Source organism: Panthera pardus, unplaced genomic scaffold (assembly GCF_024362965.1).
Source record: "Panthera pardus isolate Hobbes unplaced genomic scaffold, ASM2436296v1 HiC_scaffold_2, whole genome shotgun sequence".
Lineage (NCBI taxonomy): Eukaryota > Metazoa > Chordata > Mammalia > Carnivora > Felidae > Panthera > Panthera pardus.
The window spans coordinates 2096195-2167680 of NW_026526765.1; positions in this window are offsets into that span (position 1 = coordinate 2096195).

The following is a 71486-nucleotide window of genomic DNA, read 5'->3' on the forward strand; positions in this document are numbered from 1 at the left end:
GAGGCTGGTTTGATACTAAACACTTTGACCAAGTTATGAGCAAAACGTGTGTTCGTGGCATCGGTTATCACGAATGGTCTCCGCCGTCGGAAAGCACTGTATTGGTTCTCAGGTGCTTTCGCGTATACTCCGCTGCTTTGTCTTGAGAAATATGCCCCTCTGATGTCCTGAAGCATAAACACACACAAACACACACATACACGTGCAGGCAGGCTGGTTTCGAATGCTTGGTGGGCTTGTGTAGGGTCCTCAGAGGGGCCCCCTGTCACCAGGCCCGTTGCTGGATTCGGGAGGAGGGGGCAGGCCTGTCCAGAGGCCTCTGGGGGCTCCTGGAGCATAAAGGAGCCTTGAGTCTCAGCACCGCTGCGGAAGACAGGACCGACCGTGTGGGCGTCACAGCAGGAACGCCGGTGGCCGTGTGATGGAGGCCACGGACGCAGCTTGAGTCACACCCGTGAGAAGACTGAGGGGGCCCTCCCCCTGGGGCATCTGGGAAACGGGCCTCCTGGGAGCCGCGACCCGTCCACACGCAGGGTGTGGTCTACACTGTGCATGGTCCCTTTGCAGGTTACGAGTTTGCACACTTTGCGCCTTCTCCATTTTCGAGCCACCCGAGAGTGAGCATTCTGTGACTACGATGGACGGTGTTCTTTCACTGAGGAGCAGCTACTTGCTGTTCATATTTTGAAAAGGGAGAGAGTCCTCGCCCATTAACTGGGTTCAAAATTTAAAGGTAAAATGAAATTATCTTCCACGTCTGGCCATGTTTAAGAGAGAGTGCTTCTCATCTGTGGTGGGAAATGCTTGGCGCGCTTGGGGAAGCGATCGATCCTAACGATCAATCATGAGCGGGCTCGCAGACAAGTGCCCTGTGATTACCCCATTCGTCCGTGATTGCACGTTTAGTTCCTGTCCAAGCGGCCGCGGCCGCCGAGCAACTTTGTGAAGTGCAGCTGGGAACCTTGCGAATCCTTGGTGCCAGGGTAAAAGCCCCAGAATTATACCATCACATTCAATTATGGTGTTCACGTGTCAGACTCAGAAAACTCGCTTTGTTCTGGCTGTGCATTCTGGGTTTGCAGGAGACTGGTGGGGAGGCCTGGGCTTTGCCATGGGGGGGGAGGGCGGCCGGCACTCCACACGGGGCGCTGGGGTGCACTCCAGCCTGGCCCTCTGAGGGACTGCGTAAGTGAGCCGGGGGTGCTTAGCTCCGTGGCACCCACACTTGTCCCCAGGACTGGGGTCTGCCTGTGTCAGCCCTCTTCAGACGCCCGCCTGGCTTTTCCCCCGATCCTCAAATGTTTTCCTGAGTACAGCCACGGGGAGCCCCCACACTTCCCAGAGAGCCTTCCTGAGCCGCCAACACAGCGACCCTGCTGTGGGGGGGTGTCCTTGGTTTACAATGATAAAATGTCCGGACAGGGGTTAAAGCCTTTCTCCCAAGGCCACCACCGGTAGGGGACCGTGTTGCATGGAGATGCCCTGGCCACTGGGAGTCGGGAAGCCGGGTGAGCTCCAGGCAGCTCTGGGCGACGTCGCAGCTCCGATGGCCAGCAGGGTGTCAGGGCATCGACGTGGGGCCTCCGGTCCGTCAGGCCCGGGTGTGAGCTCGATGCTCCGGCCCCTCGTGCTCATCTGGTGGGTGGGACTAGCAGGGTACTTGGCCCGCTGGCTGCACGGGGAGCCCCTACTCCCGGCAGACCCCACCCTCAGGGCTCCGGCTGTCCCTGGACCCCAGAACAAAACAGCCCGGCTCTCGGTTTCTACACCGCCTCCCTCCAGAGCACGAGACCCCTTGCCAGGCAGCCAGGAAGTTGTGATGCTCTTAATAATGATGACAGCAAAACAAAATCTTCTCTTTTTCTTAACTTCTGAAATTTACTTTTATTTTTGTTTGTTTTTTATTTTATTTTTATTGAAATCCAAGTTAGTTATCATAGGGTGTAATGACGTTTTCAGGCGTAGAACTCAGGGAGTCGTCACTTGTGTATGGCAGCCAGTGCCCCTCAAGCCCCCTTGAGGCCCAGATGCCCGTCACCTGTTTAGCCCACCTCCCCACCCCCCTCCAGCAGCCCTCAGTTCGTTCTCTGTGTTTAAGAGTCTCTCATGGTTTGTCTCCCTCTCTGCTTTTATCTTCCTTCCCTTCCCCTATGTTCGTCTGGTGTGTTTCTTCAATTCCACATCTGAGTGAAATCGTACATGTGTCTTTCTCTGACCTCTTTCGCTCAGCATAATACCCTCTAGTTCCACCCACGTTGTGGCAAATGGCCAGATTTTGTTGTTTTTTGTCACCGGGTAGTATGGCATTGTCTATGTCTATGCCACACCTTCTTAATCTATTCATCAGTCAGTGGACACTTGGGCCCTTTCCGCGATGTAAAAGCTTCTCTTGATAGAACACCGGAGAGGGGAATTGTCGAGACCCTGGAGAAAACCGTCTTCCCGCCCTTCGCGTGAGAGTTGAGTGAAGGTGGCTGCACCAGATCAAGAGCTGTGGGAACAACACAGAAGCAAACCAGCAGCCACCAGAACCACGTTTCTGACAGTTTCTGGAAGCCACGGGGCACTTGCGGGATCGGAGGAGGGACTAGCCTGGGAGCGGCCGTGCCGACCCCCCGCCTGGGTCTCAGACACTTTGTACGGGAGGGGGCCTGGGGGTGCGTGTCCTGCCTCCGTGTCCGTGTGGTGCTGTCCCTCTGGCGCACGGAGGGAGTGCCCACCCCACCTGCCCCCTGACACAGAGCTGCCATGACACTGACTCAGGGGACCCACGTCTCCCCGGGGACCCGCTCCTCAGAGCCTGGAGAGCAGGGAGACCCGCAGCTCCCAGGACACCCGCCTGCGTGCCAGCCACGGCCCCTCCAGGACCAGGGTCCCCAAACTCTCCGCACACAGTCCCTGAGGCCACCATGTCACCACTGTGTGTTACCCCCCACATCTCTGCATCGACACTTAGATTTTTCCATCCTATTTAAATAGTTGCGGAATATGTCATTTTTGGTGAATTATAAATGTTACCATCTTAAAATAAAATCGTCACATTGCTCTTTCCGCTGATTGGATGTCCATTATCATCACTTTAAAAGCCCATGAGCAATCTTGAAATTCAAGCGTGATGTCGAAGAGGCGCCTATCCTCATGTGTCTCGAGTGAACGATCTCGGACCCCAAACATGTCACTGCTCTGACACCCCTCCTCTAACAACACACGGTCTTTTATGTTTTTAACCCTTGGGAAAGGTTGCTTATCTTCCTTTTGTTTGACTTCCGTTTTCGTTATATTTACAGCCCTAATTTCATCTATCTCAGTCCGAGAAGGTGCCTGCCGTCCAGGAGAGCGGGGGTCATGCGTCACCAGCAGCAAGAATACGCGAGCAGGGACCCTCCGCAGGCGTGGCTTCGGCGATGCTGACTCAGCCTTGGGGAAGAGCACTCTTCTGATCTCGCGCTTTAAACTTACCCATTTGGGGGTAACTTTAGGTTCACAGAAAAGTTGCAAAGACAGCTCAGGGAGTTCCCACACACCCCTTGCCCCGCTGGCCCTGCAGGTCACATCTGACATTGCTAGGATACGTTTGCCAAAAGCAAGAAATCACCGCCGTGGACACCCTGTTGGCTAAGCGCAGACTTCATGTGGATTTCAGACGTTTCCGCCAACGTCCTTTCTCTGATCTAGAACACCCTTCACACTTAGCCCCTGCGTCTCCTTAGGCCCCGCTAACCCAAGACCGCTTCTCCGACTTTGTTTTCCATGACTTCGGCAACCTCAGGGGTATTGGTCAGATATCTTGTAGAATGTCCTTCAGTTTGACTTTGGTTGAGGTTTTGCCATGATGAGCCTGGGGTTGCGGGTTTGAGGGGAAAGGCCGTGGCGGTGAGGTGACCGCAGTGCGCACACCCGGGCCTCCGTGACGTCCCCGTGACAACCAGGTGGCATCGGCCTCGCTCGCCTGGCTCAGGTGTATCTCCAGCTGACCCCACTGTAGAGACCCCCTCCTGGACTCCCTGTCTGGGGGATAGTCACCAAGTCCTGGGCACCTTCGAGGGGGAGCATTGTGGCAGGGAAGGGTATTTACGTACATTATTTGGAATTACTCTGTAAAGATCTGCCCCTCCTTTTTTTCTCCAATTATGAAATGTGTTCTAGCTAAGAAAGTCCCTGTATTTCATAGGTTCATGAAGACAACGAACCTCCTCTAACCACGTACTTAAAAAAGTCAGAAAGGCCTAGCTCTTGAGGGTGGCTGACTAGGCTATTGACTTGTCACACGGCGGGCTCCCGCTGGCACGCCTCCTTCTCCGTGCCCGCCGCAAGCACACGGACACACACACGGCATTCACGTGCCCTCTTCCTGACGGAAAAGACGCACCTGCATCGCTTCGAGTGGACGTGACCCGTTTTGTATTTTCGGCGGGTCTTTTGGTCTCGGTTTCCCGTTTTCTTTTTGGCCCGGCCCCGTTTGCTTTAATTTGCGATCCCGGCACTGACACGCGGCAACCTGCTCGCTTCCGGTGAAGTCTCGGCCAGGGCCGAGGCCCGCCGCCGGCTTGTCAGCTTGCAGTGCGAGGAAGGTCGCTGGGGTTTTATTTCACACCTCCAGGGTTTTGCTAAACGTCCACGTTCTGTTTAGAGGTTGACACAGCCGCACGGCCTCCCGGCCAAGCCGCGCATTTTGCAGAGGGTTCTCGGGGAGGTGTAAACGAAGCATAAGTGTTAGAAACGTGGATCCTGGTACGGGTGATATTTTAAACAATTACAGATGGTGTGGGGCTGACTGTAATTGACAGGGGTATCAGCGCTAGAAAGGCCCTTGACAGGTTTCCTCGTCCGATGATTAATTACCGTGAGCTGTCTCTGGGCATTCCAATTTCCTCTCGTGCAGCTCATAGCTCGAGTAAAACCTGTAGCTCTTATTACACCACACAACACAGGAAATGTCTTTTCATTGCCCGACCCAAGGACCACTCAGGGCCGGCGGGGGGGGGGGGGGGGGGCTGCTCCAACAGGTCTCCCCCCTGACAGGTCGGATCTGGAGAGGATTTGGCAAGGGGAAGCCAGGAGGGAGGCACGCACCGGGGGCGCCCCCCTGGATTTCTTTCTAGGTTGACAAGGACTTACCGGTTAAGCAGGACAGTGGCCACCAGAAGGACTAGCTCTACCTCCCAAGTGCCCCCCACCGCGGCGATGCCTCCGAGGAGAACACGGGGTCCGTTTCAGCTGGTGGCGCTGGTGCGGAGCCGTGGGTGACACAGAGCAGGCAGACTCCTACCGCGGGGCCGCGGAGATCTTGCTTTCGGTCCTACACCAATTGCTGTTTTCTCCCCTTTGCCACGAGAGCTGGGCACGTCTCCGGCCTGTTGGCGAGGGGGGCGTTGGGTCGGGGCCCCAGCGGGGTCTCCAGGAGCCACTGCTGCAGAGGGGCCGGCAGGCTTCTCGGCCTTGTGACAACTGACGTGATGGATGGGACCTTGGCCTTCGGGCAGACGCTCTTTACATCTTTACAACTCTGAACGTTTCCATGAGTGTAGCTTCCGAGGCAAGTGGCTTTACCAGATACGACCAGAAGCCGCCCGAGTGATGGGGACGCATGGGGGGAAGGGCAGCACCCGAAGTGAGCAGGAGCGCTGCGAATAGAGCCCTTCCAAGGGCCTGGGGACAGCCAACAAACCGACTTCGCTGTAAGCGTGGAGACGGGCGATCCCTGGGGCCAGTGGAAGCAAAGTGGAAAGAGACAAAGCTCGTCTCTGGACCCTGTGCAGGATCTGGGATACCATGTGTGGGGGGCTTTCTCCCACTCCCTTCCCTCTGTACCAGGCAGCGTCCTGGGTGCCCCACACTCCTCACCCCATGGCCTCACCCCATGAGCTTCCTCACCCCATGGCCAGGCAGAGACTTGTAGGGAGGCTGCTCCGGGGGCTCTACACTGACCGGCCCAGGGCACAGCCTGTCTAAATCTGGCATCTCCCGACACTGCCGGCCTGTGCCAAGATCCTGCCACGTGCATCGGGTGAAGACTCGGCCACAGGGTCTCCATCCAGGACCGTCTGTAAGGGAGGGTCAGCGGGACAGCTGATCCGATCTCCAGGACACGAGGCTCAGCACACCCAGACTGATGGGAAGGAGTACTGTCCTAGCAGATCAGTGCCCTCACGTGTCAATAAGGACATTCAACCAAAGAAATGTGGCCAACGATGTCCTTCCAGTAGCCAAAAATGGAGAATAAAGGTATTCGACTTCACTTACTGGGGAAACACAAATTATCATCTCAGATTTACAAAAATGCAGAAGCCCTGAGCAGTGCGGATGTTGGGGCACCGTGGGAGAAGAACGGGGGGTCGAGGGCGGGGCCGGCCCACGGCTGGACCCCCAGGGAAGGCGCGAGGGACTGAGGGCACAGACGTCCCGCCAAGCCAGCCCGGGGGGGCCAGGGCCTCCGGCTCCCGCTCAGTCTCAGAGCAAGGACTTGGGCTCATCCGTAGGGTTGGAGCAGTGATGCGAGGTGACAGGTATGCGCAGGCCACGGTGATATCCAGCGGACACAGCCTCCCTCAGTCTAGACTGCCGGAGACACTGGGGAGTCTACACTTTTATTATTTTGAGGAAACACACTCCGTCGTGAAGAGAGTCTTTTCTGATCAAATTCTCACGTCAAATTCTCCATGGCTCTTTGGTTTTGAACAGCGAGGGCCCTGTTTCCTTTCCCTGACGATTAGCATGCAGACTTTTACATCAGGGCCCCGAGTGTCCCCCGGCAGCTGCCGGACGCCACTGCGGGCAGGAAACGTACAGCTGTGGGCCTGTCGGAGCCCGGGGCCCGGCCCGCGCGGCGGCTCGGGACACGGCTCCTCCCGGCACCTCCCGTCTCGGAGACGCGCCTGTGTCCCCGAGACTCTCTCTGGGATGAAGGTCATGTCAGGCCCCCTGGGCCACCTCGTCAGGAAGCTGACACGAACGCCGGCCCCCCTGGGCCTCTGGCAAGAAGCATTCCACAGCACTGAAAAGAAAACAGGCACTTTCTTGGCCCGCCTCCCGCTACCACACCGTGCAGGATGACCGGATTTGACCGAACCTTGTGATTTTCATCTGGTTTTTGCAGCTTACTTTTATTGTCCTTCAGTGAGGTGGGGAAAGGAAACTCACGTTAATGGGTTGCAGATTGCAGACCCCCAGTCCCATTCAGTAGCCCCCGTGTGCGGGAGGGGACCTCTCGGCCACTACTGCGTGTGCGTGAGGGAAGCTGGGGGCAGGGAAGCTGAATTACACACTGAGGGCCATCATCTGCGCCCCATACGTGAGAAAGGGCCATCCCAAGCCAGCTTGGAAACCTGGGTCCCGGGCCCGTTCGACCACAGGGCCCTGGCCCACACGCGTTCCTTCTGCTCTGGACGCTCCACGGTGCAGGAACCACTGTCCAGCTGATCACGTACTCTCAGCAAGCGTTGCTGGAACTAAAGAGAACTCTCGCTCACACGAACTGGAAATGTTTGACTGACTCAGGCCACTCAACCAACCGGGGAGACAATGAACACGTAAACCATCTGACCCCCTAAGAGTTACCCTCAATATAGAGCAGACATCCTAATGGAAGAGACAAACCACGTATGCGCACAACCCACAAGAGACACCAGCCTCCACCGAACACATAAAGGAATTGCTCTCCACTGGAACCCGAACTGAAATTCTGGTACATGGAGAGCATTTTCTGCCTATTGGTTTAGCAAAGGTTGAAGAAACGACCTTATCCGCTACGGTGGAAAGACCGGAGAGGGAGCGTGTGCACAACACGTGGCAAGAACACGAACTGGTACAAGGTCTCTGGAGAGAACTCTGGCGCCATTTCTTCCAAAGCCTTAACATTTGCAAACCCACCAATAACTCCATTTCTAAGAACTTATCCCCCCCACGTCGCCGGACAAACGTGCAGAGGCTCTTACTTAAGGAGTCATCTCAGCAATGTTTGTAACAGTGACAACTTCGAAATAACCGTGATATCCAGAAATAGGTATTTGGGTAAAGAAAGTATGCTATGGCTTGATAACAGAATCCCGTAGCTTCAAAAATAAAGACGAAGATCGTTATTTAGCGACATGGAGGTCTGCTCACGGCATATTGTTATATTAAAAGCTGCGGAACAGTCTGATGTCATTTTAATAAAATGTGTAAGTATAGGCAGAAGCAGAACAAAAAGTCTGAAGGAAATGGGGTGTAATTGAGGGCTTACCGAGAGGATCTGTAGGTTTTAGGATCCAGGGTATTTCTCTTTGTAAATGTTTCTGTGTTTGCTCGGGTTTTTCATTTATCATGGATATTAATTACTTTCGTAATTAGGAAAAGCAGTTACTTCAACTTTGCAAAACATGGGCTGCCCATCTGTAGTTTATGAGCACGTGACAACGACCGGGAACTGTGTCTCCTGGTTAATGCAGAGACTTCTTTCTACTTTTCTAGAGAGCGATTTGCAATAATTCTCTGGCATCTCTTCCTTTCATTTGGAAGCGTTTTTAAGCATCCGTGGTATTTGCATTCCCATAACCTTATGCAATATCTAGCTTTGGGCAACTATTTATGGATACAAACCATTTTTTCCTCTGCCTTTCTTCATGTTTTTGCTTTTTTCTACAAGGTGGAACGTGGAATGTATTTTATCTTTCTTTTAACTAGTAATAATATATTCTATTTTATGGTAATAAACCCTTTTTGAGTGGTGCATTCTTAAAAAGCCACCAAATGTTTCTATAAATGTTTTCAATCACTAGTCGTTTTAAGCTTTATAAGGTCAGCATGTATAAAATGTTACCTGACTCTAATATATTAGCTTCCTTCTCCCTCATTAATATGTTTTTCTAAGAAACACACAGGGACAGTGTCCAAGTGTTACTGACTTTAACAAATGAAAATCTGCATTTTGCTAGCGTTTCCACTGATGTCCTTCCTGTGTCACAGAACCCAGACTAGGGTTCTATATTGTGTTCAGTGCTCACACCTGTTATGGGTTGAACTGTGTCCCTTCAAATTTTATGTGCTGAAATCCTATCTCCCAGAACCTCAGAAGGTGACCTTGTTTGGAGATGGAGTGTTTACAAAGGTCATCATGTTGAGGTGAGGCCGTCGGGACATGCCTGGTCCAACTGGATGAGGTCTATCAGAAGAGGGAACAGATAAAGAGACACCAGAGTTGTGAGTGCCATGCGGGGGGAGGAGGAAGGGCCATGTGGGGTCACAGTGAGAAGGTGGCTGTGTGCACGCCTGGGAGGGAGGCCTCCAAAGAAACCTATCCCGTCGATACCTTCATCTTGGACCTCTGGCCTTCAGAACTTTGAGAACAGAAACTTCTGTCGTTTGAGCCTCCAGCTGGTGGCCCTTTGTTACGGCGATCCGAGCAGAAAATACGCTGGCCTTTCACGTTCTTGAAGTCTCTGAAGCATTCTAGTTAATTATTTGTAGAAAAATTTGGGTTATCTACCGTTTTCCCAGAGTTGGGATGGCATTGTGAACTTTTGGCAAGAGCGCCATGGAAACGAGGCCTTGTGGTCAGGCCGCATCACCCCCGTGACGTCTGCCGGGCACCTCTCTGCTTCAGCGGGTAGAGTGGCCCCACTGACACCATCCTGGCTTCGATACAAAGGTCCTGTCAGGTGTTCACACCAGAGGAAGCCAGTCGAGAGGCCAACAGGACTCTCTGAACTATTCGTGTAATTTTCTGTACGTCTAATATTGGTTCAAAATAACAAGTAAAAAGAAAAAAGAAAAAAACAAAAACAGTAGAATTTTATTTATCAGAGAGCTCATCAGTTCGTGGAAATTCTCTGGAAAACTCGGCAATTCTTTCAAAAATGCTATTCAAAACAGACATCTCCAAATCCAGGCACTAAGATGGATGGATGGATAGGGTGAGAGGGCATTCTAGAACAGAGAAGGGGCCAGTGAGCAAGCCGTCGGTAGATGGAAGGACGGGAAACACTTAGGACGATTGGTCTCTGCTCCTCTGCGGTCAGGGACCTGAGACCAAACAGTCACAAAGTGAATGGAGCCGTGGAACAGAGATGCCATGGAGCTAAAGCCTTGGTGTTGGGTCAGGTGAAGGGGCTGCACACACCTGCATCTAGAATGCCTCCTGGGTGTGTGTGACCTCCACGTCGATCCAGCACAAGGGACTGAGCTGGACTTTCATCTCCCTTTTGCTATTTAACTCTCAGGAGCAGAGGAGAAAACAGAGCGGAACCCAAAACAAAACAAAGGCCGAAGCAGCGGTAACCATATTCCTGAGCCGTGGCATCAGGCCCCGTGTCCATTGGGGGGTCCCCACGACCCACAAAGACAGGAAATGGTGCTCCCTGGAGCGTGCACCATGGTGATGAAGCGTGGTTCGGCCGTTTCTGTCCTTTGACCATTGCATTGAGGAGGGAGGGAGGGAGAGGTCAGAGACGCTGACTGTGGACGGACACTGGGACCTGGTGTTGTTAGAGGTCCAGAGCCGGACGGCAGTAAAGCGATACAGGAAACACTGAAACAGGGAAGGACAGACCTCGGGGATAGAACAGGGCTCCGTTCTGCGCGCGGCGAGGACAGCGGGGTGTAGAGCCGAGGAGCGGAGCAGTGGTCAGTAGATGGAAAACCCCCCCAGGAGACATCAAGAGTAGGGGGAGTCTTGCTAAACGGACTGGGCAGGATTCCTGCTAGACAGAGCTCTGCAGGCACAGAGCCAAGGCCCCGGGAGCCCGTCTGAAGTTTGCTGCAGGAGAGATCTCTGTCAGGGCTGGGATCCAGAGCGTGGAAAAAAGCAGGTACCACTTCCTGAGGTCTCACTTCTGTCCGTTGAGGGGCTCAGGCTGCCGAGTGAGGCTGGGAGAGGCTGGACCCACCCACAGGACCCAAGGCTCCCCGAATGACCGGAGTGGCAGAGGTGGCCTGGCCGGTGCAGGTTCGAACACTGACAGAGGTGACACTTTGGTCTCCGTCCCCCTCCCCAGATTGAGCATTTGACCGGGGTAGATTGCCCTTGAGAGGCAGAGATCCGAGGCTCCAAGAAGACGTCCAGTCCGGTCCGCATCTCTGCCTCGAGATTGAGCTTTTTAAAAGTAGGGAACACGTTACCCCTGCAATGGCAATCAGCCAATTTCAAGTTTTGTTTAACTACTTTGTTATTCAATTATTTTCTTTGCTTTTCTAATGAAGGAGAAGAGAAGTTCGTATCTCTCCAACGATCTTGACCGCAGAAAGGCATTAAATATATATGGGAAGCCGGGGGCAGAAGAAAAGGACACTGACAGCCGTTGTCGGTGGCCAATGCGGGGCACTCTGTTGACTCGGGCGGAGGGGAACAGCAGCAGCCTCCTTGTCCCTGAGCTCTCCACATTGTCATCTCTTACTTACAGATTTTTCTTTTAATTATTCATAATCGTGTCCATGACTTATCCAAAGTTGTTCTCATAATCCAGGGACCATGACAATATACATAAGGCTGATGGCAGAGGCTTATCCATTTGGGGACAGAGTGCAAAGTATTCTCCAGGAGGCCTCCATTTGGCCCCAGCCAACATACCTTTGACATTCCCCCTTTGGGTACCCTACTTGTCCTGATCCCCAAATACCCTAAGCCTTGACGAAACAATAGCTACACTTGGGCTGGAATTAAGACGCGGACCAGTCCCACCTCAGTCACGTGTAAGAAACATAATGATAAAAATTACCAAAAACCAAATAACAAATGTCTAGCAGTCACAGGTCTGGGAGGGAGAGAAAAAACGACATATGCAGATTATAAAAGCTATGATTTGATTAGAAATTTTCCTGACAAGACTCAACCTGCAGTGTTTCTGGCTATTAGCTGCCCTTCTGGGCAAATTTGATTTCCCGAGGATTATGCGGAAAGTGAGACCGGGTTCTAAATATGTACTCAAACAATGACATCATATGTTGTCTTAAATTTTCAGCTCCCTCTCAAATCACCGTTTACAATATTACAGTGTCATGTTTATTTAATTTCCACAAATCCCAACCCTGGTAACGATGGACAAATAGACAATACGGTGGCGATTTAGCATCATCAGCAACACGCTGAAACCAGTGGAACAGCAGAAACACGGCGACATGGAAATGTCCAAGATGCTTACGATGACACCTTGGTGGCTCATAGCTTGTCCGCACTTCGTGTGTTTCAGGCACTTTGCTAGACAATTTTTATGTACTAGATCACCCCTTTGAATCTTTACAACGGCTCTGAAATTTATCATTTCCATCCGCAAAGCTCATGCTCTTAAAGGCAGGTAAAGTGCGAATTCCGTCTCCCTGGTGGTTGTTGCCCCAAGAGTGTGATTCTCTGTTCCTTCTCCCTACCCGGGATTTGCTCATCCTCAGGGGAGGGAGAACTAATCGACTGAGGGATTTCAGAGGGGGCCCAGCCGTGTTCGGCTAAGTGCCTTCCCTCCTCCTCCTCTCGGAACTGCAGGGTAATTGGATGTTCCATTTCTGCCACGTTGTCTGGAACCCACTCCACACGTAGGGTTCATGGCGGGTTTGTCTACTTTCAGGAGGAAGCCTTGGTCAACCCCTTCGGTTGTCTATCCAGCACCCCTTGTCTAATCACCTCCATCAGAAACACAAGCGGTATTTCTTTTGCTGGCATCCTCTTTCTTATTTCTTACCTGGTTTGCGAATGGGAGAGAAAAGGGTGGGTGTTCATGCATCAGCCCGTTGGGACTCCCACAGACAGCTGTCCTACATTCCAGGCCAGTGAAGGGGCTGGAGCGGCCGACAGCAACTGCTCCCCGAAAGGTCAGAGTATTGAGGCTCAGAGCTGATGTAATCTACTCATGATTCCCTGGTTACATCCCTCAAGAGGTCTCCAGAAATCTGATCGAATTATCCCCGCCATCTTTGATTATTCCGGAATGTCTGTTCTCCATAAATTCCAAAGTCTGGGAGAGTGTAGGGTGACCTACTCAATTTTCTGCCTTCACTCGGGACCGCTCCTAAATCAGACGAGCAGATATATTTGTGGAGGCCTCAGACAGGGGTGCCCGGCTCTCCCACGTAATCTATCCAGTGTCTCCCCCTGAGTCCACAGAACAGGAAAACTTCCTGGCCTCCCAGTTTCCTCAGGTGCCACTCAGTCTTAGGAGGGAAGCTGGTTGTCTTTCCAGGGCTCCCGCTGAGCGAGTCCTGGCGTAGGGCTCTCCTTACTAGCGCGGAGCTCGGCTCCGCAGATGCGGAATCACCGGGCAAGGGCTGCGGAACACATTTCCGGACCTCAAGGTGAGTTTGCAGCCACGGGGAGCTGGTATCAGCCCTTCCCTGGTAATGGCCCATCTCGATTGATGTCCACACACCCCAGCCTGCAACCTTCTTTTTGTCACAGCTCTGCCACGAGCGTTAAGAAACCTAATGCTATGTCCTCATCACCCACCAATTCGATGTCCAACCAGGTTTGTCACTCCCAGGAAGAAAAACCTGTATTCCAGGCCTGTGGTGTCCCATTTGTCCCCGATCAAACTAGCCTCTCGTGCGTCCCATTCTGACCACTACACTTACAGGGTTCCCCGTCAACTGTAAAACTTTGGCCTATGAGTGAGGATCTTTGCTGAGCCCACCGTTTGCCCTAATTTCAGAAAGCCCACACGATCCCATGTTCACTCATCCTTGTTTTAATACCCTCAGCAATCTTGGCATTGTGTCCATCAACAAAACCTAAAAGATCACGTTATGCTAAGATACGACTTGGTCGCTGCTGGGAGAGGAGCTCTTGAAGGCCCTGCTCACACCTCTGTCTCAGACCCCCAAGGAGCTCTGTCCCCTGCCCCCTGGAACTCACATTTCTGCATTCTGTCTGGCTAGCATGGGGCACACTCATTCCATAAGCACACGGTTGTGAAGGCTGGGTCAGCGCGGGGTTGCTTTGCATTCTCCATCCTTACTTGTCCAGTAACCAACGTAGGATCTCAACTTCCCTCTACAGCTAACCCCTCCAGCCCACGTCTTGTTCTTTCATAGCCTTAACACCCTGACAGAGTTTCCACGACTTTCCAGTTTCCAATCTGTGCTCAGCTAGGTTGCCGAGGAGAGGCATCTGGCTTACCACGAGTCTCTTGGTGTCGTGACTCAACATCTAAGTTACATCATACACAAAATGTACATAACACAGTTTCCGGTGGAAATTTAGTCCTTCTCAGCCAATCCTGCTTATTAAAGGATTTTCAAAAGTGTCTGTAACAATAATCTTCCAAGGAATGTTTGTCTTTTTCCTGTGGAACACATTTCTTTCCTTTTGCCTGGAATTCTCCACTATGCGTGGCGGTAATGGACACGGTGCCACATGCCTTCCATAATGGAAACCGATGGGTATGTCTCCCCTCCCCCTGCTCCCTGGAACCCAGCAGTTTGGCATGTGGCCCTCCCGCCCAAGATCTACTATTTTTAAGGAAGAGCTCAAACACCGCTTGGCACCTTGGGACTTCTCCACTGAGACCGAGGAAAGGCCAGCCTCAAGGTTTCGTGTCGGTAGCTCCCGTTCCTCAGCCCCTCTGTCCTTCTCATGTTTCTCTACGGCCTGACGCTGACTCTGAGCCACCCGTCTCTTCCTTCCTTGCCTGAGCTAGCAAGAGTTGAACGCATCCTGGGTGAGAGTCACGTGAACACATTGAAGTAAACGGAGTCCCAGTCTGGCTCTCTATTTCCCAATGATTCCACGTCTCACCACATAGGGTGGGATTACCCGGTGTGGGAAAGCCCATTAGTCCACATAGACCATAACTCTACATATTTTATTGCAAATATTATATAAAATCAACATGGCAGACTTTATAGGACTGACCATGTCACTTTTCTCATGTTTATTACCACTTACCAACAAATAAACAAATAACAAACTAAACAAACAAATAACTTACTAACAAGTAAAAAGTTCTACCAGAAATGTTTACATTATTTTTCATAAATGTCTACTTGAATGTTGTTCCTTCTAACTTGATGTAAGATGGAAATTTTCATTTTTAAACTCAAAGACATCTAGGGGCGCCTGGGTGGCTCAGTCGGTGAAGCGTCTGACTTCGGCTCAGGTCATGATGTCACAGTCCATGAGTTCGAGCCCCATGCCGGGCTCTGTGCTGATGGCTCGGAGCCTGGAGCCTGCTTCGGATTCTGTGTCTCCCTCTCTCTGACCTTCCCCCGTTCATGCTCTGTCTTTCTCTGTCTCAAAAATAAATAAAAATTAAAAAAAAAATTAAACTCAAAACCATCTTGTTGAACGACATCGTCCTCATTTTCCAATAACAATTTGTTTTGACCCAATGCCCAATGTCTTCCCCTTCTGTGGTTTTGGATCAGCAAATTCACTATATATATATATATATATATATATATATATATATATATATGGCTCAGATGCTCCCACTCGGAAACTTTAGAATTTTTTCCCTACATTTGTGTAGGAAGGCTATGCCACCTTTTGTCTTAAAATCATTTTAAAGCCTTCCTAGTTCACAACGATACTGAACACAAGTGACTATTACCTGGGGAGCTGTTGACCACCTGCTGTTTACCTTACTCGTCCAATGAGATGCTGGTGCCTGATGCCCGCTGCCTGGGGCCTTATAACTTCCTTCCTCTTTTCAGGTCAGGACCGGGAGCCACTTGTCTGCAGGAGATGGAGCATTTCCAATGACGGGCTCTGAGCCCACCGTCGAAGGAAGGATGACTCCTGCGTTCCGGAGTCCGACCCCCAGGCCTGCCGTAGAGCGTTCAGACACCAGGACAGGAGCTCCGTTTCAAGCAGTCTGCCCACAGGAATTTGGAATAGATTTCCCGGTGGTGTGTTTCTTCGTAGAGGGCCCCTGCGGGAGCCCGCTGTAAAGGATCCCATCAAGCTAATAGGTGCTGGGATTTTTAGATTGAAGGCCCTTGTTTTAAGGAAAATATGCATGAGCGACCTCAAGAGCTTACGCTGCGGAGCAAACGTGCAGAGAGCCCGAGAGCAGCCTGGTGATGGCAAAAAGCAGCCAAGGGCTTTTCACCTCATGACCCACGTGGTGCATTTCAAGAAGCCTGTGTCTGATTTTTAAGTCTCAGAGAAATGCACATGCTCAGCAACACATACTTTCAACTTTCTACCTAGGTATATGGAAGATTAATTGCTAAATTTACTTGGAAACCAAATCTTTGGCAAGTGGAGTGAATGTGGGAGACATTTCCCGAGGATGTTCATCCTTGAGTAGCAGCTGAGAGGTTATCACTGGCTCTCACCTCTGTCCCAGCAGGGATGATGCCCCCACAACAGATCTAGCAGAGTTTTAAGGAGAGGGAACCTTCCTGCAGAGGCTGACCTCAGCCCCGTGCTCAGCCCCCCACTGGGAATCACTGAATTCTAATTCCTCCCCCACCATCCTTTAAATTGGCTTATCACATCAAGCCTTGGAATGTCTACCTGAGATCCCAAATAGACCCATGGCTGAACAGTTCAGAGGCACAAATAGAAGATGAAGTTCTGTACAACTGTTTATCGTTGACTACCGATGACTTTCAGGAAACTGCATTCTAGGCTTCTGAAAGGAGGACTTTTACTCTAACCGATGCATGGCTGACCAGACAATACACAGGTACCTGCCCGGTGTTCCTGCCAGGATGGGGTCCCCTGTCCTTCGTTGATGGCGGGGATCCTTTCTCCAGAAGATCACGCCCCTAGTGGGAAATTTGGGTAACTGCAGCTCTCTGTCTCCTCCAACTGCACGCTCACCTCCCCTACCCTCCCTCAAAGGGGGATCGCACACAAGTTGTGCTGTTATTCTGTCTTTAACTACGTACGGCTTCATGAACTTCACCTCCACCAAATTCCTTACCCGCTATCCCCTGGCTCGCTATTCGCTCCCGTGCTTGTTAGGCACCTAGAGCCCTTTCCCACCCATCTTAACGATGGAGAAGAGGAGGGGAGAGCGTCTAGTAGCCGCATCCCCCGTGTGGGTGGGAGCCCTCCCTTAGAAGAGTTGTAAGGATTGGATGAGAAAAGGCATCCAATGAGCCTAGACTGGACCCCATCTCAGCGTGAAGATGTGGAGAGAGACAAAGAAATGGAGGTCCAACAGACAGGAGATGCTGAGCAGCAGAAGCAGTCCCCTGAGCTGGAAAACGTGGGATTATAATGATCCGATGACGTGGGGAGGTACTCCAGATTCTAGGGTCATGGTTTCTCAGAGCTGGAGGACTCAGGGACCACCGGGGCCAAACTGTTCTGTAGTCCAGTTGAAGAACAAGTCATTTACAAGATGAGGGGACTCTACGCGGAATTGCCTGAGACCTTCGCGAAGTTGACTCGGAGGTGACGTGCTTCCCACGTCAAGCTGAAGGCTGGAGCTGCTCAGACACTGCCTCCCGGTGATGTGGGTCGTTCGCTTTCGGGGGGAAGGGAGAACACAGTGTAGACACGGTGCTCTGTGTCCCAGGCAGGGGACGTCATAAATCCCACGTAGAATCCCCGTAGTGCTCAGTCACACTGCGTCCGCTTCCCCACCAGCCCTTTCCTCATCACCGAGCCCTCAGAACTGCAAAGGGCAGACACGTTTAGGTGCATGGTGATTCGCCTGAACGTTTTGTATGACTGAGTCGGAAAAGGAACTCCGCTCCACGCCTCTGTGACTTGAGCTCCTGCCTCCATCAAGGGCCCCTTTCCCTTTGACCAACTCTCCCACAGCCTCTCCCCGACCTTTCCCAGATTGGCAGTTATAGGTGATATCCGTCTAGATTTAGCACAGATGGAATCACAGAGGTGGTGATGGTTATGACCGGGGGGCCATCACATCGCTTCTGAGGTTAGAAAAGAGATCACTGCAGACATTTCTCTGAATCCTCCGGAGAAATCCCGTGGGCACCATCTAGAGAGCGCGTCCCGAGATTGCTGAATTCTGATGAGGTTGATGGGGTTCAGAACCTGCTGCCCCAAAATATGGTGCCTCAGTATATTGAACATTTTGACAGAAGGAATCTGGGGAGCACAGCAGGGCAGGAAGGACGGTCTGCCCTTCCCTGCTCTCCTGCCTTAAAGCAGGTGACCTCCCTTGTGGGCGGTGCCCCAGTCCCTGGAGGAAGGGGGTCCTGACCTCCAAGATAGAGGGACCCTGAGAGAGGAACCTGAACACGCCGGCCCTGCCAAGTTCCCCCCAGTTTATTTCTTTTAGCTCATACCCTCCACATCTGCTCACATTTACCATGACTGTCCTTCATCAAACCTAATATGAAAAGGCTCAGGTCTTCCGGTTTTATGAAGGCTCCTGCATCATGTAAAGCTGATATTAGATAAATCTGTATGCTTTTCTTCTGTTAATCTGCCTTCGTTGGTTTAATTTTCAGACCCAGCCGGGACCCTCAGAAGATCACGGGAAACTTCTTCCTCCCCCTAAGGGTGATGGACAGCAACTTGCCTTGACTTGGGGCAACCACGTTCGCTGACTGTCTGCTGTAATTTCTTAAAAAAAAATTATTCATAAAAGTGTCGTTAATTAACATCATCGCCAACAATCTAAGTACTGAGTAAGACAAGAGTCAGATTTACAGAATCTGCCCTCTGCGGCATGGGCTCCAACCCCCCACCCAGCTGCCGAGGCTGTCCCATGGTCCCTGTGTCGTCCCCGTGGCCCGTCTCCCTCTGTCGGAGGGCCTCGTGGACGCAGCATTTCATGGGGCGGGGAGGGGCAGGCAGGCCCTTCAAGCGGGCACGTGCAGGAGAGCGGGCTTGAGGAGGCCGGGAGGGGAGAGGGCACGGTGGGACTTGTGCCAAGTGCAGAGAACCACCCCATAGAAACAGCCGCTGCTACCCCCCTCCCTACTGTTCCTGTTTCTCAGACGGGGTCCCCTTGGTGGCTCTTTTCAAGGCAGCCTGGAACCCACATTTTAGTTTTAAAATTTCTCATTAAAAAAAGCAGTATAGGGACTCCTGGGGGGCTCAGTCGGTTGAGCGTCTGTCTGGTTCTTGACCTCCGCTCAGGTCGTGATCTCATGGTTCATGAGATCAAGCCCCAAGCTGGGCTCTGTGCTGACAGCGTGGAGCCTGCTTGGGATTCTCCCTCCCTGCCCTTCCCCTACTCATAGGCACATGCTGTCTCTCTCTCTCTCTGTCTCTCTCCCTCTCTCTCTCAAGATAGATAAGCATACACAGCAGCAGCGTGATTTTTGAAGCACTGTGTGGACGCCCAGAGCCAGTCTGAGAACTCTGCTAAATTTTAACCTGGAAAAACCTAAAATGGGCCATTCTTTGGGAGACTTGGAGTCCCTAAGCAGAAAACCCTGATAAACTAATAAACCACTCAAAGGGAATCTCTCCCCACCTTTGAAAGGAGCTGGAAGGCCCACTGTGGCCCCCCGTGATTTGTGGTTCACGGAAAGGCCCTCCTCATTCACCGTCTGACTCCATTGTTGGGACCCCTCACGCCTGCGGCTTCTCTTGTCAAAGTTGGAGCCACAGTTGAGGCCGCAGACGAGTCCCGCCAACAGGGCAGGAGAGAAGGTCTGTGGTTCGGCACGAGGGAGAAGGAAACAATTTTAGCAATAAGGGTCCAAGGAGAAACACAAGTTCCACCTACGTCATGACTTCAAGGCTCTAGGGTAGCTGTGTGTTCAGAGAGCTGTTCTCCAAAGGCTTCTTCTCTGAGGGGACCCTGTCGTCGTGCGGTTGTGTCCCTGCGTCTTAGAGGTCACCCTGCTCTTGGGGGCCTGCGCCCTGCTCAAACAGCATGAGGATTGTCCCCAAGCAAACACTGTCGTGGAGATATCCGGCCAGGGGGGTGGGGACCCTTTCACGGACAGACGCCTCACACGACTTCAGTTGTTCTGTGCCATCAGCCCCTCGCTTTAAAGAGCCACGAAGCCCGGGAACGTTCCAGAACAGGAGGTGGAGAAGAGCAGGGCACATCTGCACGGCTGGCTTGTGCCCACAGGTGGTCAGCGGTGGGACAGGGGACAGAGGAGAGTCCTACCGAGTACCAGCAGCAGGAGCCCCTGGAGGGGACAGCCCGGTGGCGGAGGCTGAGGGGAGCAGCGTGCTCACGGGGTCTGGAGAGGGAGGCTGTCCGGGCGTCACGGTGAGGGCCCCCCTCTGCAGAAACATGCACCAACCGGGTGAACTGAGGCTGTGCAGACAGACAGGTCCGACCCCTGAGCAAGGGACGTGTGGGGCCACTTGTTCGTGTGACCTCCCCCTGTCAGGGTCTCCCTGCCACAAGTCACGGCAGGCTTGACGGCATGGTCACGGGAGTCCGTGCTGCCACGGAAAGGACTGCAAACACGTGGTTAATTTCAACTTCTTCCTGAAATGTGTTCAAACTCTCGCCATGGGCCTGCGGGGATGGACGGGGTATCGTGGTGGCCTGAGTTTCCGTCATAGCGGTTTTCCTGGCCCAGACACCCTGGAATACAGTGCTGAGGTTACACCTCGGGCAGGCAGCTTGGTGAGTGCGGGCACAGGGCAGGACCCAGAAAGGGGGACGAGTGCAGAGGTCGGGAGGAGGGAGGGTCTCTGAGCGGGCCCCCTCCTCACAAGGAAAAGCCCGCTGCCCCGTCCCGAGGAGCATCTCTGGGCAGGCGGGGTGAAACCACCGCGCGGAGAGCAGTCTGTGCCGAGGACGAGGGACAGGAATCCAGCTGCGGGGTCCCCGGCTCCGGCTGTCTCTGGCCAGCACTGCCTGGCCTTCCTCCCGCACGCTTCCAGGCTGCGTCAGCTGCCCCCTCCGGTGGCTGGTCCCGGGCCACGGGGGCCAGAGAGAGGCAGCCCTTCTCTCTCCTGCTTTACAGACGAGTCGAGTACGTACCCGCATCAGAATCATACCCACATCTCTCATCTAACGTCTATCAGTCTCTCTCTGTCGACCTTCCTAACTATCACCCATTTATCTAGACCTCTACCTACCCACCTTCCCACCTAGTCCTGTCTTACAGATAAGAAACTTGCCGCTCAGCGAGGCTGTCACCTGCCGAGACCCTCCTCCTCCGGGGAAGGACAGAGCCCGCGTGCAGCCGGTGTGCCCCATCTGCTACCCCAGCTGCACTACAGGGCACACTGGCCTTGCCTACATCAGCCAGGAAACAGATATCTTAAGTGAAACAGATCGCTTCTGCCGCACGGGCCTTAGTGCTTCTTTGCAGGCTCCAGGATGGGCACACTTGGGGAAAACATAACTTCCAGACTCGGCTACCCGTGTAAAGAAGAAGGGCTTCTTCCGTCAGGTCTGGCAGGTGTCTGATTTCGATCACATGCCGTTAATGTATGGCTCTGCACCCCTGGGCCGCTGTTATGAATTATCCCTTCGCACGTCTCCAGCACCTGGAAAGATGGTTTACTACATAGAATGAAATAATAATTCAGTTATGTATTGACAGCCCAAGCAATATATACTTACTCCACGTGAAGGGATCTGAATATGGCTCGGCATTATTTAACTAATAGGTATCTCAATAGACGTACAAATCTAAGAGGACTTAACCCATGTCGCTGTGACTGACGAGCACGGTATCCAGGCAGTGTGGCCTCCGTTGACCATAGAACAATTGATTCAGTGGTTTTGAATGGCGGATCAATGACCCTGCCATCGATGGAGTCAGCTGAGCGGTGACGCCCGACACCTGAACGCCGTGCCTATGTAGCTCAGCTTAAAATACACATAGTGACCACTCCGTCGCGGCTCTGTGAATCCTTCCTTAAGAACGTAGCCTAAGCCCGGGGCGCCTGAGTGGTTCAATCCGCCAAGCACCCGACCTCAGCTCTGGTCATGATCTCAAGGTTCCTGGGTTCCAGCCCCGCATCGGGGTGCTGACAGCTCGGAGTCCGGAGCCTGCTTCAGATTCTGTGTCTCCCTCTCTCTCTGCCCCTCCCCCACTTGTGCTCTGTCTCTCTCTCTCTCTCAAAAGTAAATAAACATTTTAAAAAAAAATTTTTAAAAAGGAAAAAAAGAATGTAACCTAAGCCCTAAAGCCCTGTCCTCCCTGCAGCTTTGGTGATCATTCGAAAACAATGCAATTGTATCAGGAATGAATCAATCGGGTTTAAAATTCCAGACATTTTAGGAAAACAATAGCATATAACAAGCAAGAGTTCAGAAATAAGTTTGTAAGTACGTGTGAGGTGAAGACCTATAGGGTTTATTGTCTTTTCCGTTTCACCTGGTGAAATAGCGCCCGGGAGCCATATTATAAATTTTCCACAAAATGGAAATCTGTCGCTTAAAGAACACCCAGTGAGACGTCTTCTCTGAGACAGCAGATCACAGGAGAATTTTAGGCTGGTATCCCCACCTGGTTGGCCAATAACCAATGCCACTGGTTGGACGTTCTCCATCAGACATCCTCTGGTAGGGCAGAGCTCCCGCAGGGCCAGGGCGTGGGGCGCTGCAGAGGTGGGGCTCCGAGCTGAGGGATGCTCTTGCTGGCACAGCTGTGTCCAGAGTGGAGACTCCGTTTTCAAATCCCACAGATGAGGGGGGCCCGGCTGGCTCAGTGGGAAGAGCAGGCAACTCTTGACCTCGGGGGGTCATGAGTTCAAGCCCCACATTGGGTATAGAGATTTCTTAAAATAAATAAAATTAAAAAAATTCAACAGATGACCAAAGAGAACACGGCACAGACTGAAAAATTAGGTATTATGTTTTGTAAAAAGCTTTCATGTACACACACACACACAACTTTGCAAAACAACACCATCAATACGATAGTAACCTAATTCGTGCACTCTTTTTCCTTTTCTTTTGTGTTTGTACCTGTTACCCACTCATTTCCCTCCTCGCCTTTCTCCCAAATCAGCACAGGCTCACGATCATAGGCTGTCACTGTGACCACCTGATCGTCAGAGGGGCAGAGATTGTGGTCTGTACTGCTCTTTGCCAATATTTCTCTTTCTCTTGTTGAGATCAGGGGAAGATTGCACATTCCTCTCCTCTGAAAGTCGGGCATAGGCGTATGGTTTGTTTGGCCAATGAAATCTGAGCAGACATCATCTGTGTCACTTTGACATCCTCTTTAAAAGGTCTTGAAAAGCCAGTAAGTGGTTTGTCATGTTTGCTTCCCGTGCACAATGACCAATGTCGCAGGTGGGAACACGCCCGGCAATGTCGGTGAGTATGTACCGTAAGTGGGAAATAAACCTTCATTGCTTGAAACCACTGGGATGTGGAGGTTTTTGGCCGCTGCAGCATGGTCCAAATGGTTTTGGCCGCTGCATCGGGACCAAAAGCACCGCTGAACTTGTTTATGGTGACTTCTGCTATACAAAACCTTTTAATTACTTTCTCGGAGTTAATTATGTCCATCTTTTCATTTATCACATCTGGGCCTCCAGTCTTGTCTGGAAAGACCTTTCGCATGCCAAATTAGACGTGTTCATAGCCCTGGTCCTTGGAGTTAACCCCAATTTTAATGAATCAATCCAACACTTTCCCTGGAACGTTCTCCAAGCCTCTCGCCTTCTCTTCCCCACTATCTTGTACAGAAAATTAATAGGATTGGTCTTTTTTAGTGGAAAACCGAGTTGATTCAATGTAATAAGCTTTTCACTTCATAAATGGGTCTAAAAGAATATGTCTAGGAAAAAGGCAGAGTCCCCAGTGACTCCCGTGACTGCCCAACTCGTGTCCGGTCTACCTACTCAGAGTGCCGGATGTCCATAAATTGGATTTTCTTATCTTCACTGCCTAAAATTCACCATTTATTGTTCATTTTTCAGAAAGATCTTTGTAGCCACGCAGCTTAATTCGAGAAGATCATTCTTCTCCGGAAAGAACCATTTTCGGAAGTAATTTGTCACAGTCTCCTGCTGCCGGGGATATTGACACGACATTAGGTTGCTGACCATTTCTGGGCCCCCCTCCCTCCCCGACTCCATCAGCAAGAATCAAGCATTCATTTGAAGAGATATATTACAATTATATAGCGGATCTTTCAAAGCTATAAAATAATCACACTCTAGAGATTCGCTTTTCCTAGTCACCTGTTTATAAATGGATGTGAGACCCTGATCTCAACGTTACTGGAGGAGGGGAAAACCTGACGTGGGCTGGAGGAATGAAAATCAATATTCCATTCGGTGTTCATAAGTAAAAAAACAACATTCCGTTCATAGAACTTGCGGGGATAAAGATGTGCTGAAGTGTGTTCTGATGGGACCAAAGTGGCTCATAGTGTGGGACCTGTCACTGTCCTTATTTACACCCCAGTTTATAAAGGAGACTCTTCAACAGGATAAGAAACTAGGCTTGTCTGGATTCTGTTTGGCAAGAAGGGAGCTAAGTGAAGGGGGTTCCTCGATGGCTTTCAGAAGCAGCATTTGATAATAAAGAGAATCTTGCAGTTAATTCTTGCAAATGTGCTTTCAGTGATTTGTCCTTTCTTGCCAGAAGGCAGTGCAGGTGCACTTGCATTGAAAAGGTGACAGTCTGGGGAGCAGTCGAATTACTGCGTTTGCGGGGCTGTTCGCAAACCTTGCGAAAGTCGGTTCTCCTTGCACGGCACACAAGATGTGGGGCCATCGTCTTTGGGTCTCCAGAATCTGCAGACTTTGTTGAGAGAGAAAGGACCTTCCAGAAGACAGGAATGGTCGAGATTTGCTCTGTGCCTTTGGTCTGAGATGAGCTGTCTGTGGCCTTGCCAGCAGGTTGACAGGGTCTTGAAGTGAAATTTCAGAACCAGAGTCTGTGAGAAAAGCCAAGTGGGGTCAGACCCTCCCACCCCTTCCAGGACAGAGGTGGCAGACAACTTCCCACAGCAAATAACACACACCCACGTGTCAGGGCTTGTTTTTGTGGAAATCTAACCTCGGAGTCCCTTGGTTTTCTTGTTCCCGGCGACCGACTGTCCCGCGGACATCTTCAGCTGAGTGGCATTTCGGGAGCAAGCGGGCTCAGCTTTCACAATAATCTTTGACAGGTTGGGTGGCGAGAGAGATTACCCACTTTTGCGCCGGGTTTTGTCTGAAGTGATGCTCTGGTTGAGGGCTCAGGAGTCTGTCCTATTTTAGGAAGGCTCATGGCTTCCTCTGGTTATCAGCGCTCACACCGTCACACTCGGGTTATCTAGAAGAAGCCAGCTGGGGGCAAAGTGTGAAGTGAGGAAGTGTCGTCCCCAGCTGTAGACGGCGACCCGTGGCGGTTAGTCGCTCGCGGGGGGTGGGCTTCCTGTCAGAGCAGGAAGAGGTCGTCATGATAGCCCAGGGTGGGGAGGGACAGAGTTTCCATCCGGGAAGAGCCGCCTGGGACACGCGGGTCCCTTGAAAGGCTACGAATTTCACAACACCTTCAAGGACATCCTTGCCATTGGGAGAACCGGTGTCGAGGGTTGACATATTCGGGAGGCTTTGGATTCTCAGAACGTGGACAACTCTGTGGAAATAAAATACTGAATTCCGAATACATACTGTGGAAGAGAACTTTTTCTCCAGTTTGTAAAATTATAGTTTGTTGCTGACAGAGCCTGAGGGCACAAGTACAAATGAAATGACATTAATTAAAATACAGAAAAACAGCAGAAGGGATCATTTTATAATGCGGGTTCAAAAGAACGGGAAAAAAAATGGAAGTCTCTGTCTTTCCACCACTGGGGAGCGCGAGTTTGCGAAGGCCGGGTGCCGGGCCCTCCGGCTCATTTGAAGCCAGCACGGTGTACGTGCCCCGGCCTCCCGTGAAAGGCACCCTGACTTCCTTTGCCAAGACGCTATTGAGGAGCCAAGAGCGGGTTTTGCTCCCCGACCTCAAAGGTCATAAGGAAGCAGAGGAAATGAGTTTCCTCCTGGGCTCTGTGGGCTCCTACTCAGAGCGTGGCTCCTACCCTGTCGGTCGGCTCCTGTAGCCGCACGTAGAAGACGATGTTGGCCGTGAAGACGCGCGGAATGTGCCGTCTCCTTCTCCCCCAGGTGGGCGTGACAGCGAGGGGGCCCGGGACTGGCCCGTGGCCTCTGGTGCTGCCCCGGTGGGAGGCTCCGGGCGATCTCCTGATGGAGGGCGCCTCAACTTGACCGCCGGTCAGCCCAGACGCCCTTGAGACGAGCACCCTGGTGGTCTTGGCAAGTGGGCAGTCCTCACGGGGAGTCCGGCAGAGGGGAAGAAGAAGGCGAGCCAACACCTGTCCGTGGGGAAACCCCTCTGCTGCAGGGCTGGCGGCGAGAAGCCACGGGGTGCCGCGTCGCCAGAAATGGACAGAGCGTGGGCCCCTGAAGCCCCCGACCCGGAGAGGGAGGCAGGTAAGTAGGAGAGAAGACGCTGGAACTGGCCACCAGGACCGAGATTCAGCTCAGTATTCGGGACTCAGCGTGAGGACTTTCATACCAAATCAAGAAGAAAATGAGGAAGCAGGAAAGGAAAGGCGAGGTCTACCTTTAGGCAACTGTCGAGGCAGTCTAAGTGGGAGTTACACACACACACCTGTGTAGACACGAAGCCACCGCTGGTCTTGTTTTCATTGGTTTCATCCCGTGAGAATTCCAACGTGTTGTACTTGTACAGAGGAAAGTCTCAACCCCAAACACTGGGGGAGCCACTGCCCCCGTAGAGGAACCAGGGGGTCCAGGGCTGGGCTGCATGGACACGGCCGGGGTGTCTTCTCCCTGGAGAGATCGCCGTTGAAAGCTGACCCGTGGCAAGGTGACCCCTGCCTGGAGGAAGGCTTTCTCCAAAGCGGGGCCCAACCCCCTCCCCGAAGCCCCTCAAGGCACTGTGCTGGCCTTCGGCCTTGCGTATGAGCATGTCCATCACTGATGTGAATATCACAGGACCACGAGCGTGCATTTCACCTCTGAACTCTCAAGTTTGATGGGGACTCTTAGGAGAACAGCTGCCTCAGGCAAGAGCAGGAATCCCGGGGCCAGCTCACCTCGGTCCAGCTCCACGGTGACCAAGGACCCTTCTTGTTCACGTCCCTTCCCATCTCTGTCTCTATTTCACATCCTGTTTAAGATCGCATGCGTGTCTGTCCCACGGTACCCACACCCACGGCCTGGTACCCATCTCTGCGCCCACACCCATGCCGCCACCCACACCGATCTCCAGAACCGTCATCGTGAATGCAATTTGGAAAAACAGAAGAAAGTAAAAATTGGCCTTCTCATCTCACATCCACAGATTAGCACTAACTGGTTCCATATTTCCCGTAATTAGAGTAATACTCCATTCTATTGTCAAGCCTGGTTTGTTTTCCATTTAAGTTGCTACCTTGCAAGCGTTTTCCAACATCACAAAACGTTATTGCCTGCCAATGTCTGCTCACATAACTCTACCGAAATAGGCGAAGGCGTTCGCCGATGGTTCGACACTGAAAAGGCGGCAGTGACGTGGAATGCTTCAGGAACATCTTTGCGCGAGAAGGTGTTCCGGATTTAGAGTCTAGGATTTCGACCTACGGCCGACGTACTAAGTCAAGATGCGTAAGTGCGTGAAGCCCCCGCACCGATTGCGTCCAGAAAGGTTCCACCGTGCACCAGCCTCACTGCGTGCGAGGGGGCAGAGAAGGCCGTGCAGGCCTCGGGTGCTGGTCACTGCATGGGCACTCGGCCCGCTCTCCGGGCACGCCGCTCACGCACACGGGCTTCAGTGCTGTTAGCAAGGCAGGGTGCTGTCCACGTACTGGACGTGCTTGATTATTCCGCTCGATTTTGATGCCCCTGGGGAATTCACACAAGTCATAAAAATTTTCACAGAAACTGTTGACTTCAGGTGTGTTGAACAGTCCATGAACAACAGAAAATCCCTATAATAATGTCCCTCGATACAGCTTTCTCTTTAGGCTCAACTGGGAACTATCAAATTCCTCCCGAGTGATTGATGCTTTAATAACAATTTTGCTGTCGCATAAAATTAACCTTGGATTATCTAGCTCAACATGCATAATTCTGAAGTTGCAGCAGCTTTTCTGCTCAATCCTTAGAAAAACTCATTCACATTTTGAGAACTGCCTTTTGCATAAAACTGGCAAAGCCCAGGTGTGAAGAGCTTTGGGTTAAAGACACAGTTCTGGGGCGCCTGGGTGGCTCAGTCGGTTGAGTGTCCGACTTCAGCTCAGGTCATGATCTCTCGGTTCGTGAGTTCGGGCTCCGCGCCGGGCTCTGTGCTGACAGCTCAGAGCCTGGAGCCTGCTTCCGATTCTGTGTCTCCCTTTCTCTCTGTCCCTCTCCCACTCATGCTCTGTCTCTTTCTCTCAAAAATAAATAAACATTTAAAAAAAATCAGAAAAAATAAAAATAAAAATAAAATAAAATAAAGGCGCAGTATTAAAGCAGTCACCACAAATTGGCGATGGCGAGCACCACATCGGACCTCGGACAGGTCACAACAGAGCCCACGGGGCTGGCGCACAGGCCTCCGAGGCTTAGGCCTAGGCAGAAGGGACAAAGGACTCCCACACGGGGAGTCTACAGAGGGTTTAGCAGAACTTCTCAGCCACGGGAAAATTGCCCCAAGGCCCCTAGCAGGGGAGCATGTGCCAGATCTTGTGACAAAGTCTTGTTAAGGAGCCAAGGATGGAGAAAGGCAGCCGATGGCTACGAAGACAGAGGTTTCCATCGCTCTGCCCTCCGGGCCTAACTAGTGCTGGGGCCTGCGGAGGCCACAGGCGGACGTGTCCAGAACCTTCACACCGGGGTCTGCTGCCATGACAACCCAGCATCCTCAATGGTGCTTGCAGCCAGCAAGCCCAGAGCTCCCAGGAGCGCAGTGAGAAGGACAACCTCCTAGCAGCCTGTGGGCCAGCAGCGCCTGAGGACCAGGCACCAGCCCCGATGCCAGCTCCCTGCTCAGCCTTCTCTCCTTCCGCGGAGGAGGTCTGCTGACCCGAGGCTCCCACTGCCCCACTCTATCTCCCGCTCTCCTGGACTCCAGACACCTCCCCCAGGCGCCATCACGGGGCTCCAATTGCCAGCAGGTTTCAGGCCTTCGCCTTTTCCTTGGGAAGGAAGGAGCTGGGACATCTGACACGGCCCCTCACTCCAGTCCTTGAGTAAGAGGCTCGTGGGCAGGGCGCCTGGGTTGCTCAATGGTTGAGCGTCTCTGACTCTTGGTTTTGGCTCAGGTCATGATCTCACGGAGGGTTTGGGAGTCCAAGCCCCGTGTCAGGCTCTGTGCTGACGGTGCGGAGCCTGCTTGGTATTCTCTCTCGCTCTCGCTCTCGTGCTCCCTCTCTCTCTCAAAATAAATAAACGTTTAAAAACTGACTCTCGCTGGAGACGCACTGAGGCAGAGCTCCTGCGGGCCCGACGGTGCTCACACAGCAAAGTGCTTCCCAGAGTTCCTTGCTTCCCCTAACGGTGTGCGCTCTGTTCCTGAATTTCAGCCTGAGGGAGACTACTTCCGCCACCTTCAGGGGCATGTGGGGAGGCCGCCATTTACAGGGAAATGTTTGGAGTTGATAAAATTTGGTGGGATGACCAAAGTGAGGAGTAAGCTTCACGTGGGCCTCCAGGAGGCAGCCCGACCCTGGAGCCCAGAGCCTCGCACAGCGTGTGCCCTCAGCCTCAGTTACACACAGGTTATCACCTCCAGTGAGATGTGACGCCTGCCTAGAGGAGGGGAGCCGCCAGACGCCCACCCAACAGGATGGGAGAGAGTGGGCTCAGGTGGGGGGAGCATCTCGGGGTGGGGGGCTTCCTCTGCCCCATGGAGGGGGTCAGCCTGCTTCTTTTTCCGTGGCCAAGCTCCGAGCAGTGACGGACGGCCCGTGTGGGGCTCGGGGGACATACAAGGCCGTCTGTCCCTCTGCTCCCTTCTGACAGCCTCTGACTCCCATGCCCTCCTTCCACCCTGTGGAAGGGGGTCCCTGTGCTCGTTCCCCATCGCGGGTAACTCCTCATGGTTCTGCCTGACTCGGCTCTAATAAGGGTTATTCGGCGTAGCTATATCTTTTTTTTTTTTTTTTTTAATTATGGACTGATACTCAAGTATTTTCATTAGGAGAATGCATCAAAATCAAGCCTCGTGTTTCTGAAAGCTCAGAAGACAAAGGCACGCTCAGCCGCTGATACGAGGCAATATTTGTCAGAAGGCCTAGAGCTGGATGTGGCCTTCACTTATGGGAACCTGGCTTGGTTTTATTTGTGATGCTTCTGACGATAACAGAAACTTTTCAAACGGTGCTTGCGTTTCATCCTGCTTATTTTCATTGTTTATAGGTGAGCAGAACGCCAGTTGGCTCCTCTCCGTACCGGCATATTCCTGGCTTCCGTCCCTCCCGGCTCCCAGGAGCCAACGGGGGTCCTCTCTCTCCACCCAAGGCCTCCTCATCCCGCCTCGCCCTCTCCCTGACCCTCAGCTGAGCACCTTCCTTGCAACTGCGATCTCCTGTTGCACCCACCCAGCTACCCAGACAGGTGGCTTACGTAGCCCGGACGGCGGTGCCCTCGCAACCCTGAGGCCAGGGCCTCATCCTGTCCTGGCCCCAGTGAACAGAAGTCACGTTCTTACTGCAGGACAACGAACGTGATCACCTACGGAGGGATAGGTCCTGTGTGTCTGTCTAATGAGACCTTTATCATTGACCATCTTAATTTATTTTCTCTGGAATTACTCAGTTTAATGCTTGTGATATTTATGTGTACGTCCTCCAAATATAGTCACCTAGCCTGATGGGACTTGCCTGGAATTTCTTTCAAATTACTGTAAGTATTCGTGAAGCGTAAAGACATATATTACGCGTTGTCAGGGTCTTTACTCCTGCTGCACCTCCCAGGTGCTAGGCTCCGGGCTGTTGTATTTTTCAGGCAAGACCAGGTAAGCTTTTCTAGAACGGGTGCCAGTTGGGTTGGCCTCATGTAAAACCTACATTCTGTTGTGACAATTCCTCCATGACCGCGTATCAAGAGGTACGTGTTCAAGTATTCATGTCCAGAAATTCAGAGTAAACGTATTCCATCAACCAAAAAAAAGTATTTGAAAAAGCATGGAAGTAACATGCTGGTTGACTGCTATGTCCACAGTTAGTAGGCAACTGTCACTCATCTTCACCTTATGCTAACAATTAATCAAAGGGACCATAAGACACAGCCATCAGTCTCGTAGAAAATCTAATAAAAGTTATTAGATTAAACACACAAAGTCAAAACACATACTTCTTGTCTCGAGCGATCCTGGTTAATAAGGGCCCGCGTGGAGTCCCGTAGGTGTGCTCCGGGCCGGCACCCCCAACCCGCCCTCGCGGCGCCGGGCTCCCTTGGCATCTGGCTGAGGACAGCAACACCGCGTCAGATCTGAGCATCGAGGGTGGGAAGTCTACCCAGACTGAGCCTGATCGCCACCCCTGTTTGCCCGAGCATTTGCGCTTCAGGTTCACCTTTGGTGATGGCCCCACAGGTGCCCCCTTGTTTACAAGATCTAGAAACGGCGTCTGAGCAGGAGAAGCCGTTCTTTGGGTCGCACCTCCGCTGGCGTGGACACAGAGGCCCCGCTGTGGAAGTCGTCTCTGGGGGCAGTTGGGGGTGAGACGGGCTGAAGACCCCATCACTCTCCACCCAAAGGCAGGAAGGAGAGATCGATTTAAAGTAGAGCTTGGACGTTCGAAAGTTGAGTAATTGTCCAGTGCTGAAGACTGACTCCGCTTCAGAAAGGGCGATCTTGGTGATGCCGAGTGATGTCGTAGGACAAGGTAGACCATTCACCTTGGTGCCTCTCTCTCTCTTCCTCCCTCCCTCTCCCCGCCCCACCCCCCGCCACCCCTCAGATCCCTCTGGTAGGTAGAGATGGAAAGTCGAAGGCTAATACCTGTGGACAGCAGGGGCCCTGTCCCTGGTCATGATCTCACAACTCGCATGTTCAAGCCCGACACTGGGCTCTGCGCTGACAGCTGGGGCCCTGCTTGTGGTTCTCTCTCCCTCTCTCTCTCTGCCCCTCCCCTGCTCCCGTGTGTGCCCTCTCTTTCTCTCTCAAAAATAAACATTCTAAAAATATTATGAAATACCTAATACCTTATTTTGCATCACATAAAGTGAATTCATAAGGCTTATTATTTGAGAGAGAGAGAGCACAAGCCGGGGAGAGGGGCTGAAGGGGAGAGAGAGACAGAGAGACAGAGAACCTTCAGCTAGTTCCACACTCATCCAGGAGCCTGACGCAGAGCCCGATGTGGGCCCTCGCACGACCCTGGGATCACAACCTGAGCTGAAATCCAGACTCAGACATTCAGCCCATTGAGCCGCCGAGGTGCGCCCCCCCTTTTAATTCATATTGGCTCTTTTTCTTTCCACTGTCTGTGATTTTTTTCTGCATGCCACTCACTGGCCACTGTGTGAGGAGGGCCCAGGCCTTCTGCAGGGTGAGGGACAGAGGCCCTGCTGGCCGGCCAGCCGGTCCAGGTAGAGGGAGCCCCAGGTTGTAGACGCACTGCTCTGACGTTGCGGCCACCAGTCCCGCCGACTGTCCTCTTACTGGGCGAGGCCCACCAGGGGAGGTGTGGCTGGGCCTTCTGCCCTCCAGCCTGGGAGCCGGGGACGCACGGACGGACGCCTGGACAGACTACATTTGCAGAGCAAGGAGACAACCAAATGCCTCGGCCAATGAGAGCTCCAGGCTTTCCACCTGGCTCCTTCTGCTCACCACGCATGGCATTATGAGTCACGTATGAGAAAGGATCGGCCCTCTAGGACTTCTGGGCTCATACTTGGAGGGTAAGATTCATAAATTCTCTGGCCCCGGCACACGAACGGCCTGGCGGTGCTGAGCTGCGCAGGGAGGGGTGCAGCTGTGCACACGCGGGTCCCTTTCCCAGGGAACGGAGAAGGGAGAAGACAGCGGGATGAGATGGGGACAGGGCCCGTCCCGGTGAGTATGGAAGCCTGGGGATGGTGGCTGAGCCTCCCCGAGGGAAGAATCTTCTAGAACTCTAGGCCCCTAGTGGGTAGCTTAGCTGGGCCAGGTAAGGCAGCAGCTCGTTAACATGGCTGCTGTGAAAACACAGCGTGCTTCTAATAAGTGTCCGGGACAAGGGGAAACAGTGTCCGGGTTCCTGTTTAAGGGATGCCTGGCAACAGCTGAATTTTCTTTGATGCAACGAAGTTTTAAAGCCTGGTTCCTGATGGGCAGGTAGCTGCCGACGACTAGTCGGTCATGCTACGCGGTAAGAGCGAGCGAGCCCCACAGGGGCCCCCCCGCCTACCCGAGCCGGCCCCCTGGAGGGTGTCAGGGACCAGGGGAGAGAAAGGGTCGTGGCCCTGGGTGACGCGGAACCTGACACGTCGTCTTTCCACTTCCCTCTGCTTTCACAGGAGCCCAGCTCCCTCGTTCAGCCCACAGTCTGGGCCCAGACCCACTTTTGCCTGTCTCTGTACCTGGCAACTTAGAGCCCCTGTGTCACCGAGACACCCTGCCCAGGCCCGGTGTCTTCCCCACGGGGCCCACGGCCAGTGCCTGGGCCAGAGGCAGAGGGGCCAGGACCACCAGGCTCTAGGGAACTTGGGGTCTGCAGAGCGGGCAGGTGCAGGGGGCTGGACACAATGAGGGGGCACACTGGCTACTGCCCGCCCCCCAGCACCAGCCCTCTCCAGTGCCACCACCTGCCCCTGCAGACCGTTCCCACTCCCGGCTGGGAGGCTTTCCTGTTTCACTCTGAGCCTCCTGCCTGGAAAGACCCCTCAAGGCCTGGCCCAAGGACTCCCGGGTCCCAGGAGGGACCTTTCCCACTCTGCCTTCCTCCTCTCCCTCCTCTCCCACTCTGCTGCTCCCCTTTGGATCTGGAAGAGTGAGGGACAAACTCAGAGAAGGATCCGGAAGTGTCCGGAACAAGGGGACACAATGTTTGGGTACCAGGCAGGGTAAGGATGGGGAAGGGCAGTGGGAGAGCCCCGGGGGAACACAGTGGCCACATGGCACTTCTTACTCTGGACGGGGGCAGGGAGGCCAAGTTCTAGTGAGGCAGGGGTGGAGGGGGCAGGGGATGGGAAGGGGCTGCAGCGGTAGCTGCCCTGCAGCTTAAGTGTCACTGAATAGCCCCCAGGGCAGAGCTGCCCTGAGAATCTGCAGGTGGGTCCCAGTCCCTGAGCATCCTCCTCACTCAGCCCTGCGTCCTGAGCTCAGGGCCCCACCGGCCGCCCTGCCCCCAGGCACAACGCAGAACACGATGGGACCCTGCTGCTGGCCCACAAGGGGGTAGTTCCTCCAGAGGCTTAACAAGTCGGGGAAAAGAAGAGACAGACCTACAGGGCGCAGACGCTGCTGGCCCTGGGTGCTGCCGGTTTTCCCCGACGTGACCCAGCCGCGGGCTGCAGAGTGCGCCCGAGAGTCCCGGCCCAGGCTGGGCGGCCCGACGCGGCCTGTGCGCTGTGCTGCCTCTGGGCCGGAGCCAAATACAAACAGAAAAGGCGACTGGTACAGAAGAGCCCAGTCAGCTGGAACATGCCTGTCCTTTATCCGGCATCCAGAACCGCCGGGGGCGGGGGGGGGCACCCTGCCCCCGAGATCCGTGACGGGAATGCGCCTTAACACCCTCAGCGCCTGGATCACCAGTGGCGAGGACCGGAGGAACCCTGCAGTCCCACAGCGGCCCCGCGCCACGGTCGGCTGTGCAGTAAGCGGACACGGGTCCCCGGGACAGCCAGGCTCGCTCCCGCTCCCGGATGGAAACCCTCTCCCTGCACTTCTGCAAAGGTAATGAGGAAGTAATGAGGCTTGACCTGAGTGTGCTCAGCCCCATCCCTCCTCCCCGAGGGCTCCCGTAGGAGGCTTCTGGAGGAGCTGAGCCGCCCGGCTGGCCAAGTGAGAAGTTCAGATAAACCAGCCTCCCCCCACCGCACCCCCCCCCCCCGGGCTGGCCCTGGAGCCCGAATAAGACAATCTGACGCTGTGCAGGCCCCGTCAAGCCGCAGACTGTTTGTTTTGTCACTTGATGGATACGGAGCCCTGACCTTTCCGGGCTACCTTGTCTCCAGCACCCCCTCCCCCGGGGGGCCTGTCCCCCACCCCCACCCCCATCTCCTTTCCAGGTTTGCCACAGTCAGCCGCGCAAACAGTCAAACCAAAAAAGGTAGGCACAGGGTTGTTTGCGATCATTAGCTTAATTTGAGCTGAAAGGTCTTTGTTGTAAGTTGGGGAGGGGAGGGACCTCGGGGCCTCTGCAAAGTGTTTTGCTGGCAAGCTTGTTGAGATAGGGTTGCCTTTGTTGTGATAATCTGAAATTAATCTGTGCTTGAACCTATCTCTCTTCTGGGCTCCCTTTAAACGCGGTTGTAATTACGCGCCCCGCGCGGAACGGAGCCCGGCCCGCGACGACGGAGCCCAATTCCCCCGGCGCGGGAGGCTTTCTTCCCTCACCTCGGAGGCCCGGAAACAAAACGTCCCCCCGCACGTGCTCGGAGCCAGGTACTTGCCGGAGGGGAACAGGGATAATCAGTGTTCTGCCGCACAGTTTGCTGTCTGCTTTCTCAGGGGGTCAGTCTCGCTCTTTTCAAGCCGCCTTAAACTTCCGTGGCTCCTAGTTGACGCGAACCTGGGGCGTTTTCAGCACGCGCCAAGTGGTGTGGTTCCCCGTGTCAGCCGCTCCCCATCTGAGGCCGGGTCTCCCACACCCGCCGTCTCAGGTTTGGTCCCGGGTTTGGTGGGGACCCGACAAAGCCCCCCACCTCCTCCCACTCACAACTGATCTGAGCCCAGCCCCGTCCTGCTCCCAGCGTAATATCCTTATGGGGCCCTCTGCCTTCCAGCCCGCAGGACTGGCTTTGGGGAAGAATCTCATTAACCTCGGGGGGGGGGGGGGGGGGCGGGTGGGCATCCCCTCCGAGTAGCCTCCCGAATCGCCAGGGCCTGGAGGGCCTGCAAGGGACCTGTCCCGGAGGCACGGGTTCTCCAGACCAGCCTGGAGCTCGGAACAACTGTACTGCCCTGCCAAGAGGGGTCCTTCTAGACGCGCCCACTGCACCTCTGAAGCCTGCAGGCCTGAACGGGGCCACTGGGGCCCCAGGTCCCCTCCTGCCCTTTCCCTCCTCTGCTCCCTCCCACCTCTCCCCTGCATCCACCCCTGCCCAACCCCCTCCCCTGCTCCCTCCTGCCTCTCTCCTGCCCCCCACCCCTCCTCTGCTCCTGGTCCCCTCCCCTCCCAATCCACTCCTCTCCACCTGCCCCTTCCCTGCCCCTGCACCCCTCCTCTTCCCCTGCTGCCCCCCTCCCCAAGCCCCCTACCCCTGCCTCTCCCCTGCCCTCCACCCCTCCCCCATCCCCTACCCCTCCCCAAGCCCTTTCCTGCCCTCCTCCCCACTCCCCAGCCCTCTCCTGTACCCTTCCTTCCCCTGATCCCTCCCACCTCTCCTCTGCCCCCACCCCTCCCCTCCTCCTGTCCCCTACCCCATCCCAGCCCCTCCATCATCCTCCCCACCTAACCTCCCTCCCTGCCCTTCCCCTCCCCTGCTCCCTCCCGCCTCTCCCCTGCCCTCACTCTTCCCCAAGCCCCCTCCTGCCCTCCTCTCCCAGTCCCCCACCCCTCCCCTGTCCTTCCCCTCCCCTGCTCCCTCCTGCCCCTACCCCTACCCCCCCACTCTTCCCCCTGCCCCCTCCTGTTTGCCCCACTCCCCAGCCACATCTGCTTCAGGGAACTCCTCTGGAAAACAGCCTTTAAATTGCCCCCGTCTTATCCTAGTGCTAAGAAGAAGGTGCAGTGTCTTTGTCCCAGGAGGCAAAGAACGCTTTGCCCACCTGGAGCCACAGGAGAGGCAGAGAAGGTGGTGCTACGGGCAGCCCCGCCTCCGTTAAAACGGAAGCTCATTAACTCCCGATACCCTTCACCTGCTCTGTAGGTGACCAACGTGGGACACCTACCTACCCACCGTATTTTAGGCATAAAACCTTCACGAGTCAAAATTCGTGTTTTTTTGAAAAGTGGGATGTCGTCCCGACATCGGTTTACTTCTGCACGTGGGGTTACATGCCGATGGCAAACTTACGTGACCGCTATTTTGGCAAAATGCAGGCGGGTACACATTTTAACAAAAAGCCATGCATTTCTGCAGCGGCTCGTAATCGTTTCCTGTGCTCTCCAGGTGTATTTCGGGGGAAAGCACAGCATTCGGTGTTGAGGGTGGCTGTGGAGGTAACGGGCCCGTCGGCTTCCTGTTGCCCAAGGCCTGTGAAGATGGGGCCGTCCCGCTCTTCACTTTTTACCACGTGATGTTGGAAAAAGCCGTGGGGAACGCTTCAGCCTCCTTCCCTCCTTCGAAGGCCGTGGGATGTGTCCACACCCGGTTTTGAGGAGGGGAGACGGGGGCCCCCACCACCGCATGGAAGAGGCCGTGTGCCCATTTTCCTACGGACTCATGCGTGAGCCCCCAGCCGCCCTAACAGCCGTGGAAGGGGAGCAGGTGAGGAGCATCCCCTGGCAGGCTTCCTGTCCTGCAGGGGACCCGCTGAGGTGGGGGGTCACCTCTCAGAGGGACGGTGCCTCACCTCAACACAAGAGGCGGGCACAAGCGCACGTCCCCGGGGCCGCCCAGAGGGGGTGTGGGCTCCCCATGCCTCACGGAACGCCTGAGGCTGGGTCATCCAACAGCAGAGGGCTGGCCGTGCACCCTGTCCCCCAGAGGAGGGGTGTGGACCGCTGTCCTGCAGAGGCCTTGTGTCCCCATCAGAGCACAGGGATGTGTGGACACCGCCCGTCCACAGAAGAGGAGCCTACATCTCCAATGCGCACCCTGAGCAGAGAAGGCGTGAGTGAATTCACCCCAAGACCCCCACGGCCCTCCCGCCCACCGGTGCCCCCCGACTCGCCCCAGCGTCTGGAAATGCCAACAGAGGGTCCCAGTCAGGACCCCTGAGACACTCGCTGGCTCGGAGGGGCTCTTCCTGGTGCCGTGGCAGGGCGGGGGTGGGGGGCGAGCTGGCGGCGGCCGCATCCCCCCCCACCTGCCTCCCACCTCCCCGCACCTCTCCTCCGGCCTTATCTGCACACACCCACTCACGCTGCGCCCATCACCGTTGCCCGCTGACAGGCGGGCCAAACGGCCTTCCCTGGACAAAGCAGGCAGGCCTGTTTCTCTTACGATAACATCTCCTGATCTCATTATTGATTATCTGCTTTCCTGGGTCTCGTTTCCTGAAAGTTTGATACGGGGCAACGGAGGTGACAAAAGATAGGCCAGGGGCTCTGGGAATCGAGGGGCGCCCGTTACACCAGCGTCCTCGGCGGAGGCCGGAGTGTTTGGCAAAAGCATTAGATGCTGTCTTGACTTAATCTCTCCCTCCTTTATCTTGAATCTGTCCTGAACCCTCCCAGGCAATTTACCAGGCTTGTCATTGATTTCTATCACCTAAGTGCGCCCCTGCGAAGCGCTCCTTTTTGAATGATGAATCCGCTCCTCATCGAAACAATTGTGAGCTTCACCTTAATGGGAAAATAGTTATCTAAACACCAGCAGAAATACCGTAAATACCCTAACTATTTACACCCGTCTTTGGCCTGCCCTGCCGTGGTGCTGAAGGCTCAGCCTGCGGTTCTTCCTGTCGGTGGCCCGGTAAGGCCAAGGGCACCCGGCCGCTGAACTCGCTGCCCGAAACACCTGCGCACAACTCACAACCGTGCAGAATAGTGGGGGCGCCCACAAGCGCTGCCCAAAGAGGCATCTCGTCCTCGGCCTCTCCTGCCCCGAGGCGGGCTGTGGTGCCTGTCCCGCTGTGCGTGTCTGGCTAACACAGGGCCTGGTTTTGCCACTTAAGACCTACTTATTTTCAGAGTAAAGTTCTTGAAACTGAGGGCCCCTGGCCACAAAACTCTGATGAAAAGCATCGTGTTCGAAGTACAGTTTCTTGGGGCGCCTGGGTGGCTCAGTCGGTTGAGCATCTGACTTGGGCTCAGGTCATGATCTTACAGTTGGTGAGTTCGAGCCCCACGTCGGGCTCTGTGCCGACAGCTCGGAGCCTGGAGCCTGCTTCGGATTCTGTGTCTCCCTCTCTCTCTGCTCCTCCCCGACTCACACTCTGTCTCCCTTTCTCAAAAATGAATTAACAAGAAAAGAACACAAAGTACAGTTTCTTTTCTCCAACTGGCTGGTCCATCCCTCCCACTCCCTATCTCTGAACCAATGTTATTTCTGCTTCCATGAGTTCAGCTGGGGCCCAGGGGAGTCCACAGCTCAGGCCGGATGACAAGGGCACCGCTGGGCCCTCTGTGCAGCAGGGGGAGGGTCCTAGGTTAGCTGGAATAGGCCCTATGGATGCTCCTGCAAGTTCTCGGCACAGTTGGTGGAGCACCAGACCTGGCAGGAGGCAGCTTCTGGTCCCTGGTCAGGATTTCTGCCACCCTTTCCTGCAGTCACGCTGCCGGTTAAAACTGCCACGGCTCGGAGGAATCCGGGCATGTGGCTGGGGTCCTCACGGGTCCGACGGGTGTGATGGTCTTGGAGGTTTGTCTTCCTGGACGAGACCCTGACGTCTGCTTCCCCCTCTGTGCCGTGGGAATTTTAGGGACACGGCTTTCAGTGTCGTGGGCGTCTTTGAACTCAGGTACAACTGATGTACAAGAATCTCCAGGGCTTTGATCCGCAGAGCAGGTGCAAAGAAGGGCTCCTGTCCATATTCCCTTTCCATTGTTGATACAGGTGCTCCGAAATGTAGCTGCAGGCAGAGGACTCTACCTGTCCACCCCTCGGCCAGAGGAATGTGGGGAGTGCCACACCGGTCCAGGGGTGCTGAGGGACAGTGGGAAGCCGATTTTCTAGTTCTGCTGTTTATTTTCGCTTTGCAAAAGCCACCTTCCTCGCTCTGGCCTCGTTTCTTTCCCTTCAAATAGAAATTGAGAAGGTGTCTCTCCCTGGGAGACTGGCCTTGATCCGCTGTGCCAAGTATCATTACGATTAATTTATCGAGGTTGTTCGCCGTGGAGTCCTTGGCCGAAGAACACAACTGTGTCCCAAAGGGTCCATCCAAGCCCCAGATTTAGGCGTTGGCCTCAACGCCCTGCCTGCCTCTCTGTCTGCTTACCCCCATCCCGTCCACTCCAGGGGTCCCGCTGGACCCCTTCAGATGTTCTCCTGAACCCAAGTCATCTAGGAGCTCCGCTGGCACCCTCCCCGCCCCTACACCCCCAGCTCCCCACAGCTGTTCCCACCCCCATGAGTCATCTACACCACTGCCAGGAATCCTCCGGAAGCACTGCCCACATGGAGTCTGTCTCCCGCTCCTGGAAGTCCTCCGCAGCTTCCAGAGCACTGGATGCAAATTCCCAGTGTGGCCGCAGGCCCCTGGGATGTGTCCCTGCTCTCTCCCACGTCTCCTGCGCCAGCCACGCGGGCCTCTTGGTTCTTCTCCAACACTCTACCCTCAGCTCGTTCGCGCCCGAGACCTTTACACTGGTGGCGAGATCTTCTCCCAAACCCAGACGCCCCCTCCATCACTTCCCTGCAGAGAAACCCCTTCCCCTCACCCCCCACCCCTTCGCTGCACCCCCCCCCCCAGTCACACACTGACTAGGTAACTTCAGCAGACAGAATCGCCTCATTTTGCATCTATTGGTTTTTTTTTTTTTTGCAGACTATCTCTACCTCAACAGTCTACACTCTGAGTGAACGAACAATCGTCATAGATAGAGAAGAACGAAACGTGACATTATGTAAACCTGGGTTGGGCTCCTGCTTCCTGGATAATCCTCTCTGTTTCTTATTTCGCCCACATCTCCATTTTCAGACCTTTAAATCATGAACAGCACTAGGCACTTGAAGGAGCCACACATTTTTGGCAAAACCTGGCTGCTGAGGAGTTGGGTTTCCAGGGAAGTTCTGTAACATAAGGTGGTCACAGGGGAGTGAAATGCCTGGACGCGGGCTTCCCGTGCCGGCCTGAGCAAGAGCGAGCTAGAGAGCCCCGTCCTTGCACGCGGGCCGCCCCCTCGGGGTCTCACCCAGCCACTGACTTTTCGGTCCCACGTTTTCTTCTGAGACTTGTGTCTGTGGCCCCGTGAGACAGGCGACGACGGGCACCCTCTATAAGAGGAGGTCACGTCCACAGCTGGGACGGAAGGGCCACTCGAAGGGGCTCCCGGTTGGATCACGGATGAATGGGAGCTGCTGGGGCGGCACCTGAGGTCGGGGAAGCGGGGAGAATTACACCCACGTGTAGAACATGCATGTGGGATCCGGGACAAGGTCTCAGGGAGAGGCTCCCCGGGCAGGGAGGCAGGGTCTGGACACAGCTGGGCGTCTGCTGAGTGCAGACAAGGCCCTGAGGACACTCCTGCTGACACATCGCTGACCGGGACCCCTGGATGAAATGGTCTGGACGCTAATGGAGCAGCCTTGTCCACAGCTGGAAGAGTTCTCAAATCTCGGAGCATAGACGCTCCCCGGAGCACCAGACTGCCTCGCGCCTGACCGTGCCCATTCAGAGAGGATCACGGACCACAAAAGCCAAGTACTTTCTCCAAGCTCGGCTGGCAGAGAGGAAATGCAGCCCCACCCGGGAGCAACACCCTGCTCGCCCCCCACCCTGCGCCCCAGAGACGTCTTCCTGCCAGCACCTTCCCCCGTGGGGCCCCGGTGACGGCACGCACGGGCTGCCCAGCTCACCCTGCTCTGGCAGAACTTTCCAGGTATTTTGCACTCCACGGCGATCGATCAGACAAGGCACCAACTTTGGAGATCAGAACCAAACCTTTCAGGATGCACACCGACGAGATCTGTACATGAGATAACATCTCTTCACTCGGGCTCCTGCTGGCCAAGTCGTGTCATTACATATGTTCAGGACAGGCTCCAGAGGCGCACTCCCGATGGCTCTGTCCCCTCCACTCTGCTCCTTCCTGCCCACCAGCAGTCCCACACACAGCGCCCCCACAGGGCAGGACCCTGGTTTCATCTTTAAGGGCCCCAGAGGCCTTCAGCATCTCCGTGACCAGGGGTGGCTTTCCACACCCGGGATGGCCCACGTCAGGTGCCGGGACACCTGCACCCTCCCGGGGCTCGCCACGCCCAGGCCACACCCTCCACATCTGTCCTCTTCTGCTGGCTGAAACGCACCTGTGTGTCTCCCTTTCAGTGTTGCCGTCTGTTCTCTCCACAAGTCAAAATGTGTCCAAAGCCCCACGGTGAGCCCTTCCCAACCAGTAGTTATCCTCAAGGACAGAGGGCCAATCCCTACCTTCGGGGCAAATTTTAAATGATGGAATGCTTATTAAGGGTACAGCGCAAGGCCCGACACGCAGCAGGTGTCCAACAGATGGGGATAGAAGCTGTTATTTGTAGTGCTAACATTATCCTTATAATTATAACTTACTGTTATTAACCCTCGGTTCCCTGTGTCTCAGGGGCATTTCCTCTTCTCAGCTGAGGCTGTCCATCCTGTCATTTAGCACATGACGTCAAAGACGACATTCCCTCTGTCCCTCTGTCTCTCTCTGCGCACACACACGCACACACACACACACATCCTGACTCCACTTCTGGAATTAGAAGCATCTAGAGGGAGGGGGGCCTGGGTGGCTGAGTCGGTTAAGCGTCCGGCTTCAGCTCGGGTCACGGTCTCACGGTTTGTGACTTCTCATGAGTTCAAGCCCCGCGTGGAGCTCTCTCTGCTGTCAGCACAGAGCTCACTTCAGATCCTCTGTCCTCTCTCTCTGCCCCTCCCTGGCTCATGCTGTCTCTCAAAATAAGTAAGCATTAAAAAAAAATAAAGAAGCATCTTGAGGGAGAGCACCCCCTGAGAACACAGTGTCTACAATAAGCCAGACAAAGCTTTTCCTACTGGAGTTTTTGAATTAAAACTATGAAGAAGTGTTTATTGGTCGTGACAACCTGTTGATGAAGGCGGTAACATAGGTCGTGCCCCAGACCCAGTGATGGACCAAACCAAAAGAGCTCACCACGAAAGGAGAAGGTCATAAGTAGCATTTGAATTGATCGTAAAACATTCTGGGCAAGTGCTGGAGGCTGAGGCTTCGAATGAGACACGGAGATTAGTAAATTATGGTCTGGGGGCAAAATGCGGCCCCCCACCTGTTTTTGTAAATAAAGTTTTATTGGCACACGGCCCGCTAACGGGTTTGTGTACCGCCCACAGATGTTCTCACACTGCAGTGACAGAGCCCAGTCTTGGCTTCAAGGACGGTAGGTGGTCCTCAAAGCTGAAAAGATTTGCGGTCTGGTCCTTCACGGGAGAAGTCTGCCAACCTGCCCTAGGCCCACATGCAGACGCCCTAAAACAATTCCAGACTCTTCCGAAGGAGAGGACAGATTCAGTGCCCAGGGACTCAGTGAGAACTGAAGCCCAAGGACCCTCGTGTTCACTGCTTGAGGATTTGCCTAAAGCCACCATACAGGACGGGACCCCCTCAGGAAGACTTTTTCCACCTCTGAAATGTAGGGTCTGCTCCTGACTTCCCAGACCTGCCACCTGCTCCCTGAGGCCGGAGCTTCGACTATTTCCTAGTCAAACTTTGAGAAGCCCCATTTTGAGATAAAGGCAGGGATTATGTCAAAACACTGATACCATATCCAGTTTTTGTCCCAAACCAATGAGTCCCAGTTGCAATCCCATATGTCTATGGTCAGAGTCTGCTTTTTTTTTTTTTAACTAAAAAATTAAGTTGATTTATTTTGAGAGAGCATGAGCTGGGAAGGGGCAGAGAGAGGGGGACAAAGGATCTGAAGCAGGCTCCGTGTTGTCGGCACAGAGCTCAATGCGAGGCTTGATCTCGTGAACCTCAAGATCTCGACCTAGCGCCCCAGGCGCCCCAAATTTTTGCCTTTTGAAATAAACTGCACTCATCGTGTTTGGGAAGAGGCTTGTGTAGATCACTTAAGTGAATATACGCACGTTTGTAAAGCTCAACCTGATTTTCTAAATAGGGACAGTGTTGGTCAAACCAAATAAACAGTTGTCTCTTCCTACAGGTCTTTGAGCATTTTCGCTCCAACCTTTTGCCCTAAAACACAGCCAACTGGGGCGCCTGGGTGGCTCAGTCGGATGAGCCTCCGACTTTGGCTCAGGTCACGATCTCACGGTCTGTGAGTTCGAGCCCCGCGTCGGGCTCTGTGCTGACAGCTCGGAGCCTGGGGCCTGCTTGGGATTCTGTGTCTCCTCTCTCTCTGCCCCTCCCCCGCTCACGCTCTGTCTCTGTCTGTCTCAAAAATAAATAAACATTAAAAAAAGAAAACAGCCAACAGCCCCCATTTCATGGTCAAGGGCTCCATGTTGTGTGTTCAGGTGCCCCTCAGAGAGTGAGCTCAGCTGGTAATTTGAGGGGAAGGAAGGGCTGGGTAGGAAGAGGGCACATAGAAAGACGTCCGCCCACACCCAGTTATTCAAGAAGGACCCCTGTGCGAGTTGGTCTGGCGTACATCCTGAAATGACGTTCAGGAATGTGTTGATGCGGAACAGACGTCTATTCGGGAGACCGTTGTGAAAGATGTTGGGACTCCGGGGAGGGGAGGGGGAGGGTACTAAGAGTCTGTCATGAAAACCCGAGCGAACAGGTGCACAGGGGCTCTGCCAGTGGCCCAGGCCTAGCCGCCAGCTCACCCCGCGGTCGAGACTCGGGAGCAAACTGATGATGTGACTGCATTCTGATACATTTACCTGAGACTCATAAAATTATTCCCAATCCCACAGGAGAGTGACACATTTAAAAAAAGCCCTTCAAGTGTGTCTCTGAATTAACCTTTAAATTAATTTTCCATGCCATGAGATATCCATGCAGAGAACTCATCAATCCGCTTCTGCACCAAACGGCTCTACAGTCAACTAAAGGGGGGTGGAAACAAGTTTCCGAGATCCCTCTGGGAGCCCATGTACACAGGAAAACAGTTTCTGTTTTCATTTGGCCCTGAGTTTTCCATTTTGAGACAACTTTCTCGCGAAGAAGACTTCAGTCATCCTGCCATGTTCACATGTTTGGGAAGGAGCCTTAGCATCTGGTGAAATAAAATCACGCCTCTAGACCCTGATGTTTCCTGGGGACACAGCCCTGAGTGTGCAGGCAGCTCTTGGTATTTTTAGCCAGTCACTGGCGGTTCATTAGCATTTAAATATATGCTAATTTCATCAAGGTGTGAAAAGATCTTTTTCTTGCATATACATGAAGTGACCATATTACTATTCAACTAGATTTTTTTTTCTCTCTTTTTAAGCCAAGAAAAGCTTAGGGTGACTTAACAAAAGGGAAGGAAGAAAGGAAACACACACACACACACACACACACACACACACACGCAGGCACACACACATCATCTAGAAAAACTTACAAGGGAAACTTGTTTACTTCCTATTGCAAACGTTACACGTAGACATTATGCACAGTGACCAGAGAAAGGTCATCCTTTGTGTCCCTGGGGATCACAACCGGGCACTTGAAATCGTACAAGTTCACAATAGCGTCCCCAATCCGTGACTCAGGTTTTCGAGTTGACGTGGCAAAGTTCCGTGTGGCATCTGATGGCATCTCCCGGCCCTGGTGTCTCCCCATTATGTGCTATGGATAAAACAAAAACACAAATAAAAACAAACCAAACTGAACTGAAACGCAAAATCGCTCCAGGTTTCTAGAACTCACTAGAGCACTTACATGCATTCGCTGACCTGTTTCTTTAGCACACGTGCCCTGCAGACTTTCCGAGAGCAGGCACCCTGTGAGCCAGATGCTGGTTTAAAAATCAGAGTCCTCCGACTGAGCCAAAACCGCAAAAATAAACAAATAAAAGTCCGAATCTCTCGTGCACGCCCGCCGCCCTGCAAGGCCCAGGGCAGGTGCACGGGGCCTTGGCCGCCCTGCCTCCACGGGGCCACAGTCCTGCCGAGGACTTCTCAGTGGCTCCACAAGGCACGTAATAAAGGCCTTGTCTTACGTTGCCATCATGATACAGTTTGATAGTGTTGGAGGGAGGCCCGGGGTGCGCTTGTCACGACAGTAGGCTGTAGGTCATATAGATTTACTGTCATTCCACGGGCACCTTGGCCATGACAGGGTGGTTGGGAGGCCCAGCAGGGACTTGGGCTCACGGGGGTTAAGTGTCCCTGCCTGGGGGCTGCTTCCTGGAGCTGGAGGAGCCGTGGGCCCCTCGCTGTGCTGATGACAAGATGGATTGCCCGTGTCACCCTCGGCCCACTCAGCGTCACTCTGCCACCGATAAGAGGGCTGCCCTCCCCCGGGCGGAGAAGGCAGCTGCTTTTCTCCTGGTTTTAGGGGAAGGGCTCTTACAGGTGTCCTTTCCGGTGGGTTTGGGAAGATGTCCTACTTGGGGAGTCTCAAAGGAGTCCTCTGGATGAACTCCTCCTAGTCCCCTGGGTTGGAAATAGACCACTTGCCCATTTTAATGGGAAATGGCCACATGTGCAACTTTGCCCCACGAGGGGAGACACCCAGGGTGGAGCCTTTTCACAGAATCTTGACGAGGTCCCCACCCCCACCCCTTTTCGGGACAGGCGCCTGCAGGGGCCTCTTGTGTTCTGCCTCCGAGCACGAGGGTCAGGTTCTGGTTTCTGACGCACGGTCCTCCTGTGTCTCCCAGAAGCTCGCAGGCAAACCCTGCATCCGCGGTAGGAAGCCGCTCAAGGAAGAAACAGGGGCGTTGTTTCTGCGAAGGGGTGTGGTGGGGACTTTTCATCCTCCCTGGAGGAGGTGGCGGGTCCCCCGGCTTCTCACCCCTTCTGCTGCTGGCTTGCATGGTGGGAGCCTTTGTGGGCAAGATGTGGGCGCCCCGCAGGGGTGCGGGGGAGACCTCCTCGTAGAGAGGGAAGCCCCCCCCCCCCCCAGGACGTGCATGGGCACACGTTGCGGGTGCTGGTTAAGAACACACGGTGTATCTACCTCCCAGACCTCACTGCGCTTCCAGAAGAGACGCTGTTCTGCGTCTGTTTATACTTCCTTTAAAATCCTACCCAGTTTTGAGACTCAGCTGGAAGGAGGTCTTCCTGGCTGTCGAGCTGTCTGAGCGAGGGGGTCCCCGTTCAGCTCGCCCCGTCACTTGATGACAGCGACAGAAGTCATTCTGCTGATGTTGCCAATGAGCTTTGGTTTGAAGTTTTAATCAGCTCTAAATGGAAAGTTATTGAGGAGAACGGCGTGGTCTGCATTTTAATCCCTGGCCCCTCCCCCCCCTCCCCCCCCCCCCCCCCCAGTCTCTGCCTTTATTGCGTGCGGTGTGGCCTTGGATTGCAGTGTTTCTAACATACATAATGAGCTCAATGTCAGACTGTTGGGGCTTTTGTCTTTAACAATAAGCATTTAGCTCAACTAAATGAATAGAAATTGCTTTAGTGAATTACAAAAGCCAAGGTCTTTTCAATGCAGGAACGCCGACATTAATTTTTTTCAACTTTGTGTTATTTTTTTTTTTTTTGCAACTGTCTTAACTTCAAATTTGACTTAGATTAGAATGCGATAAATTCACGGAGTGTTTAAACTGAAATAAATTATTAGTAAATCAAAGTATCTGCTGATGGGTGGTGAAAATTCTCTTCAGGTTAAGGAAAAATACACACACACTCTGAGCACATTGTTGCATTCCTTTGACTACGAGTCTGAAGGACCTTCCGCAGTATCTACCACTCTCTGCATTAGTTGGCTGGGTTTTAAGGGGTCTTCCCTGAGGCGGGACAGGTTCTCCAACGTCAGCAAACAAGGGGCGATGGCCCTCCGTGGAGACTGGGGCCAGCCTTCCCAAAGGTCCGGTGAGCAGCCTTCCTTCTAGAAATCCCTCCGCCCTCGGCCTGCAGTTGCCGAGAGAGATCTGAATGCTTTTCCTAAACCTCTGTAATCCAATAAGCTTTTGTGTTTAGCATCTTGTTTTGAAACTTGTATGGCACCCCAGCCTGTGTCTCCTACGGTCGCTCGCAGGCAGGTGAGCGCCCGAGGGCCCGATCATTATTCAAGGCGAGAGGCCTGCTCAGCCCCAACCAGAATGTAATTTGTAATTAACTGTCATTTACTTCTGTCTGCATTGACTTGTTGTTCAAAAGACAATGTAACTGGGCTGGTCACTCGCTTTCCTTTGTTGTGGATATTATGTCTCTCAGATCTGGTTGTTTTCATAATATTTAGAAACCCGGGGCTTACTCTCTTGAAACCAGAAGGAGAAGGGGAATTCACTGAAATAAATCCAACGCAGATAATTTGTTATGCCCGGGCACATCAAACATTCTATTTGATGCGATGGGATAAACCATCTTACAGAAGAAACGCATCCAGTTTAAGCCAGATAATTTAGATGGCCGGAGTAAGTGCTCTCCTGGAGCACATCTTTTCAAATGCAGTCTTCAAAAGGCGATCTGTTCTGTGACCGCAGACGCTGATCTATGCCCACTTTTGCAGCTTAATTATTTTCTTGTCACAATTTTCATGAGGAGAAAAACAAACAGAATGTGTGGATGGGCCCCGGATTGGGTCTGTGTTTCCGAGACTGGCAAGTCATTTCAAGTTTGAAGACTCGGAAATTAACAGCGCTTACAGTCCATTTGGACAGAGAAGCCTATGAAAGTATTAAGAGGTCTTAGAAGGAAAACAGCGGTCATTTTTGCAGTGAGAGCCCTAACAATCATGCTCCTAATTCCTCCATGTTTGGGGGAGGGTGTGGTCTACAAAGGTCTGGAGGGAGAGTAAATAGAGCATCTTAAATGTTTAAATTTTCCCCTTAGCAATCTCAAATCCGCCTGCAAACAGGACCGTCCGAGTTCTAAAGCGATCCGTGACACTTTTTGTTTTCCCTCGAAAGGTGCCACACAGCGGGCTCCAGCAGCAGGCCTGTGATGACGGAGACTGTCATTGTGTGTCTACGAATGGAACCTACCCCTGAGCCCTCTTCCCCTGAAAGCCAGGCTCTTGACGGGAGCTTCTTCTCCTCACAAGGCCGAGATGCACAGGGACGGAATTGCCCGCTTATCTTGGAAAGCATGGAGCCATTTCAATTCAGCGTCACGGGTCCCCGTAACATCATTTTCAAATGCATCACGCAAATGAGGTCTGTGCACAAAAACGGCTCAGACTGTGGTGACTGGCAGAGCAGAGCGTTCCGTTCATTTCAGCCCCCCGGCCCAGAAAGGTAGGTCGGTCACCACGGCACTCGGAATCCTGGAGCTGTGACACCCACAGATGCAAAAGATCCCCCGCGTGTACACAGATCTCCCCAGAGATGTACCTTGTGTCTGGGTGGGGGGGAGGGAGGGAGAGCAAAAGCTCTGTTTGGACCCAAGCGTTGAAGCGTCAGCCCCGAGGGGGGCCGCCCGGGGAGAGTCCCTGGCGGTCAGGTTGGTGGGGGCGGGGGGGTGGGGGGGGGGGGGGGAGGGGGCGGAGGGGGGGCTGTGCGCCTCCCCGGGAGTCCCCCCAGCTTGTGGGAAATGCAGCAGGAACCTCAGCAGGGCGGCTCAGTGGCTCAGTGCCGGCCACATCGGAGAATTAGAATGCATTTCACGCTCGGCTTCCTCAAAACTGCAGAGCTCAAATTTACACCCTATTTGATGCTGTCTCCCCGCTGTTAAGGTAAAGGAGCAGTGACCCTTTTGATCTGGGCTACAAGCCTCTAAATGCCCAGGTCTGCTAAACTGTTTAGCAGGACAGCCCCCGGTGGCCCTGGACGACCAAGCTTCTCTTCTTCTCTAGTCTCTCTCTCTTTTTTTTTTTTTTTTTTCTTGGCTTTCTTGCCTTTGGTTTACATCCAAGTCGCACAGAAATAAGAGATGACAGTTGTTATAGATATGCTGGTTTAATTACTTGTCAGCTTATGGCGGGTATCTGGGCCAGCCGACGCAGGGGCTTAACTTTCTTCCAGTAGCTTCAAACCTGACCAACTGCTACAGCTTTCATATTTAGCCCTCCAACTCTGGATACATTTAAGATAAAAAAATAAAATAGAACAGCAATCTTTCTGACTGGCTAGCGGAAGCCATCGGCCTCCTGCGTCCCTGCTGTCCCCCGCAGATGTCCGGTGAGGGGACATTTGGCCGCATGGCTCTCTCGGGGAGCACGAGGCGCGGGCTCTCGGTCCACCTTATAATTTCCCTGCGACGACACTAAGTGTAACCGCCCCCCTGCCTGCCGCACAGAGCAGGTGAGCAGGCAAGGGTTGGGTTCATGATGAGCTGGAAGGGGGGTCAGGAGGAGATCCACGATAGAAAGGGTCGGCCCTGCCCTGGCTCCAGCCCTCCCGGGTCCAACACGGGGATGCCCTGGCACTTAGTTTCCTGCCTGGATACTCACCTGATGCTGTGCATCTAACCTCATATCTCCTGTTTACTGTTGGATTAATTACCAAGCATCTATCTGTGCATCTATCAGGCCCGCAACCATTGCTCCTGGCTTCTGTGCGTTAAGACCCCACCCCCACCTCCAGAGAAATGTGGAGGTGAGAGGGGCTGGCTTGCTCAGCACCCCCCAGGACTTCAGGCAGCGCCCTGCTGGCCCCTCCCCCCACCGAGCGCCTCCAGCAGGTTTTAGGGTTTTTCTTTTTTTAGCCCTGGCTTTGTTACCCACCGAGATACATAGTTTCCATTGACTTGAAGCCGATTATCCGTTACTATAGTTTCCCTGTTGCTCAATTCAGTGCCGTGAAAGCCAAGCACGGTGGGCTGCAAAGTCCAGTTAGCACGCAGAGACCCAGGGACCCTCCACCTGGCCTTTGGGCACGTCCTCGGCTTGGTCAGGGGCACAGTGCAGGGCTGGGCCATCGTTGTCACTGAAACCCAGGGTCTCCGGTTTCCCTTAGCAGGAAGGCGTGAGGCCCTGGGACCCACCATCCCCTGCAGAGCCCTGTCCCAGGAGGTCAGGGGCTGCCCTTTGAGGACCTGGGGCTCCGGCCTGGGGCACGTGCTGTCCTCCGCCTGCCTGGGTCCTGGCTCTTGCGTGTGCTCTTTGGAACCGGGCAGAAAAGTGCGCCCTGCCTTTGCAAGGATTTGCAAACACACGTTCCAGGCTCCTATCCCCTGATAAAATTGCTGGACCCAGAACGTGGACGGGAAGCTGCGGGAAGCTACGGGAAGCTGCGGGAAGCGTGCTTGAAGGTAGCTGGCAACGTTGTCTCTCACAAAAGCAGACCAAGGAGCAGCGCCCCGAGAGCGGTGGCACAAGTAATGTATTCAGGGCCTCGGTCGCACAAACGCAGGGAGGCCCGGGCGTGGCCCTGCGGATTAGCAGGGGGCCCTTTGTGCCTCTGCGAAGCGATGTTCACATTCAACCACGGATGACTAGGAAAAAAGTTAATTTGGTTTGAGAGCCGAAAAGGTCACATGTTTTGTGGAGTTCTCTGCCGGGCTCCCGCCGGACGGGCCGCCCCTCCCCCGGCCCATCGCCCCACTGCGGGCAGTTGTGAGGGTGTCTTCTTTGCAGGGGCCTTGGCTGCGGGAAGCTGGGCCCTGCGCCCGGGCCGCCCTTGCCTGGCCTTCGTGCCTCGTCCCAAGAGCCACCGCGGCCTGGCCGCACTGCCCTTCCCTGGGCTCGCCCGGTGCCTCCGAGCCTTCCCTCCTGTGCCTCGCGTTCCCAAACCAAATAACACAGGACAAAAGGCAGACTCCAAAAAACACTCGTGAGCCAGCAAAACGAAGAGGGAGGAGAGACCCCATGGAAGGTGAAATGTGACCGTCCCCAGTAAAAGTGCAACCTTGCTCTCAACTGCTATTTGACATTGCTGAAGGTTTCGTCTTGATTACTTTCAATAAAATTCAAAGTAAGGATGGCTGTCTTGGCTCACTAAGCAACAAGGTTTTATCACTAATTACAATCCTTTATTACCAGCAGTTTAATAGGCTTATGATAGGTCATAAAACAATTCGGCATGGGAGTACATAAACGGATTGGCTTATACAGCTGTGACACCTTAATATCTATTCATTGTAATCATTTTATGATCTTTAATGGTAGTATTTTTTATTAAAATATGTACATATGCCTTTACATGGGCCGGGTTGCCACCAGAGCCGGGAGGCGGAGCGAAGGCCACATAAATATGCACTAAAATACTTAATGAGGCATTCCGCAAACTTCCATTGTCAGAAGCATCGACTACATCACATGTGTGGAGTCTCATTATGGGTAATTAGAATAAAATTATAAGTGCTGTAATAATTCTAACCTTGAAGGCACAATAAAGGGTGGCTCTATTTGCCTTCCTAGCCCACACATCTGAGGCGTTTTCTTCATTAATTATATTTCACATAAGAATAATTATGTTGTGTAAGACTGGAATTCGAAGGCATGTGCTCCCGTCTCTGAACTCCAGCCCCTGTCTAAGAGCTAATTACATTACCACCTCAACTTACACCGGGAGACACGCAGTGTGTGATTTACGTGGCTTGAAAGAGGGTATTTGTTGTTGATCTTAATTTTATTTTGTAACCCAATTAGTCAAGTAAATAAATTGGGAAAAGGCGAGCTTATCGGTCGACTTTGCTTCAGGGCCGCGTCTCCACGGCACAGCCGGCCCGTCTGAGGGCCTCGCTCGTCCCACGCCCGCTGCCTCGCAGAACACGGGGGCCTGTCATGGTCAGTTTGCGGGCAGGGCAGTGGGACAGGCAGAGCGGACCTCCGCCCTGTCGCTCAGGCTCCACTCGGAAAGTCTGTTTGTGCAGCGATGACCTCAACATTTTATTCCACTTTTCTGGCACAGGCACCATCAGAGTCCTGGATCCGAGGGAGAAATCCTTGATGTGCAAGTGGGTCGTGATCTCAGATGGCAAATGATTTGGGATTTTAAAACAAGCCCCCCCCCCCCCCGGGTGGCAAGTATCTTACCTGTATAACATACACGTTATATTTATCAAGTTTAGTATTTATCAAGTTTAGTGGGTTTCATCCCTTTAGAGATGGGGGTCACTCTCCCCTAAGCACTTTCTTAGGAACAGCAACCCCTGTCCTCCAACACACACACACACACACACACCCCTACACGGAGAACATGCTTCTAGAATCTACTTCCAGTCCTAGGATGATGACAGGAGCCCAGGAATCTAAACGCACCTCCCCCCGCCCCCTTCCTAGCTTGCTCAAGTGAGTCCCACCGCCTCCGTTAAGAATTCTGCTTTAAGAAGAACCACCTTGGAAGCATTTTAGAATCACACGAGAATACAGGAGAAAAAGGAAAATTGGCAAGAGCTGCAGTGAAATTTCACTAATTTAAGTTAATTAGACAAAGTCCGTGTAAACTAGAGAGCATGTTGGGGATACACATCTTGTAAGTTTCAAGTGTAAGAGTAACTTAACTGAGGCCAAAAAAAAAAAAAAAAAAAAAAAAAAAACTAAAACAGAGAAAGAAAGAAAAAGAAAAAGCCCAGCTGAGGTTCTCAAGGGAATTACTTTAGTGAATAGACCGGAATGATTTGTAATTAGCATATAAATTGTATGCATGTAAATGATGCTTCTAAAAGGTATTTGAAAAGTTTATTTTCTTAAGTATTTCAAATCAGACCCCCTGCACCCTTGTTTACAGTGCTGATTTGCACTTTCATGAAAGAGATTTGCAGAGTAAAGAGGAACTTCGGTCTGGCTTCTCCCTCCCCCCACGGTGCTTTATCACAAATTACAAATTAGTGGCATACAAATTAATGAGCTTTTTACAGTATTCAGTCAAATCGTGCAATAAAAAGCTTTAATTCAAACACTGGAGCTTGATTATTATAATTTATTTAAATGCAATGCACTGTTTGCTAAATTTCATAGGGCTGGCGTCAACATGTAATTTAAAGTTAATTTTAACGTAGAGGGAGCAGAAGTGCCTGGCCCTCGGGTTGGCTGACCGTGGGCTCCACCCTTCTCCAGAAAACAGCAGTTAGATACATTATAGAAACAGAATGGCTGAGCACAGAGAGCACAGAGGTAGGGTCAGACCCGCAGGACCCAAGGCGTGGAATAGACCACTTAGACCCTCGGCAGGCGTTTATTTGCTTAGGTCCACACCGCCAAATGGGGGTACAGGTGTCGGGCTTGCAGAGATGAGCAGCCATAACGCTGTTCTGTTGCTAAGCTGTGCACCCTGCCAAGGAGAAGCACACGCACTGGGCAATCTTTCTTCAAGTCTGTGGGCGGCCTTGCATCCGGGCATTTGCTGGAGTGGGGAAGGAACATGCATCCTTAATGCAAGGCACGCTACCCTCAGGGTGAGGTCCCTGTGCTCAGGATGGAGGGGGCCCACCCTTTCTTGGCCGGGGGAGGGGGTGGGAGAGTGGGGGGTGGGGGGCAGGCTCAGCACAGCTGCCTTTTCCTCTGGCGCACTCCTTTGCCTGCACAGTTGGTGTTCCGTGAGGAACCACTTTGGGAAACACCCAGGTGAGGCTGTCTTCATCCATCAGGCAGTCCTCCCATCCTCTTTGCTGTTTAGCTGGTTTGGTTCGCCTTTAATTAAATTCGTTTTAAAAGTAAAAGGAAGAAATCGAGATGATCAAATTAAAATAGTTCAGGAAACCGCGCTTTTTTGTATGACTTCAGGGCAAATTTCTAATAGAATTACAGCCACCAAGTTGGTAGAATTAAATTGTGAGAGCTGCTGGCTAACCCCCTGCCGGAGACCCCGTGTCACATCCACCTGCCACCAGCCATGCAGAAAAGGGCCCGTTTTTTTATCTACTCTGGTTGACGATGGAGGTTTTACAGCGTTTTATTCCTTTTCTATTCCTTTTCTATTTTATTCCTTTTCCCTTTCTTTTTTTCTCAAACAGAGAGTGGGTGTCTGGATGTTATTGTGACTTACATGACTGTGATTATGAGTAGAGTTCAGCTCCTTATTTAGATATTTGTTGACTTTTTTTTATATTTTTGAGAAGTCTAAGTTCACATCTTGTGCTCTCTTTCTCCTGGTTAATTGTTCCAGAAAACAGCCCCTTGGCCCTGATATCGGTAAACGGGTAAAGCGGGAGTGGACCCTGGGCTGGTGCGGAGCCCGACTCGGGAGGGGTCGCCTGCTGTCCTCTGGGCTTCTTTGTCCCTGTGGTCTCTCTGTCTCCCCTGATGGCATCTGGGTGAGGTGTCCTTCGAGCATCTGACCTTCTGTGACACAATATACATTCCGTTACGTCCACTTAGCATTTGCCTGGACCTGTACATGGGGTACATTCTTTCTCTCACACCGATGGTTGCCTTGCAATGTGCCATTGAGGGCCCCCCTGGTCGGTGACAAGTCAGTATAAGGCTTGAGTGAGTTTGCTGCTTCCTGGTAGGAAGAACATGAGAGAGCCACCAGTAGACAAATGGTTATCTATCTATCCTTCACGTCGACAAAATGGGCAAATGACACCTGTTCCCTTCCGATGTAGAAATCAGAAATTGGGGGCCTTACTTTGCTTAGGCTTTGCTTAGGACCACAGAACAGAGAGTGTCGGCTGCCTCTGACGTCCCTGGGGAAGGGAGAGGCTCCAATCTCTTACCCAACCAGCTGGTCACACATGGGATGAAGGCAGAGGGGTGGTCTTCTGGGACGTGTGGTTCTCAACTGGGGGTGATTTTGCCACCCACGGACACTCGACAAGGTCTGGAGTTACAGCTGGGGCAGGGGGCTGTTCCCCGTGCAGCGTGGGAGACCAGGGACAGCCTCCCACATTTGTCAAAGTGCGGGACAGCTCCACAGCATCCCCAAAGGTCAGTAGTGAGGGGGCTGAGAAGTGCTGTCCCAGATGAGAGACCCCAGCCCTGGGGGACCCCCCCCAACCAACCCTGTCACCCAGGGGCGGGGGCTTCTCACCCAGAGAAGCACAGTGGGGTCTGCCGGCCACGGGTTCTTCATCGTCGGCATGGACACCCCACCCCATCGTCTCCAGCCCCCGTGCTGAACATGTGACAAACTCCGGCCACACTGTCTACCACTGCCCCCCGGGTCTCCCTAAGACCCGAACCAGGCACAAGGGGATTGTTCCCAACGTTAATGAATCCCACTGCCCAACCGTTGTCTTAAGAACTTGAACGCCTTGGATGGGCTTTACTGTTTGTCTCCCTTTAGTATTAAAATGGGTTTAAATCTTTTAATTACATTTTAAATATTAATATTTTAAATATATGTGTAAATATGCATTAAAACTCTCAAACAGAAAGTTTTCAGAAACACAGAGGGTGTGCCTGCCCTCTTCCTGGTATCTGGGCTGGCATGGGGCGAATTCCCCTCGGTGCAGGGAGGGACCACGTCAGTCAGCCTGGAATGCATTTTGCCTTCTTGGGGACCGGCACCGAGGCCCTGGAGAGGCTGCACAAGCCGGGTCTGGTGGTGGGGCCGGGAGCAGGGTCACGAGGGCTACATTACAGCTTTATCAGGGCAAGAGCCCCCTGGGGAGACCTCCCTGCCCGTCCACACCGACCTCCTTCAAACTGGAAGAATGACTTTCTGTCCTGGGGAGGCGGTGTGGACGCCTCGCTGGGCTCCAGACCAGTTGTGTGAGGCCCTCATGACATGTTCCTCTGTGCAACCGGGAAACAGCACGTCCCGGCCAGGCCTCGCCCCACAGCCTCTGAACCGGGGTCCAAGACCCGGGAGGTTTTGAAAAGCACTGCCAGGTGGCACTGATGTCAGACAGGGTCAAGAACCGCCGACCTGGCCAAGGTCAATCCTGCTTCCATCAGACATGCATGTAAGGGAAGCAACAGACAGACGAGGTCATTTCCAAGTTAGGAACTGTGGGCAAGAGAATAAACCTGCCTTTCACTTTTTTAAATATGCTTATTTATTTATTTTGAGAGAGAGAGAACTAGAGGGAACGCGAGGGCGAGCAGGGGAGGGGCAGAGAGATGGAGAGAGAGAATCCCAAGCAGGCTCTGCAGTGACAGCAGGACTCAGGGCTCCGTCCTATGACCCTGGCCCTGACCTGATCCTGACCCGAGCTGAAATCAAGACTCAGACTCTTAACCGACTGAGCCACCCTTTTCCCTTTGCATTTGCTGCCTGGGTGACTTTTTGTGGCCAGGGAGAGGACGTGGCACCCCAGCGCTCTGGGTAGCCACACCCCTCATTGCCCCGTCTCCTAGCTGGTGGACCCCCATGCAGAGCACAGGCTGTTGGCGGAACCACTCTTAGGCCCTTTGGCCTAGAACGTTCTAGATCGTGGCTCCTTCGATCCAGCCAGCCCGAGTGTGAGAGGAGTTTATCTCCCTCAGCTACAGACTCAGGTGCGTGTTCTACAGACAGGCGGCCCGTGACAGAGGGAGAAGCAGTCCCCACATCTCGGCGACATCTCAGCCTTCGACAGACGCTGTGGGAAGATGAAAATCTCCACATTTTTTCTCCCTGACATCTCACAAATGAATCACCTCCCGCTTCTCAAATTAAAGATAACTGTGTTCTGGGCACCTGGTTGGCTCAGTCGGTTAAGCATGAGACTTCAGCTCAGGTCCTGATCTCCTGGTTCGAGAGTTCGAGCCCCACGTCGGGCTCTGTGCTGACGGCTCGGAGCCCAGAGCTGCTTCCCATTCTGTGTCTCCCACTCTCTCTGCCCCTCCCCCCACTCCTGCTCTGTGTCTCTTGAAAATAAAAAATGTTTACAAAAAAAATTTTTTTTAAAAAGACAGTGTGTCCTGATTGATTCCATGACTTTTTTTTTTTCTTTTTTTGGGAAACGTCAGGTGTCCTGATGGACAGAAGAGTCCCCTTCTGAATGACTCAGCTTGCCAAGTACTGCGACCGTCCAAACAGCGGCCGCTTGGATTCTGAGCCGGTGACGCCTTGGGTTCTGTTGGGTGAGAAGTTCAGACTTACTTAGCAAAACTGTTACTTTGATGTGAAGGCTAATGATTTGGCAACTTGGTGGTCTGGTTTCTCGTGGAAACTCTTGGTTCTCTGCCTCTAGAGAAAGCCACGGAATAAAAACAAAGTAGGAAGAAGCTGTAAGAAGCACACCGGATGCAGAGGGGTGACATGGGACAGTGAAAACCAGGCAAGGCGTGTGACTCATGGATCTTCAGGCGTCCAGGCATCCCCATCTGGGGGCAGAGGACAGGAGCAGAGTTCGGGGACATCCTGAGTCCCGGGGCAAACGGCAAGCAACATGTTGTTTACTCCACATACAGACACAGGGGACCGTGGCGGACCTTTCAGAAGTGGTTCCGTCAAAATAGTTGAACGAAAAGGAAAATTGTTGCTTAAAACAATACACCGTAGGGATGTCGACTCACTCAGGATACAGTGTCTGACGTCCAGAGCGAACACCAGTCGGTGGGACGCCACAGGGGTCCGGGGCCAGGGTGACAGCATGATGTGCCCTGCGAACACTCTTACTACAAGCCAGCGGGGCATTTCCAGGACCTCATGTGCGCTGGGGGTTGGTGCTGTCCCTCCCGTCCCCCGCCGTGCCAGAAAGTCCCCGAGTGGAAGCCACGTGGGGCAGAGAGCACTTCTATTCAAGTGGAGGGAGCACGTGTGTTCTTTGCATCACCCCAGGAGTGTCAAACGGTGTAGGGAATGTTTTTGTGCATCTCCCTTTTCTAAAATATTCCAAACAGGCTTTCTTATTTCCCATACAAGCACAGTGTGCCTCATCGCATCGGTTATTCTGGGAGAATAAGGTAGAATCCTAACAAGGCAGCAAATGCTTTGGGGGATGGAAAAGGGGGGATGGAAGGGTCAGCGACGCCCGGTGAGGACCTGTCTTGGTTATTTCTAGTCCCATGGCTCACCATTTCCGGCAGGTGAGTATTTCACTATCCTCGTTTATGCCTTATCTTTACCACAAATGTTTCCCTAGGCCATGGTCTTATAAATTGGGTCTTATAAGAATAAACAAGCCATTAGTACAGTGTTAGGAAATACTTTGGTAATGGAAGTTACTTTCAAAGGAACAAAATCTTACTTTAAAAATGAGACCTGCTTAGAATAAGTTATAAATCAGTAGATTAGCTCTTGGATTAGAACTCAACAGTTCTAGGGGCGCCTGGGTGGCCCAATCGCTTAAGCGTCTGACTCTTGGTTTCAGCTCATGTCATGATCTCACGGTTTCATGAGTTCGAGCCCCACGTTGGACTCTGTGCTGACACTACCGAGCCTGCTTGGGATTCTCTCTCTCTCTCTCTCTCTCTCTCTCTCTGCCCCTCCCCTGCTCACGCAGTCTCTGTGTCTCTCAAAAATGAATAAACTTTAAAATGCATTTCCCTAAAAAAAAAAAAAAAGAAAAAGAACTCAACAATTCTACCTTCTCTGTGTCTCCAGTGTACAAATATGTAAATATAACACCAGTGGATACTTCCATATAATGTGGACGTGGACGTTTATATACATAATGATAATATAGTAATTGTAAAAATTGATGTATGAATTGAGATTCTGACAATACATCCTTCTAGAAATAAGTTTCAGCATAAGTGGTATTCCTTGTCATATGCACAAAGTGAAGACTGAAAACTGTTGATTGAGGCACAGCTCCCTTGGATAGTAGAATAATATAAGGCAAAGGCAACATAATGAAACAGTTTTAGGACATTATTGTCTTGGGGGAACCACAAGTAAAACCTCCTCGTATGTGCGCCTGTAGATATGATGTATCGGTAGATGTGATGTGTTTTCTTTTAATGTATATTTCTTGGTAAATGTACATTTATACTAATAATGCAATTACTTATTTCCTGTTTTAATATTCACATTTTAGTTACCGTTTTCCATACTCATCCATTCTACAGCCCCTTTGTGTCTTTTCCCCAAGGCCGAGAGGAGTTTTCAGCCTCACATTTGTGGTGTTAATTATGCTTTCTGAGTGCGCATGAGTCTTTCCCTGTGGGTTGCACCATGGGGTCCACACTGTGGCACCGATTTCCCTGGCGAAGGTGGAGTGAAGTTTGACCAGAAGCTTGCTCAGGGGCACGTTGGAGCCCTCCTTGGCTGAGAGCCGCTGGGGTCTCTGTCCCGGCACTGGAATTTGACATCGACACCCTGTACCGACGTCCTCAAATCACCTAATTACTATTAGCCACAGTCCGTGTCTCTAAAACACAATGGAATCTTTCTGGGCTCTGCTCTAGAGGCTCTGAGGGGTGGGACTCAGGGATGCGTTTGCCGTGGACCCTCGATGAGATGTACGACCCCCGGGGCCTGAAGGCTCCAGAAGGACTTTAGGGAACTGACGCGTGGGCTCATAATTAATGTTGCTACTCAGCCAAAACGAACTTGGGAAAATTCTGTTTGTGTATTTAAAATACTGGTGATTTCTTGTAGTTAATTCGGTGCCTGAAACTATGTCTCATCCAGTCATTAGCGTGACCAACGCATGCTACACGCCAGAAAATGTGTCAAGTACCACAGGGGCAAACACATGCCGGGTGTCATTGCCGTGGCCCTGGGGGCTTTCAGGCTTGTGTCGGTTCGTTGACTGTGTGAATTTGGCTTGGCCGTGAAACCACTTGTTTGGTCAAACACCAGACTAGATGTCACTGGGAAGGTATTTCTAGATGCGATTCACATTTAACCGCTCAACCGGCAGACTTTGAGTAGAGTGGATGACCCCTGGAGTGTGGGTGGGCCTCACCCAATCAGGTGAAGCTACAGGAGCAAAGATTGTGGTTTCCCAAAGAAGAAGCAATTCTGCGTCGAGACCGCAACACAGAGGCCAACAGACACATGGAAAGAGGCTCAGCCTCAGGGGGTGCAAATGAAAACCACGAGGAGATGCCACCTCACAGCTGTCAGAAGGGCTCAAGTCAACAGCACCAGAAACAACAAACACTGGCCGGATGTGGAGAAAGGGGGAACCCTCCTGCACCGTCGGTGGGCGTGCAAACTGGTGCAGCCGATCCCATAAATTGTATGGAGGTCCCTCAAAAAGTGAAAAACAGAGCTCCATTATAATCCAGCAATGCCTACGGGGTCCATAGCCAGAGATTACAAGAACGCTAATTCAAGGGGGCACACGCACCCCAAAGTTCATAGCGCCATCATTCACAATGGCCAAGATATCGAAGCTGTCCGAGCGTCCGATGAGAGATGAATGGATAAAGAAGAGGTGCTGTGTATATGTGCCACGGAACATTACTCAACCACAAAAAAGAATGAAATCTTGTCACGTGCAACGACCTGGGTGCAGGTGGACAGTATAATGCGAAGTCAGAGAAAGACAAAGCCTGTATGATTTCACTCCTGTGTGGAATTTTAGAAACAAAACAAACAAGCAAAGGGAGAAACATAGGAGGGAGAGAGAGAGAGACATCAAGAAACAGACTTTGAACACAAGAGAACAAAGTGACGGCTGGTGGGGGGGAAGCGGGGGCGGGATTCAAGAACACACTTGTGCTAAGCACCGGGTGCAGGGTGCACGTGTTGGATGACTGCATTCTACCTGAAATTAATATTATGCTTTATGTTAACCAACAGGAATGAAAACACGAGCCTGCTGGTGGCTCAGTCGGTGGAGCGTCCGACCTCAGCTCAGGTCATGATCCCACGGTTCGTGGGTTCGAGCCCCGCGTCGGGCTCTGTGCTGACGGCTCGGAGCCAGGAGCCTGCTTCGGATTCTGTGTCTCCCCCTCTCTCGGCCGCTCCCCCACTCCTGCTCTGTCTCTCAAAAATAAATACAAATGTTAAAAAAAAATTTAAAATAAAAACTTAAAACAATAAGATAAAATAAAACAACTTACAAAAAGGCTCCAACAAGGAAACCGTGCTGCCTGTTTCCAGACTGCTGTTCTGTGGAATCCAGACCCCAGACTGTAACAGCAACTCTTTCTTGAATGTCCAGACTGCCTCCTGCCTTACAGATCTCAGGCATGCCAGTCCACACAATCGCGTGAGCCAGGTCCTAAGAATAAATTCGCTTCTAAAAAAAATCTCTCTCTTTCTCTTATACAGAAACATATATATGCATATGTGTATTATAACATATATAATATGTCACCCAGGTGCGACCCTTTTCCCCCCAAGGATCTCTCTCCAGCTGATGCATGTTGTGGAGCCCCCGCGAAGGGCAGAAGGTGTTCCAGGAACAGTCACACGAGGAAGGTGCCCGGTCCCCTCCCCGCCCTGAGAAAGGTGCCAGGAAGACCCTGTATGTGCAGGGCGTCTCATCGGTGGGGGGAGCAGTCCGGCTCTTCTTCCTCGAGCCTGGGCCTTGCCAAAGCACGGAGGTGGGGGTCCCCCGCACGCTGTGTTTCAGGCCCCAGAGAACCCCTCCAAGATGCAGGTGCCGGAACAGTCAGTCCCTCAAGGCCGTGGCCTCTCAAGTCCTCTGGGCCTCTCCACCGCCAGCAAAGTGCCTGCAGAAGAGTCCTTCCCAGCTTCTGCCCTTGATGGCTTACGGCTGCACCCTGGCAAGCTTTCTCCGATCTGCTGTTCTGACGGACAAGCTGTCCACCAAGGAGCTGGCGGCCCAGGGCGGGCCTCACCTGGATGACCTTCACCGGTGAGGAGGCTGCTGGCATGCGAGGTGCAGACCCTGGGGTCCAGGGAGGACGAGAGGGGCTCGTAGGGGGTCACCATGGGGCAGTAGCAGCCGATGTCGACGGAGCCCCCGTGCGCCAGGGTTGATCACGGCAGTGGACTTGGCCTTGGAGTACTTGGTAAATTATGTTCTATTAAAATAAGCGGCTTCTGTGCTCCTATTTTCCTTTTGTTTCTCCTTCTTCTCCTTCTCCTTCTCCTTCTCCTTCTCCTTCTCCTTCTCCTTCTCCTTCTCCTTCTCCTTCTCCTTCTCCTTCTTCTTCTTCGAGGGCATGAGCTGGGGAAGGGGCAGAGAGAGAGGGAGAGAGAATCTCAAGCAGGCTCCACACTCAGTGCAGAGCCCAACTCGGGGCTCGAACCCACGAACTGTGAGATCATGACCTGAGGCGAAATCAGGAGTCAGACGCTCAACCAACGTCTCCAGCCAGGTGCCCCATGTGCTCTGAATTGTCATGTGGGATACACGTGGGTCCCTGTCCCCTACAGATCTGGGGAGACAGAAGATGTTAATTCCTAGCAGCCATCACAACTTAGGTGACTCAAACTCGGTGCCGATACTGGAGGCTCTGTGTCACCCCTGGGAGGCCACTGTGGGCCAGATCCCCAGGACCCTTGCACGTCTGTTCCCGCGCCGTGGCCCCGCCTTCCACATCACTCCTGGAGCTTTTCCGCCCTGCGTCCTGAGACTCTGAGCGACTGCAAGTGCTGAGGAGACAGGACTGGGCCCCGAGACCTCCCCCCGCCTTCCCCCCGCCCTCCCCCCGGTGGTCCCCACGGAGCCCCCGCGGGGGCACGAAGCCAGCTCAGGCTCTCCCGCCCACACCTGCTGCCCTCACCAGCGTGCTTGTGACCCTTTATGTCTGCCTGGGGTCAGCGGTTTGCCCTGTGACCTCACCTCTGCTGGCTCCGAGGAGACCTGTTGGTTTTTGGTGCGTTCAGTCATTTCCTTGTGTGGACAGGGGCGGGGACGCCCGTGTTCCTTCTTTGCTGGGCCGGAAACCAGAAGTCTCCTGCCTTTCTCTATGGGCCCTACAACCTCGTTCTCATGCATGCACTCACCCCTGCTCTCCCTGCAGGTGCACTGGCTGCCCCCGCCCCTCCCTGCACCGTATGTGAGTCTCTACTGCACATGAGACCCTGACCCCAAGGGAGGAGACTCCAGAGCTGCGTGGCCCCCGACACGGAAGAAAAGACAGTGGTCTGCGTTCCAGCAGCCTGACTGGCCAACAAGTGACCAAGTCACGTGCGACTGTGCACAGGGGATCCAGTTTCAAGCTAAACTAATCGGCTTCCGGGGTGGACTTTCAAGTACAACGGATCAGTAGGGGGCGCTGCTTTCAGGGCTGGGCTAGCAGGACAATGTTTCTCAAGCTTTCCCAGGGGCTTTCGGCCACAGGACCACCGACCCGTGAAGACGTTTCAGGAGTCGTTTTGGATGTGAGTGACCTCCGTGTGCAAAAAACAGGAGTGCGGAATACTCTCCTGGCAGGAGACCCTAGTTTTAGTGCATCTGTGGATGGCCTTGATGTGTAGAAACCTAACTGTGTCCACTTTTCCTTTCTCTCCCACTAGGAACCGAGAAGGCGTCTGAACTTTCCGGAAGAGGAGAGGCAGAGTGGCCATCCTTCCTACTCTTTGAACAAAAGCATCAGAGTCCCTCCCAGCAGGAGCTGCCCCCTCACTGTTGGCATAATTTACACGTGGCCTCTCTACCTGGATAATCTCTGTGTTCCTGTAGACTTTCCACAACTTTCTGGCAATCAGGACTAGGTAGCCACTTTGCAAAGCGACTATTTTGTATAATTTATCATGATGGAAACTATAATACATACAATGAGGTCAGTGTTCGGTACTTTTCGTATATTCCCACTTTGTTAATTACATTAACTAATTCTAGCCTGTAAACAATTGAGTTTCACTGGGATGAATTTTTTCCCCAGCCCGTGACTTCCGCCCCAGGGTACAAGAAAGGATCTGGGAGACTGGTTGGCACCAATACGGTGACGGTGAGTCCACGAAGTCGGGACTGAGGGGCCATCTTGGGTGCGGGTTGTTCAGGGTGATGGTGGGTGTGCCAGGAAGTGGTGCTGGACGGCAGCCTGCACACCTGCTTCTCCACTGCCCGCCCCTCCCCCCTGGGAGGTGGGCTTCCCAGACGGGCACAGAGTCGGCAGAGTCCCACCGTGACCAACCCAGGTGGGGACCAGCCTTGCCTTGGTCTCTCCATCATGCTGTCACGTTTCCCTTCAACGATCCTGCTGGTTTATGCGAATACATTCTGTATACTCTGTATTCTGTGCAACGCGTATTACGTCTGTTGTGTATAGGAGACGTGTACCTTTGCGTGAGGGGCCAGCTGGTTTGCTTGTCTGGGGATAAGTTCGTGGTTTATGTAAAGGTACCACCAAGTTATCCAAGGAGACAAGGATCAGCTGGTCCTTCACAGCAAAATGGTACGTCCATCATCCGTGGGCTACTTCAGAAACAGTGTGGAAAATCCCCAACGGCATCTACTGTGAGGGGCTCAGCCTTTCCTCTCTCAAGTCCACTTTCGTCCCTTTTTAGCTTTCTTACTTGACCTTTCGCTGGAAATGTACCATTGACCTGTGCAGGTGCAGCGGGGGCTCAGAGGCTTGTGGGATGGTTGCCTTTTTGCACTGTGACCAAACGTCTAAAATGATACCACATCCGTCACCGTGAGGATTTTCATGATGTTGATCTATTTATAGGTCTCTAAACTCTCTGGGGGCGGGGACAGGGGTTGACTGAAAGAGCACACGGGGAGGTTTGGGAGGATAGAAAAGTGTAAGTCCTAAGTGTCTTGATCATGGCCTGAGCGTATAAATTTGCCAAAACTCACCTCATTGTGTACTTTAAGTGGGCAAATTCTGCTCCATGAACATTACCGCCCGCTGATGCTGATTTTTGACAATCTCGGGCCTTCCTAATTGCTTTTTGAAGCTTACTGAAAATAGTTTTAGAGAAGACATGTCAAACGCCCTAAAATTGAGCAAAATGCAAACTCTAGTAAAGGGAAGCTCTTCTTGGGAGTTTACAAGCCCACCCGTGCGATCTATTTATTGACATAAACAGCACTTAGCTGTTCTCTGCACCTGCTCCTGGTCCCTGAAACAGGACAAGCCCCTACCCAAGGTGGGAGAGGAGTTGCAGAAAATCCACTCTGATGACAAAACCTCCTGCTTTGTCTGCAAACACTTGCCTTGCAGGGACCCCAGAGAGGTCAGCAAATCTGGCTTTCCCGTCAGATGCGGAGACGATGAGGCCCAAAGCCCCGGATGCTGGATGGGGAGGTGGGGGGACAGCAGAGGAGGACGTGACCCAAAACTCTGGGGGCCAGAGGCCTTGAACTCATCCTAGAGGAGGGGCAACTCGGAAATTCTCCCAGACTCCTCCTCTTTCCCGTCTGCCCTGCCCTGTCCAGAGAAGCAGGGCTCTCCACCCTTGGGCCTGGCCTTCTGTTTCAAAGCTGCTTTCCTGACCTCGATGCCCAACTCCAGCCCAGTCGTCTCTAGCTGGAGTCCTGCCTGACCTTGACTGATCCCTAAACCAACTACTTCCCCTAGTCCATGCTTCATTTAACCCAGCCATATGTATGCCTGAGGTCAATTCATCACACACTAAGCAGCAGCGCAAGGCCCTGAGAGGTTTTCTGGAAGTCTGCCCTAGCCCGCCGGCTGAAAGGCCCCAAGCGCTGGGAGAGCTGAAGCACCTGTGGGTTTGCCCGGAGGGAAGGCAGGTGTGGCCCCTCCCTGCTAGTCTTTCAAGGAAGCACAGCTCAGAAACCACCTGCTTTCTCGAGGGAGCGGGGGTATCAGGCCCCCACCAGGCAGATCCTTCCAGAACTGAGGACAACACCAGGGCTCCGCGGCCTCCCGTGCGGATCCACGCTTTGCTGGCAGCTAACACCAAGCCGCTTTGCGACTGAACGTGTTACATTTATTCTTCAGTATTTTCCGCCTTCCTGTCCCAGGGTTAGCTGCGTGCAGACAGGGCTCTGGGCAGGTCTGCTCACCGGGGTCTGGCTTCTAGACGAGACCCACCCCGCAATCCCGCCCCCCACCCCGCCCTAATCCTGGCCCGTTCTTTAGGGTCTGATGAAACAGCTTTCTGTCTCCCCACTCCCTGCCCGTCTTTCCCATGCCCAGACCCAGGGCAGAGGGGTCTTTCCAGAGTGAAGTTCTGAGCATTCTTTTCTCATGCTTACGATTCTTGCACACGCCTTCACTGCCCTCGGAGAAAATCTGAAAGGCTGAGTTGACCTTCAGTTGTCCCCGTGTGTTCTGACTCTTCCTCAAACCTCTCACCTCATCTCTAATCACTCTCCCCTTTGGTGTTGGTTTAGCCTCATGGCCTTGTGCCTCCCCCAAGGTCTTTCTGCCTCAGGGCCTTTGCACACGCTTCCCCTGTTCCTGGGCTAGCCGCCACACTCCCTCTTCCCCTCAGGGTTGCTTTCGCATTCTCCAGCTCTCGGTTTAAACATCCAGTCTTCATGGAAGCCTTCTTGGTTCCCAGCCCAGGCAAAGTGCCTTCGGCCCCGCGGCCTCCCTGGAGGTGCTGTGCGACTGCTGGCTTCAGCTCTGTCTTTCCCAGCATAATTTCACGCAGGAGTTCTGTCCCTGATGCCCAGGGACAAGAGGAGACCCCTGGGAATCTGTTGAATGAATGGACCATGGCATTTCCTTTGTAACAACACTTGAAATCTGGTTAGTCCACTCTTGCACGTTTGTAGAGGGTGTAATGCGCTCTTGGCTCCTATTTAAGAGATTTCCTCCTTCCCTGGCAAGGAAACGTCTGAAGCTTTGTTATGGTTGGTGGTTGAATGCAAAAGAGAAAAATCAGCACGGCCGGGCTCACGGCTGCTGATGACTAAAGTCCCCCCAGCTTCATCTGGAGCAGAACCTCCCGATCTCAGAATGACGTTTTGGGATCATTCTTCATCTCGGAGTCTGTTCTGCGCCCCGGGTGTGTGTGTGTGTGGGGGGGAGGTGGTTAGCAGCATAGCGGACCCCCACCCAGCAGGTACCCGCACCACCCCAGACAGAAATGTCCCCAGACATGGCCGAGTGTCCCCAGGAGGGCGAAATCGGCCTGGGATGAGCGGCAGTGATGCGACCGTCCCTCACGATCTGCTGGCTTCGGGAGAGGGAACAGCCGTCGTCCTTCCCCTGCGTAAATCCTTACACATGCTGCGCACAGACCTCTGACGCGCTACCTTTTTGGATTCTCTGCGCTGAACTCCTACAAAGTATTAGGATTTGTACCTTGAGTTTTTCTTGCTGGCGTATCTGGACGCTTCCAAATTTATACAGCGTGGAAGCTCCTGTCCTCGACGAGCCGTAAATCCTTCCCCGGCGCATTTGGGATTGTGATGGCGCCTTATGTCGCACGATGTCCCGGGCTGACTACCCGAGACGACTTTCTGGACGTTAGGGAATACAGTGCTTGTCTGGAAAGGAAGAGGTCTAAGGAGATGCTTTCAAATGATAAAGGGGACGAGGGGACAGGAGACGCACGGGGGGCTCTGCCGGGCAGGCCGTGGGTAGGGGCCCCTGTCAGGACCGTCTGACGGATGGAGGGCTCCAGGGGCCTCGCTATTGGTTCAGCACTCTCGTCCTCCTACAACCGCACAAAACCGGCATTGAAGTGTCTCCATGAAAACATAACATAACCCGACCACGACCAGCCCACAGGGCATTGCCCAGAGAAGGCCACATTGTCCTGCTAGGCCGGGGCCCGGGCCGTGCGTCCTGGGAGGGGAAGCGGAGCGAGGCCTGGGAATGGCTTCTCAGTCCATTAGGAAGGGTCCGGCCTCTTCCCGTCCCACCGCCCCGACCCCACAGCGGAGCAGCTGCACCTTGGGCATTCCTTCTCATCCCACAGTCCAGAGACCTGTGGCCCAGTCTCACCGGACTCACAGCCGCGGGTCCGAAAATGCTCAGTGGCTGCTTCCCTTTCTGCCTCCGCGTGTGGCTGGAAATCCGGACCTCCTCCGCGCTCCTCTGGGAAGAGGCAGGATGGCCTGGGGACCTGTGACCCGCACAACCGTCGGGGCCACACCCTGGCCACGGAACCTCCACCCGTTTTGCTAACGGTGCTTAAGTATTTGTTCTACTTTGAGGGACAGAGAGTGTTTCAAATGTCACTGGAGGGGCTTCAGGACTTTTATTTATGCTGTATTTTTGAAAATGTTTCAATATTTATTTTCGAGAGAGAGAGAGAGAGAGAGCAGGGAAGGTCAGAGAGAGGAGGAGACACAGAATCTGAAGCAGGCTCCAGGCTCCAAGCTGTCAGCCCAGAGCCCGAGGCGGGGCTCGAACTCACGAACCGCGAGGTCATGACCTGAGCCGAAGACGGACACTCAACTGACCGAGTCACCCAGGCGCCCCCATATTTACGCTCTATTTTTAAACAAGGAGAATCAATATTGAGTTGTTGCACGAAACACCAATCAAAGGATTTCCTAAGATTTTTGTGGGTGGGGCGCCTGGGTGGCTGTCGGTTAAGCGGCCGACTTCCACTCAGGTCATGATCTCACGCTTGATGAGGTTGAGTCCTGTTGTCGGGCTCTTTGCTCACACTACAGAGTCTGCTTAGGATTATTCTCTCTCTCTGCCCCTCTCCTGCTTGTTCTCTCTTTCTCTGTCTCAAAATAAATAAACAACAACTAAAAACAAAAAAGATTTTTGTGGGCAGAGAGCACATAAGGATCTGCGGGCACGTTAGCAAATTTCAGTCCACAAACACCCGGTTTGGGGTGGTGTCGGCCTCTGCGAACATGCCCCGCGTCACTGTCCCACCCCTGCCAACGCCACATCCCCTGCTCGCCGCGCTTCTGTTAGGATCCTGACGTTTTTATTATTGCTGTTGTTTTTAAGTGTGGTTAGAACGCACACAGCATAAAACTCTCCCTTTCAGCCACTTACAGTGCGCCAGGCGGGCGTTACTGTGAAATGGCCTCAGGTCGCGGGCCGGGACCCACCACCCCCACCTCCAGAACTGCCACGACCTCGCACAGCTGACACTCAGGAGACGCGAGCTCCCCGCCTCTGTGCCCTCCTCCAGCCCTGGCGCCCACCCCCCGCCTTCCACATCGATGAACGTGACGACTCGTGGTCCCTCACGTACGTGCAATGGCACGAGATTTGCCCCGTGGTCGTCATGCTTCATCCACTTAGCGTGACATCCACGTGGCTCATGTGTGCTGCATCGGGAGTCAGAATTCCCTCCCTCTTTAAGGCTGACTCAGATGCCACGGTGTGGATGGACCACTCCTCCCTCAGCGGACGTCTGGGTGGCTCTGCCTTTTGGCTGCTGGGGAGGCCGCTGCCGTAAACGGGGCTGTTCAAATACCTCTTAGACACCCTGCATCCAACCGTCTGGAGTCTCCACCCGGACGTGGAAGTGGTGGGTTATAGGGTAGTTCTGGTTTTCAGTTTTTGAGGAGCTACTGTACTATTTTCCACAGCACCTGCCCCATTTTGCGTTCCCACCAGCAGTGCATGTGGGTCTCAATGGGTCTCAGCGGGTCTCAGCGGGTCTCAATGGGTCTCCATGGGTCTCAAAGGGTTTCAACAATTCTCAACCAGTCTCGACGGGTCCCAACAGGTCTCAACGGGTCTCAGCGGGTCTCAACGGGTCTCAACAGGTCTCAACAGTTCTCAACGGGTCTCAACAGATCTCAACGGGTCTCAACCCATCTCAACGGGTCTCAGCGGGTCTCAACCCATCTCAACGGGTCTCAGCGGGTCTCAACAGGTCTCAGCGGGTCTCAGCGGGTCTCAACGGGTCTCAACGGGTCTCAACAGGTCTCAACAGTTCTCAACCAGTCTCAATGGGTCTCAACAGATCTCAACGGGTCTCAACCCATCTCAACGGGTCTCAGCGGGTCTCAACCCATCTCAACGGGTCTCAGAGGGTCTCAACAGGTCTCAGCGGGTCTCAACCCATCTCAACGGGTCTCAGCGGGTCTCAACCCATCTCAACGGGTCTCAGAGGGTCTCAACAGGTCTCAGCGGGTCTCAACAGGTCTCAGCAGGTCTCAACGGGTCTCAACGGGTCTCAATGGGTCTCAGTGGGTCTCAACGGGTCTCAGCAGGTCTCAATGGGTCTCAACGGGTCTCAACCGGTCTCACTGGGTCTCCACAGGTCTCAACGGGTCTCAACGGGTCTCAGCAGGTCTCAATGGGTCTCAACGGGTCTCAACCGGTCTCACTGGGTCTCCACAGGTCTCAACGGGTCTCAACCGGTTTCAACGGGTCTCAGTGGGTCTCGACGGGTCTCAGTGGGTCTCAGCGGGTCTCAGAGGGTCTCAGCGGGTCTCAGCGGGTCTCAACAGGTCTCAGCAGGTCTCAACGGGTCTCAACGGGTCTCAATGGGTCTCAGTGGGTCTCAACGGGTCTCAGCAGGTCTCAATGGGTCTCAACGGGTCTCAACCGGTCTCACTGGGTCTCCACAGGTCTCAACGGGTCTCAACGGGTCTCAGCAGGTCTCAATGGGTCTCAACGGGTCTCAACCGGTCTCACTGGGTCTCCACAGGTCTCAACGGGTCTCAACCGGTTTCAACGGGTCTCAGTGGGTCTCGACGGGTCTCAGTGGGTCTCAGCGGGTCTCAGAGGGTCTCAGCGGGTCTCAGCGGGTCTCAACAGGTCTCAGCAGGTCTCAACGGGTCTCAACGGGTCTCAATGGGTCTCAGTGGGTCTCAACGGGTCTCAGCAGGTCTCAATGGGTCTCAACGGGTCTCAACCGGTCTCACTGGGTCTCCACAGGTCTCAACGGGTCTCAACCGGTTTCAACGGGTCTCAGTGGGTCTCAACGGGTCTCAGTGGGTCTCAGCGGGTCTCAGAGGGTCTCAGCGGGTCTCAGCAGGTCTCAATGCCTCCACACCCTCTCCAACAACTTGTTACTGCCTGTTTTTTAACAGCAGCCATGCTGGTACCGTATGGTCCATACTGGTCTGAGTTCTGTGGGTCCTGGAAGAGAGTGTATATTCTGCCGTTGCCCAATGGAGTGCTCCGTAAAGGTAACCAGGTCCTGTTGACTGCTTCTGTAGCCTTGCTAAATGTTGTACCAAATTTTTCTTTTAGCTCGTTGGTCAATTGCTGGGGAAGGGGTCTTCAGTTCTCCAACTCTAATTGTAAATTTGCTTATTCTTCCTTTCATTTCTGTCAATGTTTGGTTCACATATTTTGGAGCTGTTTGGTGCATACCCACTTAGGGTTTCTATGTTGTCTTGATAGATTGGATCATTGTATATACCTCT